Raw genomic sequence first — 72,089 nt, 5'->3', positions numbered from 1 at the left:
AAACATGGCTTGATACTGTAAGGAAATGCATAAAATTTAAAAGGAAAACGAAGAGACTTCCCACCATATAATATTTTGCCAAAAAGAAAATATGAGCTAGCATGAAAGTAACTTTCTTAATCTTAGAAGAATAAACGACATATTCTGACCCAAGGTTTGACAAAATCCCAGTTGGTCCCCCAAGTTCCATTTATTCCAGATTCCCACCTTTAAAATAACACTGTTAACAGTTTTTAGGGTAGTGAGGGTGCAATTACCATAATGCCCTTAACCCTAAATTAATAAATTATGTTTTAACCCCTAAACGACTAAAATTATAAATTAACCATCTTATTTTGAAATTACTTCAATTACACTTTCAGTGACTGCGCACTGTCTCGGTTTTCACCAGATTTGGGCTGTTTCCGATAGCGGCAAACCCCCTGGTCACCTCCATCACCTTCTCATTGTCTGTCATCCAAAACCCCTCTGGTTCCAGACTCATTGGGCCCTCCAATCACCGGCGCTGTCAAGCTTAGGTTTTCATCATTCTTCGCTGGATTCCGATGACGAAAATCCAATTGGACATCACCACTGCAACCAGCGTCTCCAAATCTACAAAACCCCTATGTCCCTGGCAACCATTTAGTGGCCATTCACCGGTGGAGATCGATGAAATCCAGTCGCATGTGGCGGCTGTTGTGGCTGGCGATCGGCGAGTGATGAGGGGTTGTGAAGGTTAAGGTTTTGTAAAAGGGAGGATGAGGGTTTGAATGGTGGTGACAAGGGTGATTTTGGGTGGAAGAATCGCTAGAAAAGGGCAAAAAACATCGGTGGTGATGTTTGCTAACGTGCGCCGTAGCTTTGTTGGGGTGGCGATCTGCTAATGTGCACCTCCTCTGTGAAATGACCAATTTACCCCTGAGCCATTATATCTAACCATTTTTCGTTTCTTTAAGGGTGGGAATTCGGAATAAATGGAACTTGAGTTGCCAACTTAGGATTTCGTCAAACCTTGGGTGGGAATATGTCGTTTACTCATCTTGGAATATTGAAGGCTCCGTTTGTTTTATTATTTCTATTCATATTCCAAATCCTATTCCCAAAATACTTGTTTGTTTTTTATTTGGGAAATATTAGTATATTTTTTTAATTACTTTTAGTCCCCTTAAGTTTATTAATTTCATAAATACCCCCAAAAAAAGTTTAAAAATTAACAAAAAACACCCCCATCCACCCATACTTACCAGATTCCGGAAACCACTATCGGTGGTAGCCAGAATCTATCACAACGACCTACAAACAACCAAAATTGGCCGGTAATTCACCGATCTGGTATTTGGCAGTTAGCGACGGCCAAAGAAATGTCAACGACGGCCATATCTTTGGTCGTTGCTAACGGCTAGATCTGAACTTTTGCAACTGTCAATGGCCAAATCTGGCTGTAGATCTGGCCTTTTTCGGCCAGATCCGTGGTGGATCTGGCCGTAAAATGCCATAACGACGCCCTACCCACCAGACCCGACCGGTCTAGGTTGTAACGCTATTTTTCGACTAGATTTCGGCGATAGTGGCCGGAATCTGGCATTGTGGGTGGGTGGGGGTGTTTTAGTCATTTTACAAAATTTTTATATATTGGGTGTTTAGTTAAATTAGCAAACCTAGGGGGTTTTTTGTTAATTTTTAAATTTTATTTCGTAATACTCCCCTATTCAACTACCAATATTATTCCCAAAATCCTATCCAATATAATAAAACAAACAGACCCGAAAATATGCAAATATTTTTTTGTACATGTATGCAAGGACCACAAAATGGTCCATGCTTTTATATATGTATATTATATAGAGAAGATGTGAATCAAAACATATGAAACCAAATTATGCAAAATATCATAATTCATTTTTCATTGGATTGGGAAGTTATGCTTCTTGGATTCATTCCAAATTCTTGTTTTCCTTTGCATTTGGAAGTATAAATCAATTGTTTTTATATATCAATGGTTTAGATCTTCAAAATTATATGATAAAGTTTTTCATAATTATAGTGGGGAATTTTTGTGTAGACCCTCTAGGGTTTGTTTTAAAAATCTAAAAGATTAGCAGGTTTTAAGAATCACTAAACATCGGATTTACCTTCAACATTAGGAATTCACTACAATACAATGATGTTATTGTTAGGATTAGATGGTTATCAGCGCTCGAAAACTATGGCTACTAGTAAACATGCAACCCTTATGACTCAACCTTTTGAACACTGCCACTACCCAGGTTTTAATATTATTTCTTAAGATGGAATGCTTAGCATCAAACCAAAAGTTATAATTGCTTACAAAATATTACTTTATTTCCTTAAATTATTAGCTCTATATTTACGATTAAACTATTAGTTTTATGCTTACTATTTAGTTTCATTTAACCCTCTGACTTATGACATGACAAAATGCTAACCCACATGGTTATAGTGTTATTGGTACCAAATTTTGAGTAAAGTAACAGTGTTACAACTATGTTAGACAATGCTTTACTACCATGATTAAATTAAAATACGAATGTTATTATTTAGTAGATATGTACATGTTTTGTGTGTATTATGTTTCAATCCATGATTCTAATTATAAAATATGATCCTATAAGTGTTAGGGCCAAAAAATGTCCTCAGCCCAAATAGGCCCAAAGATGAAGACGCCTTCAACAAAGCTCGAAGCCAGGGCCCAATTTCGATTGGGCCCGTAACAGAGTTTGCATGTCAGGTCCATTCGGTACACCTACCCAATTGCTCACCATTTGGACCCAATCAGCAGAGATCCGATTCGTTTGGGCCTCACCGCCAGTTTATCTAGGCCCAAGCCCTTTGATCCTAGACCATCTTCTGGACTTAGGATCTACTTGGAGCCCAGGGTCGCCTATTTACCCCGGTACTATCCGAACTCTATCGAAGAGGTCCATCACTACCCTAATTCGTCTAAGATATGTGTCTTAGACCCGCTAGGACTCCCTTTCCCCACTAAGGTAAGGGAACCAAATGTTTTCCTTTTTCACGAAACTTCAACTCCAAGGACTCACAGTCCTACAAGGATTCAAAGATCCTATAGTCACTATTTAAAACAAAGGTCAACCCTCTCACAAGAGATAGACATTACACCTTCAGACCCTGCAATTCTCATTCTCGAGAATTTCGCATCACAACCATAGTTATAGTCTCCAACTAGACTTCTGGTAACCTTCTCTCTTCCTAACTCTCACTAAATTAGCCTCACTCGGCCTTACTGACTTAAGCGTCGGAGTGCCTATGGCAAACATCACCCTGTGTTTCCTGTTTGTGTCACCTTTTTTTCTTACGTGTGCAGGTACAGTGGATTGCTAGTGGCCTCAACCTCATAGGATCAGTCCCTATTTTCATAAAGGTGGATTTTTTGCACCTACAGTTTGGCACCCACTGTGGGGTCTCTGGAAATCATTCATCTTTCAAAACCTACTTTGTAAGGAAACTCTCTATGACTGAAAATTCTGATAACACCAATCCTGGCCTCAAGGCCAGACTGGAAGCTTTGATTGCCTTGATGCAATAGCACTCAGACAAGGTGGCAGCACTAAAAGCTAAGAACATTGCCATCTGGACCGAAAACGCCTCCATCAAGGCCGAAAACCAATCTCTAAAAGAGAAGGTAAGTCAATTTTATGACCTTGAGCTTCAGCCTTATCAGGTACAACCCAATCGTTTCTGCGCATTAGTTTCGTCCATACAGCCTCTCCAAACTTCAAAGCACAGACCAACGATCTCGGATACAAGGTTGCGACAACTCTATTCATCACTTTAGCTTTGAATCCAATTGAACAGGGACTGCTAGTAGAGCCACTCTCGGTCAACCTGCTTTAGGCACAAGATCAAGACATCCAAGTAACAGAAAGCCCACCACAATAAGAGCCACTCATCCTTGCCATCCTGTCTCATCTTCAATCAACCATTCCTACCTAAACCCTACTCAGCTCGACTCACCCTCACGGGTCAAGTGGGCTTTCTCACCTTTAAACCTCCCCGCTTGAGTCCATCTGCCCCTACGGACCGAGCGACTCTCAAATAACTCCTCTCACCATCCATACGGGATGAAACACCTGATCAATCATAATGGGAACCACCCAACTGAAGGGAGTGAATAGAGATCTGAGTTACCAAGTGGCACATGATGGAATGGTTTGCCAAGCTACCCCACGTGACTTGACCCAACGAAATGTGCCAAGTGCGAATCACATGACAACCAAGCCAACCAGGCCGACCTAATGGCCTCTACCTTACCCATGGAGCAAATATTGGCAAAAAGATTGGCTGACATAGAGGCAATGATGAGACGTATACCCGGAGTACCAATCCCAATAAAAAAGAGCCAACCTCACTGCTATGCCGATTCAGCCTTTGTGGATACAATCACACTAGCCGAGATGCCTCATAAATTCACCATCCCTAGCATGAAGCCTTACAATGGCACAATTCACTCGGACGACCACATAGCCTCATACAAGCAGTAGATGTTTGCCGCCTTGATACCCTGAACGCTGAGGGAAGCATGCATGTGTAAGAGGTTCGACTCAAGCCTCTTTGGACTAGCTCTTCAATGGTACACTAACCTTCCAAACAACTCAATCAGCTCATTCGCCCAACTCACCAACACCTTCGTTGAACAATTTGCCAACAACAAGAAACTCGAGAAGTTGCCAGTCGACCTATACAGAGTCTACCAGAAGAGGGGGGAGCCGTTGAGAGAGTACAGCAGCAGATTCAACAAAGAGAAAATCTCCATCCCATCCTGCAACCCAGAGATGGTGGTAGATGCTTTCAGAAAGAGTCTCGTCCCAAATAGAGAATTATGCAAAGACCTGATGAAGCTCGGCTGCACCACAATGGAAGACTTCTTAGCCAAAGCTGTGATCCAAATCAGGTAGGAAAAGATTAGGCGAACTAGATGAGGCATGCAAGATATGATGACCGTCACCAAAGACGGAATGAAAGAAGGTCAGAGTCTAGATTGTTTGAGCCCTATTATCAATCCCCTCCTCGCATCGAAGTAGAATAAAAAAACTATACAACCACCGGCTGACCAGAGCCAAAAATAGACCATCTGGATCAAACCAATTCAAGGTTCTAGAGTACAACCTCAACATTGAACCAGCCCAGGTCGTGGCAATCATGAAAGGAATGGGACCTACCGTGAAGTGGCCAGCCAAGCTCAATCTCGATACGAAGAGGGACATGACCAAGTGGTGTGAATTCCACGACGACCATGGTCATAACACCGCCGATTGCATTGCCCTAAGATTGGAAGTCACAACACTACTGAAAAGGGGTCATCTCTGAGACCTATTGATGGATAAAGGGAAGAATACAATCGGCCAGAGAAGCTCAAAGGAAACATCTCCCCCTCCAGGAGAACCTACACCAAAGGCTCCATTATCTCTAGAGGGTAGAAAATCAGTGAGGTGAGATATCCCTCAGCCAAGCGCTACACCCAAGCCAACCAGCATCTAGAGGTCCGGTCTATTCATCCATCCCCCTGGGCATATACCAACTAGGTCATTCAGTTTGAAGATGACGAGCCAGTCACCCTCGCCGCCCCGTATCACGATACTTTGGTCATCTCCCTCTAGATCACCAACATCTTGGTCAAGAGAGTATTCGTAGACGGGGGATCCTTGACAAACATTCTCTTCCTTGAAGCAGTGAAGGCCATGAGACAGGATGAAACAAACATCAATAGATGACCAACCATACTAGTTGGGTTTAGTTATGAGTAGAAGTACACTATTGGCGAAATCGCCTTACTTGTCTGCACTAGTGGAGTCAACAAGCAAACCATCTTCCTAATGCTCGATTGCCTTTCATCGTACAATGTCATCTTGGGTTGACCTTGGATCCATGACATGCAAGCTGTCTCATCCACCTTCCATTAAACTATAAGGTTTCTAACAAAATGGGGAGTAAGAGAAATCAAAGGTGATCCTAAGGCCTCTAGAGACTGCTACAAAAATGCTTCAAAGGCTAATGCCATGCTTTATAGCAACTACAGTCCCATCCAACCCCTCCGACCAAGCCAGATCAACCATCCATGGAAGAGTTGCATGAAGTGCAGATATACCTGAACCACCTCGACCGAAAGACCCAGATAGGTTCTTGCCTCAAGCCTGAGGTAAGTGAGCGACTTATAGATTTTTTCAAACAAAATTAGGACTGCTTTGCTTGGTCCAAAATGGACATGATAGGAGTTAGCCCCAAGGCAATCGTCCACCACCTCCACGTAGATCTGGATCACCCTCCAGTGAAGTAAACGCAAAGGAAGTTTGCACTAGAACGTAACTAGGTCGTCAATAGAGAGATTAACAAACTACTGAGTAACAGACTGATTAGAGAAGTCCACTAACCCGACTGGCTAGCAAATATTGTTGTCACGAAGAAAAAGAATGGAAAGTGAAGGGTCTACATAGACTTCACGAATTTGAGCAAAGCATGCCCTAAGGACTTCTTCCTGCTCCCACATATCGACATGATTGTCGATGCGACAGCAGGTCACAAACTCCTAAGCTTTATGGATGCCTTCTCATGGTACAACCAGATTTTGATACACCCGGACGACCAGGAGAAAGCAACCTTTATCACAGAGAGGGGAACCTACTACTATAAAGTAATGCCCTTTGGTCTCAAGAGCGCCGAGGCCACCTATCAGCTGATGGTCAACAGAATATTTGCAGAACACCTTGGAGACACCATGGAAGTATACATTGACAACATGCTCGTCAAGTCCCTTATGGTTGAGCAGTACCTTAAACACCTCAACCAAGTGTTCGCCATCTTAAAGAAATATAATATGAAGCTGAACCCAGCCAAATGTTCATTCGGGGTCTCATCAGAAAAATTCTTGGAATGCACCAACTCAACATGGGATAGAAGCCAACCTTGACTAAATCCAAGCAATCCTCAACATACCATCACCAACTTGCATCAAAGATATTAAAAGCCTCGCGGAGCGAGTAGCTGCCTTGAACCGATTCATCTCCGGATTCACTGGCACGTGCCACTTCTTCTTCTCCACACTCAGGAAATCCAAGAAATTTGAGTGGACCCTTACCTGTGAGGAGGCCCTATAGCAGCTAAAGAGGTAACTAACCTCTCCTCTATTCCTTTCCAAGCTCGTGGTTGGGGAAAAACTTTATACCTTCCTGACAGTCTCGGAGACAACCATCCTAATAGTGTTAGTCTAGGAAGACAATACGAAGTAACTACCGGTTTACTATGTAGTAAATCACTCCTTGATGCTGAGACACAATATAGTTAGCAGGGAGAAATCGACACTTGCCCTCTTCCATGCATCTAGGAAGCTCAGACCATACTTTTAATGCCACTCTATAGTCATCCTCACCTTTTTCCCACTAAAAAAGATACTCCATAAGTCAAAGTTATCAGGCCTACTCACACAATGGATAGTAGAGCGATATATCTTTCCAATCACGCACCATCGGCAAATCCCAAGCACTGGCAAAATTCATTGTTGATTTCACTCTGAACACTACCATCCAGGCATAAAAAGAGTTATTGTGCATGAATAGTGGATCGTCTTCAAAGTGGATCCTCTCAGTAGATAGCTCAAGCAACATGAATAGAAGTGGGCTCGACGTTGTACTTATTACACTAAAAGGGGATATCATCCAACAGGCCATATGATGTGGGTACAAGTGCACAAACAATGAAACCGAATATGAAGCTCTCATTGCTAGGCTCTCTCTAGCCAAGGAGGTCGGAGTAAGGAAGCTAGAGGTAAAGTCCGACTCTCAATCGTAGTCAACCAGCTACAAAGCATTTACCAAGCCCGAGACTCAAAGATGACAACCTACTTGAACTTGGTCAAAGAAATGCAGTCCACCTTCAAAGAATTTTTCATCACCCAAGTCCCAAGAGCTGAGAACACCTATGCTGATGTCCTTGCCAACCTCAGCTAAGCCCTTCAAGGCTCCTCCCAATCATCCATCCCACTACTGTTCCTCTAATGGCTAACTGACTAGAAGGAACACCCAACGAATAAGTTGCCTAACCCGAAAAAGCCCAAAGAAGTAATGGACGTCGAATTGATTGACTCTTAGATGACTCCAATAATCCAATACTTGGAACATGATGAGCTCCCAGCCGACAAGAATGAAGCATGCTGTTTCAGAGCAAAAACTGCAAGTTTCACCATACATGAGGGCTAACTTCTTAAGAAGTTATTCTCTGGCCCATACCTTAAAGGCATAAGCCCAAAAGAAGCTAAGCGTGTACTCGCCAAACTTCATGAAGGCGAATGCGAAAACCATGCAGGAAAACGCAACCTTACCCATTGGGTGATCATTGCTGGCTACTATTGGCCAACCATATGCACTGACTCAGTAGCCTATGTGAAGAAATGTGACAATTGTCAAAGGTTTGCCCATGTCTCACACCTCCCACTTGAGCGACTTAACTCCACTCTCACACCTTGATCATTCATGAAGTGAGGGATGGACATAGTTGAAAACTCCGGACCACACTTAGGCAACGGGTCTTCATGTTGGCAGTCACCGACTACTTTACTAAGTGGATCGAAGCCGAAGCACTCCCCAAGTCAGAGATCGGGAGGTAAAAGCCTTCATCTGGAAACATGTCATCTGTAGATTTGGAATATCAAAGGAAATAATCACCGACAATGGATCCCAATTCATCAGCTTAGGCTTCAGAGACTTCTGCAACATGTAAGAGATCAAACTCAGCTTTTTTACCCCCCCTAACCCCCAATCAAACGGCCAGACTAAATCATCAAATAAAACAATTATGTAGACTTTAAAGAAGCGCCTCCAGAAAGCTAAGGGCGCATGGGCAGACAAACTACCCGCGCTCCTTTGGTCCTACTGAACAGTAGCCCGCTCGTCCACTGACGAAACCCCTTTCTCCCTCACATATGGATTTGAAGCAATCATTCTAGCCGAAGTATCAGTCCCCTCAACTAGACTCCAATGGTCAGAGGAAGAAGCCAACAGTCAGAACCTTTATCATAACTTGGACACAGTTGATGAACTATGTGAGCAGGCAAACATCCATAACGTGATCTACCAATAGCAGGCCACCCGACACTACAACCTTAATGTCCAAGTAAGAACTTTCAAACTAAATGACTCGGTCTTCCACAAAGTCTTTCAAAACACTAGGGAGATCAACTTTAGCAAGTTTGACCCTACCTAGGAGGGTCTCTACAAGATTGCTAAGGAATTAGGGAAGAGCGCCTACAGACTTTAAATCCCCAAGGGCCAGGATATCAACAATACTTGGAATGCAGTCTATCTTAAACGTTACTATTTTTAGTCAGACTTATTTCATCAACAATTCTGTTTTCTTGTTTTTGATTTAAAAATGATGAATGGGCCTGTCCACCTCTTTCACCTTCAGTCAACCTCGTGGCCTAAATTCAATAAAAGAACGATTCAACGATATAGTGGTATACACCTTCAATCGGCTCAGACTGATTCATGAACAATACCTTCAATCAGCTTAAACTAATTCATGAACTTACACCATCAATCGGCTCAAACTGATTAAGAAACTTACATCTTTAATTAGCTCAGACCGATTTATGAGCATACACCTCCAATCGACTCAGACCAATTCATCAACCTACACCTTCAATCAACCTAGACCGATTCTTAAACTCACACCTTCAGTTGGCTCAAACCGATTCATTGACTCATACCTTCAATCGGCTCAGACCAATTCATCGACTTGCACTGCCAATCGACCTAAACTGACCTAACAACTCACGCAAATGTACACCTTCGGTCAGTCTAGCCTGACCAGAAATGTAACAACTACTGTAAGCTAATACAATGCATGCATAATAACAATAGAAAATGGGGCCCACAAAAACTTTCTTTTCATTATAAGTCATATGTCTTTTATACATAAAGAGTATTGTTTACAAAAAGTCATTTTTGAAAGACAAAACAGGGAAAACAGTGTAGCTATTGCTCCTCGCTTGCCGATGCCCTCCGACTGCCTCACTTAGAACCTGCATCCACAAAGGAAAAATAACGGGGTGAGCACAAAATAATGCTCAGTAAGTAAAACCCTCTATCTGTCTATCCCCGTATGTATTACTCTTAATTCTTTCCTTACACTGTTTTTGTTTCTATTTTTGTTTCTACTAAACGTCATGGCCTCATCTTACCGGAGGTACGGCTGGATGGCGTTCACACAGCACCATCTCACTCCCCATGACTATCGGGTGGAATTCACACAGTACCACCCCGTTCTTAGTAACTACCGAGTGGGGATCATGAAGCACTTACTCGGTTTTCGTAACTATCGGGTGGAGACCACCTAGCACCTACCCATTCCTCATGACTTTCGGGTAACGATCACCAAGCATTAACCCGTCTCTAATCACTATCGGGTGATGATCACAAAGCATCAACCCACTTCTAATAAACGTCGGATGATGATCACAAAGCATCAACCCCTTCTCTAATAACTAACTAGGTGGTGGTCACAAAGCATCCACCAATTTCTAATACTTATCGGGTGATGATCACAAAGCATCAACCCATTTCTAATGGCTATTCGGGTGGTGATCACAAAGCATCAACCTGATTCTCATAACTATCGGGTGATGATCACAAAGCATCAACCCATCTCTACTACTCTTCTCATTCACTCTATTCTAGCATTTTTTCATTCTCTCTACCTTTAGAGTAGTTGCATCCACCAAGTTCTCTACTCATAGAGTAATTGTATACACAAAGTTTCCTACTCTTTCTTAGGTCACTTTTCAATGCACAATTAGTGCCTATGGATGGTTCATCTCCACTAATGCACTTATGAAATGCCAACATGCAATGTTGCAAGAATTAAGGTTCACTACTCATACTCAAACCTCTATTAGGCATTTCATCAAACAACTCATGTGCACTATAAAACTCTAATATAGCAATGATTCTAAATCTCTCTCAAACCATCCAAAATGGGGAAAAACCTCCTTACATAGCCACATAACCTGCCAAAAAAACACACTTCCAAAAGGTTCCATAATACCCCTTCAATTCCATCTCAAACTACCTTTCCAACCCACAACTCCCTTCTATATTGAAAGGTATAAACAATCACAAGGCACTAGAAATCTCTATTTAAGCCTCAATAACATGGCATATAACATGTATATAACACACATACATAAGTGCTATCCAAACCCTAATCAAAAATTCCCAAATCTCAACTTGGGTTGGGGTTTACTTACCTTGTTATGGAGAGATTTCACTAACTCTTCCTTTCACTTGGTTTGCTTGACTTTTTCTCTACTCTTAAACAAAGAACAAAAACCCTCAAAACTCCAATATATACCAAAAACTCACAAACTTCACAACCAAAGTAAGAATCCTTACCTTAGGATACCTTAGGTTGATTTTCTACCCCAAATCACTTCAAGCCCTTTAAAACTCCTTGATCAAGAAAGAAAATTGAGAGGAAGCAAGAGAGGAAAGTGGCGTTGGAGAAGAAAGATGAGGGGTTTGCAATGCTTAATTCCTTTTAATGAAATTTATACACAGCATTCCCATTTTGCCCTTACTCTTCTTTGGAATTCTATCTATATTCTTTGATTCATTACAAACACACCCCCATAGCAACATATTCTCCATGAAAATTCCTTCATTTACTCCCCACTTTTCCTGCTAATTAGGGGTAGAATGGTCAATTGCCCTTAGGGAAGAGAATATCTAAAACTTAACAAACATTTTGGTCGGACTGTCCCCGCGCGAGGAAGCTTCTGTCGCCGCGCGAAACTGTCCAGAATGTTTCCCCGCGGCTTCAACACCTCTTCGCCACGGTGAAGATTCTTCTTCGCCCCGGCGAAGCTTGACACACTGAACTTCTTCTATTTTCAAACCATTTTCAAGGCAAGTATTCAACACAACACTCAATCAAAGGTCAACCAAACAATATTACCAAGAAACCAACTCAAATAAGAGCAAAAGAAGAAACAATAACTACGTACCTCAAGTGGGGCGTTACAAGAAACAACTCAATGACTTACATATCCAATCGACCACACTGACATGCCCCCACGACATTGACAACTCAGCCACTTGGCCTCACCCACATCTCAACACAAGTAGTCGATTTAACCCCCACACATTTACAAGCAACCCATCTGGTTCAGACGGCTCTCATCAGTCGAGAACAAGAACGAATTGGCCAGCTTGCTTATGGAAGTTGCGTTTGAATAGGTCGACACAGAAGTCGGGATACTGAAAGGAAGTAAGGATGACCCAGCCCTAGGCATAGGTGCCTGACTTGGTGGAGTCACAACCACATCCTCCACTTTCTTCTCCTCTCTGGCAAAAGAATCCCTTTTTCGCTTCTCGCGACGACTCACGATAGACTCACTCACGTTCGGAATGGTCAACTTCTTCATAAGCTTTTCTGCAATCATAAATTCCTCAACAGTTAGTGGGTTTAGCCTTGATTTACTGGAAAAAATATGATTGCGGTAGCAGATGAGCAGCACACTCCAAGTCTACTTCAGTGAAGGGAAGGGGATACCTTGCTGAATCGCACCAACTTCGGCCTAAAGATGACTCGTCCTCAAGTTCGCCTCCTCCCACACGACCTGCCAATCCCTTTGCGCCTTTGGAATAATAAGAATCTTTTTGGTTTGCACGTCCAAGTCGTCCCCATTCTGCCTAGCATGGTTGAATTCAAGATCTGCAAAGAAGAAACACAACAAGACTTTAGTAATCGAAGCATGAATAAAGACAAATTTTCTCACCAGTCACTTGCCAGGTGTAAGGAATCTTGCCCTGGCCTCTCTCCCTAAAGACTGCTTCAGCCTCAAAAAGAAAAAAACGTTCATTCCAATTTTTATCACTCGACCTAAGGTCAGTCACGAGGTGAGCCCTATCGTGCCTGTGATTGATCAGATATTGGCCTTTATCCTTGTCATTTTTCTTTAGAAAATATGAGTATAACAGCTCGTGCAGCTCGAACATCACTTGAGTCCACACATAGAGGTCTTCTAAAGCCATCAACAACCTCCACCCATTTGGCATAAGCCGGGTCGGCATAATCATGAAATGGTTCAAGACCTCCTAGACAAGAGGAGGGATATAAAGCCTTAGCCCGTTACAGAACCATTTCTCATAGGTGCTCACCCAACCTTTTGCCTCCCAGTTGACACTTTCGTATGACTTTGGCACCCTAATTTTGATAGACTATGGGATATGGTACATTGTCCTGATCCGCCATGCACTCTTCTATAATAAGGGCGGATAGTCTCTACTTAATATCCTGCTACCAGGTTGACTCGGGTCGTTCTCGGAAACACTGCTGGTGAAGGGCAAACTCTCAGAATCATAAACTTCATTGGAGTCTTCCCCACTCATCCCTTGCCTATGCGACTCACCATCACTCGGGATGGCACTACTTAGCCTAGGGCCGACCACTTTCACCCCCTTGGGTATACCTACTGGAATGCTTCCACTCTCTGGCATCATCACCATCGTTGGGGCATTCTCATACTTATTCCCAACTTCCGTCTCCACCCCACTCAAGTTGCTCGACTCTGACCGCAACATTGAACTCTTTGTCCACTCGACCTTGGCAACTGACCGACTTTCAATTCCAAGTCAAACTCTGTTCCAGAAGACCCACTTGCCTAGAGCTACCGATCGATTGGTTCTCAAATTAGTTTAACTCTCCAACCTCCAAGTAACTTTCAGCTCGGTCTGGGCGATTGAATACCTGCTTCCTTAGGACCACCAGTGTAGATCCCTCACCACTCGGTCTGGAAGACTGGGCGACCCAAGTAACCAGCCCTTACCAAAAACCACGCTTCTTCACTCGAAGTACTGCACTCGACCCGGTCAAGCAGACTGAGACGAGCCAAATAGGAAACCAGCGTAAACTGATTTCATCTTCTACCTTCCCCAAACCTAGAATCTTTGAACCTAAACGAAAATTTTCATGTTTTCTTCATTCACCCCAAACTTCAAACTAAACAACCTAAGTCGCCACTGAATTTACCCCACCCCAAAATGAAGAAACACAACACTTCCCTGTTTTTTCAAACCCTTTCAAAAAGTTAAAGGAAACTTACCAAATCCCACTTAAATGTCTCCAAAAATACTACACAAACAAAGAGAAGAAGAATAGAAACACAAAGCAGTGCAAAAAACTAGTGTTTACCATGAAAATGGCTGGAATCCACGAAAGAATGTCCATCGCTATTGAAAAAACTTGAAAAGAGGAAGAAAATGCAAAGAAAGAGAAATGAGAGATGAAATGAAGATGCACAGTCTCCTCCTCGATTTTATGGACAAAGGCTTGCAAAAGAGACATGTGGTGGCCTTGTATTGGTTATGGAACAAAGCGGCTCTTCGTTTTCTCGCCCAAATTGAGGAGCAATCTCCACTACACACGTGTAGCGAATCCGCAAGCACTCAAAAGACGTGACTACATGCACACCCCCAGCTTAATCGCTCAGCCAACCCGACCGAGTAGGCGTGTCTAGCATACAAGTTATTCATTTCCTACAGACAAGCAAACACATTCTATCACTTCACACCCATTTAGTCGGCCCTCCTGACCAAACAGAATGATCAGAAGTATTACCCCGACCCTTAGGCCTCGTCACAAACCTCGCCAATAAGTTACAAAGCACCCAGTTACTCGGTTAGCTTGACCAAACGAGCCAATCGCAAGTGGGAAAGTGTGCATACACCTTTTTGTTTTGATTTGACTACTCAGCCTAAGGCACCACCACTAGAATGACCCTAACGCATTCCACTCAGCTCAATATACCGAGTAAGCACACCTTCATGGAATAACTCGCATCTCTCGCTCGACTCGATACATTGGGTGAGAACAACTTTGTAGGACGTTTCACAAATCTTCTCCCCTCGACTCGATCTACTGAGTAATCACACCTTCATGGGATAGCTCGCATGCCCTTTCACTTGGCTCGTTACACCGAGTTAGGATACCCTCATAGGACAGCTCGCACACGCACTCACTCACTTGGCTTGTTACATTGAGTGAGGACACCTTTATGGGACAGCTCGCACACCCATTCACTCGGCTCGATATGCCAAGTGAAGACACCTTCATGGGACGTTTTGCATATCTTCCCACTCGGTGCGACATACCGAGTGAGGATACCTCTAGCATATTTTTCCATGCTTCCCTCGATCCGATGCATCGGGCGAGTCTATCAAGGTCAACTCCACTCCCTCACTTGGTCAGATACGCCGAGTGAAAGCACGACGATGTTTCACTTCCACCCGCTCAGCCTGGTGTACCGAACGCATCACCTATAACAAACGCTATGCTATTCATTACCGCGAATAGTGGAGCAGCACGTTCATATGTTAAGCCAGTCGGTCGCGAAGGTTTACTAGGTACACCTCCACGCAACGTCCACTCTCTAAGCTAAGCACTCCTTAACTTAAAGAGTTTTTTTTTTTTTTTTTTTTTTTTCGGGGGGGAACTATTAGGGCCAAAAAATGTCCCAAAGACGAAGACACCTTCAACAAAGCTCGAAGCTAGGGCCCAATTCCGATTGGGCTCACAACAGGGTTTGCATGTCAGGTCTGTTCGGTAAACCTACCCAATTGCTCACCATTTGGACCCAATCAGTAATTTAGGCCTCATTGCCAGTTTATCTGGCCCAAGCCCTCTGATCCTAGACCACCTTCTAGACTTAGGATCTACTCGAAGCCTAGGGTCACCTATTTACCCCGGTATTATCCCAACTCTATTGAAGAGGTCCATCACTACCCTAATTCGTTTAAGATTCGTGTCTTAGACCCGTTGAGACTCTCTTTCCCCACTAAGGTAAGGGAACCAAAGGTTCTTTCTTTTCACGAAACCTCAACTCCAAGGATTCACAGTCCTACTAGGATTTGAAGATCCTACAATCACTATTTAAATAAAGGCCAACCCTTTCACAAGGGACAAACATTACACCTTCAGACCCCGCAATTCTCGCTCTCGAGAATTTCGCATCACAGTCGTAGTTATAGTCTCCAACTAGACTTTTGGTAACCTTCTCTCTCCCTAACCCTCACTAAATTAGCCTCATTTGGCCTTGTTGACTTGAATGTCAGAGTGCCTATGGCAAACACCACCTAGTGTTTCCCGTTCCCATCACGCTTGTTTTCTTGCGTGTACAGATACAACAGATTAATAGTGGCCTTAACCTCACAGGATCAGTCCCTATTTTCGTAAAGGTAGATTTTTTTTTGCGTCTACAATAAGTATAATAAGCCACTGTAGTTAAATAATTGATTTGTATTTAAATAAAATAAAATAAAAAACAACTAAAAGGATATTACTATCCATTTTAATAATATGTTTAATATTCTTATAAGATTATCTAAAAGAATTTTGTTAGATTAAAACATGAATTTAATAGCATCAGTCTTACATCACGAACAAATTCTTGTTGGTGAAGATTTAGAAAGAATGGCTTCTAGATGATTATTGTATAAACTTGTTATTTAATCTAATCCCCATACTACGTATTGATTCGTATATTCGATGGAGATAGGGATTTCTTTAAAGGCCGAAAGACATCTTTTCTTAAAGACACTTTTTACCCAAAAATTTGAAAACGATAATTACCCATTTTTCGTCTAAATCTGATAGGGGCTGTTTGGTTGGGGGTTATCTCCCATGATTGAGTAATGTCATCTTATATTACTTATACTATTATATTTGGTTGTCAAGTAATATACGATTCCGATAATCTTTCAAAACCAATAGTAATCATTGTTAGTTATATGAGTGGTAATCAGAATACCACCATTTTTTTAGATATTCTGAGATTACTTGGTAATCTTATTCTTGTTACAATTTTACCCCTTATTAATAAATTTTAGGACAATAATGCCCCTGTGATCTAAACAATTTACAAGAATTTTATGGACAATTTTAGCCTTATACTAAATATTTGTAAGACAGAATTACCTTTGTACTTCAACCAAATTACTAAGATCATAGCCATCCCCAGCCACCCAAGAGGATTGCTTGCCGTTGGCCACCATCGTTGGTGGCCACCGTAAGTCACCAGAACGGCACACGACCAACTGGATATGGTTGGCCATGCGCTGGTGAGGCCGTTTCTTGCCAAATTTGTGGTCGTTTAACAACTAAAGATGTGGCCGTGAAAATGCTAGATTTAATCATTTCTAAATGACCTTATTGGCGCACGACCAACTAGATTCGGCCATTTGTACGCCGTCTATGCGACGGCCGACAGTGGGTGGCTGGGGTGTTTTTGTTAAGTTTTAAATATTTTTTATTATTGGGGTGCTGTAGCTAAATTTGAAATGTTAGGGTTAAATAAAAATATAAATTAATTGTAATATTAAAACATAAGGACAATTTAATAATCTAACCCTAAAATGTAATATACCCACCAATTTATTCCTCCAAACCGAACATATCAATATAACATACTCTCCAATTTAATCTTATCTAACCAAACATATATTTAATGAGATTCCGAGTAATCTTCAAAGTTATCTTTCTTTATATTAATATAACATTCTTAGTAATATAACGCTCCCTGAATCAAATGCCTTTAGCAAAATCTGTTACCTGTTATGACATTATTAATGTTCTTTCACTTTGAAGGGTAATTTTGACTTTTTACATTTTAGGATTTCTCTAAAAATGTTCGATCTCATCTCATCTCTTCCTCTTATATCTTCTTCTTCTTCTTCTTCCCTACCTTCTTATAAGGTGCGGACGAGGTTGGCCTGAAATCCCTATTCAGACGTTGACTGGCTGAAGAGGAATTCTCCTGACATAGCCATAATGCGTCGAAATTCCCCTCAAATTTCTCTGTTGGCCGACGCCGGTGAAGTTGTCTATGAATCCTGTTAGACTCCTGCGCCGTTGGCATCGGGGTGGTATTCCTCTTTTGGCGCACGATAATGGTGCTGGAATACAGTAAAACAGAAGGAAGAATCCCATACGTCAGTGGCATGCGTCGACCAATCCAATTCCCTGGAAAACATTTCTAGACGCCGCATGGAAGCATTGGTGCTGGAGGGGTGGACGGTATTATCAAGATGATAGAATTGCTGGATTGGTAATCAAAAAGAAAAAGAAAAGAAAATTCGTAAGGCCAATTTAATGGTGGGCTTTGGCAGTAACAAAATCTTAAAACTCTATGGTCACCCTCTGCTCTCCTATGCTATATTTCATAAGAGTAATGCTATAGTCATCGGAAGTAGTGCACTGAATGACGTAACGAAATCCTGACTATCGATTAATATTAAGTTATAATTAATCGACGGTTAGAATTATGCCACGTTATTTGGTGTATAAATTTGGTGCTCTACTCCCAACGTCTCTATTATTTTCCTTTTCACAAAGGAGGTAGGATTAGTAGGACAAAAGTCAGTGTCTGCCCCAAACCTGAAGACTGTCAATGGAATGTTCTTTGTATCGGGGAGTTGGAAAGTTTGACACTAAAAGGTGTTTTTGTGGCTGTTGGAGGGTAAAAGCATGCAGAATAAGATCCTGACACGTGTCTTCAAAGTAAGCCATCATTGCGACACCTGGCTACCTTTTAAAAGAAGAAGCTTCGAAGAGAAGGAAATGAGCTGCCCACCCAAAGACAGGTGCCCACGTGCATAGAGAAAACTAAACCAATAAGGATGTAAGTTGATGCCCTTTCCACGTGTCTAATCTATAAAGCTAACAGTGCGGCTTCACATGTCCAATTGTACGTAAATTACTGGCGCCAAAGATTACCTCCAAAATATTATAAATAGGGGATTCTCACCCCCGAACCAAAGATATATACAAAATCTCTTTTATTACAAAAGCATTATAACACTAGTTTCTAAAAGCAAATTCTTCTTGTAAACACATAAATAAGATAACCGTGAACACATGAATTGCTTACTGCTTCTCCACTTTAAAAACACTCTTGTCCATCTCTTTATTTAGCTATTATATTTCTTGTTTATTTTCATGCAATATCCTGCTATTTCTCGATCATACTTGCTATTTCTCGATCTTGCATAATCTTCTCTGCAAACATTCCAAAGGGTTACGTGTATCTCGTTAATTGGTGCAAAAACCGTATCAACATTCCCTGAGTGGTACTCCTACACAACAGAGAAGAAGAAGTGATAGAGGAGTGGAAGCTGGTGCTTCCAAGGTCAATGTGAGCGGCCCAAGGACTATCACCACTTTTGCCGAGTCTACTGATGTCGAAGGCGAAAGTAGCCAAAGGCAGGGCGATGTTGGCCCTTCTACTAGTGGGGAAGACAAGCAACAACCTCACCACCCCCCTGCTCCAGGTTCTTTTACGCCGACAACACTTTTGGGGGTGAAGTTTGAACAAATAAGGGCTCAATATAACCGGTGGCTATGTTTTAATTGGTTTGGCAAAGATTAATCCAGAAAGAGTTAAAGTTGTTTGTTGTGGATTATAGAAATTTTATTTTCTATTATGGTGATTGTGGAGCTAGGGATAGAGGGTGAAGTTGTATACAATAAATGGGGAGATGATAATTTGTTGGCTTCTGGTGGAGAAACCAAATCAATCCTGTATCTGAGTAGTGAAAGTGGGAGGTTGGAGTGGGTTTGATTTGAGGTGGAGTGAGATTGATTGTGGCTGTGATGGAAGTGAAGTTTGAGGGGTGGTTATGGAGGATGGAGAGAGGGGCTGTTAGGGCTGTAAAGGTGGAGATGGTGGAGTGACGTTGGCAAAGTAGATGAGGTGTGGGCGGTGGTGTTGGTGGTGGTAAGGGTGCAGGTGAAAAGAAAAGAAAAGATAAAATTAATTATAAAAATAAAATAATTAAAATTGAAAAGAGAGATTTTGTAAAATTAATTATAAAAATAAAATTACTATATTGTTCTTTTTCAAACAGATTTTATTAACAGATTTGGACAGATTCAAACTTTTCGGTACAAAATTGTCTTCAACACTTAGTTTGGGTGGGAACAATGTTCTGAAGACCAGACCAAACCGATCGATCCGATCGGTGATCGGTGCCCTCTCTAGTTCGAGTTATCAATTTTAGCTTTTCACAAAATCCATAACCTGACCATCTGCGAACGAGGGGCTACCAGTTTTCTTTATTTCATTTTAAAATTTGGGAGACCCTGAAAAATAATTTTCTGGTTTCACCCTGGATCGGGTTCTTTTATTAGAGGAATATAAAAATACTAGACAACCTCTTTAAATTAAAAAATTACTAAAATACTTGAATTCTATCAAGGGACCTAAATGTGGTATTTTTGATTTTATGGGGTCATAGGAATTATTAGTTACTGAAGTGTTTTCTTATTCTAGTGGACGACTTGGGTCTTCATCTTCTTCTCTCATAAGAGCTTTGGATTTTCTTCCTATTCAATCAAACGCATGGATTCATTTTTCAAGGCAGCAGTGAAGGCAACGTCGAACCCTTCAGCGGCAACCATCAAAATCTTGAACAAGTAGTAACACACTTAAGACACCATTGATGTCAAAATCAAGTGCCAAAGAGCAATGGCGTCCACCATATTCGTTGATCAAATACTCACCAGATGCCCATCACTCTCATTGCAAGTCAAGCCAATGGCGATACTCCCTTCACGTTGCAGCTAAATGCGGGAATCGACTATGGTGGAAGTTCTTTTTAGGCATTCAAAGGCTCAACCTGGAACCTCACAGAGTGGCGGGTTGAATCCTGTGTGGGAGATGTTGAAGATGACTAATAAGGAAGAAAACGCAGCGTTGCATGAGGCAGTGCAGTATGGAAGCTTGGAAGTGGTGAAGGTTTTAACGAGAGAAGGTGATCCTGATTTTTCTTACTCTGCTATAGTTATGGGAAACCCCACTTTACCTTGCTGCAGCTAGAGGATCTCCGGAGATGGTGGTTGCAATATTAGGAAGCTGCAGAGCGGTGGCCCACGAAGGACCCGGTGGAAAGACAGCTTTGCACGCGGCAGCCATGAGCAGAAATTCTGGTGAGTTTATCTGGTTCAAATTGTTATCATCAAATATTATAGCAAAAGAGAGGAAGATGAATTTCAGAGAAAATTGTTGTGTTGTGCCTTGAAACAATCTGTTGAGTAGGTAATGCTCTGATCATGGATCAATTTGCAAGTTTTTTTTGAGAAGGAATCGATTGAAACCTAGTAATCGTTCATCGACAATCTAGCAGGCAAAATAAGTTGGACTAGATTACACAAGGAATCAAAATGGTAATGAGAGTGGAAGATGAGATTCCTTAAAAAAATATTTAGTCCAAGAAATTTCAGCAGCCTAGATTAGCCAGCCGTTATACTTTTATTGGTCGCCTGACAAGATACATAGGCGTAGGAAGTGGTTGAATTCATTCAGTGGAAACATAATGAGTCAGAAAGTTTATTATGTTTTGTCTAAATGAGATGCAAGGTTGTAGATAGTCGAGGTTAAATAGTTTGATTTTGTGTGAAATGTAATTAATCCGGGTTTGAGGGATTTAAGTAAGCATAGATTTAATCCTCGGATCTCTTACTCTAATACAAGAGATCAACCCAATTACACGGTTCTCGTCCCTTGTGGATGGATGTGTATATGCAATCGCCTGCAGAAAATTTGTTCACCATCCTATTTAACGTTATTGTACATGTTTATATGTTTTTAAGAAGCCCAAGGCTGTATTCCAATTTTTATATCCAAGTAATATGACATTATTGATTAGTTAGTTTATGTAAATATGAAATGAGATCTCGTAGGATATCATCACTTGGGAGATGATAACTGATATACAAATTGGGATGTATAATATTATTTATTATTATGTTGCCTTTTTGTCTCAGGAACCGCGAGAGAAATACTAGAGAAAAAAAAGTGTTTGACAAAAGAAAGGACCAATATGGGTGGACTCCACTTCATTATGCTGCATATTACAATCTTACTTTAAATACAGAAGTCTTATTAGAATTTGATGAATCTGCTGCATCATACCTGACAAGGATCGTAAAATGACACCTCTTCATGTGGCTAGCAGTCAAGGGTGTCTAAAGGTAATAGAAAAAATTCTTCTTCTCCACAATGTTATGAACTGGTGGATAATAGAGGTTGGAATTTCCTTCACTTGCTATGTGAGTTTGCATGAAAAAGATGTGGATGTTCTCCAACAAAATCCACTAGTTAGGAGTCTTACATCATAAGGATGCCAAGGGGAACACTCTCCATGTTCTTGCAGCTTCAAAACGAAATTATTCATTCGAGCTCAACAGTTCAACTTGAAGCATAAAAGCAGCCTTGGGTTATCAATAGGCAAAATATAGTGTCGAACAATATTGAGCTATGGCTTTAGAGCTTGAGTAATAGTCAGTGTCTTCACTAAGTATTAGCACATAGAATCATTCTCTAATGCAAACATCCACATTTTTTCAAAATCCAGATCACATACTGATATGGTAAAAGAAAACGGATTATGAGAAAATCGATGGTATGCATTTGAGGATTTTTGTTAATATATATGTATGCAATGCAATGTTATGACTTGAAATTGTAATTTTTCCTTGATTTAATTAATTTAATTACTTACTGTTTTTTTTAATTGATTACTGATCCAAAACAGCAAGAAATTCAAGCATTGACCCAAGAGGTTTGCAATGGACAACGTCCAAGAGGTGTTATCTGTAGTAGCAGAGAACCCCTCAGTGAAGATTTACTTGGAGTGGAGAAAGCAAGAGAACCGATTTGGTAGTGGCTGCGTCATAGCAACAGTAACCTTCGCGGCAGGTTTCACCAGCCTGGTGGTTACCAAAGCGAAAAAGGTCAGGATCAAGGTACTGCAATCCTAAGTAGAAAGTCAGCTTTTCAATTTTTTATGAGCGGATTCCATCGCCATGAGCCTCTCGTTTCTTCTGTCTTTATTCACTTTGTCATGTCGTTAAAGTTTCTCCAAAACTTAGTGTCTCTTCTTTATGCACATTACCTTACGTGTTTGCCATGGTAGAATGGTGTTTGCTTTCATTAGTGGACTTGGGCTGTTTGCCACCTCTGTGGGGCTTGGTATGCCATATGTTTTTTGCTTAAACCCCATCCCCTTGTTCAGCCTTAGCCATGAGGGAGAAAGAAGCCAACGACGAGGCGAGGAAACAAAAGTTACTTAACATGTAGAAGATAGTGCCAGCAAATTTTTGTCTTTGTGTTACAGTAAATTGTGTTTTTTTTTCTTTTTATCTTCAGTGTCAGATAGTGCCAGTAATCCTTTACTAAACGAGGTTTGTATTTTTAAATATAAAATGGTGGTAAGATTACTACTTATTGCGCCTCTATCTACGATTATATATGTTACCAATTATTACAGTATAACATATAAATCCTTCAAATTTGTGCAACCCCACATGTTTACTATGTCAATATCATTTAATTAGATATAACCAGTATCAATATTAAAATTTAATATATTATCGTCAAATATATGTACTAAAAATCGCTATGGTATCGTTACAATTAGTAACATAAATATGATCAAATTTGAAAGTAGATTATAATTGTTTCGTTACTAGCAATTTTGGACAATTTTATAATTTCTTGATATATAATTGATTGGTGTCATTATTTGAAAATAGAACGAGAGCCAGCAGTTAACTTAATGCAGAAACACCCATAAGTAATTCTATATTACTCTTTGTTCTTTGATTTTTGAGTCAACCTCGTGGCCTAAATCAATAAAAGAACGATTCAACGATTAGTGGTATACACCTTCAATCGGCTCAGACTGATTCATGAACAAACCTTCAATCAGCTTAAACTAATTCATGAACTTACACCATCAATCGGCTCAAACTGATTAAGAAACTTACATCTTTAATTAGCTCAGACCGATTTATGAGCATACACCTCCAATCGACTCAGACCAATTCATCAACCTACACCTTCAATCAACCTAGACCGATTCTTAAACTCACACCTTCAGTTGGCTCAAACCGATTCATTGATCATACCTTCAATCGGCTCAGACCAATTCATCGACTTGCACTGCCAATCGACCTAAACTGACCTAACAACTCACGCAAATGTACACTTCGGTCAGTCTAGCTGACCAGAAATGTAACAACTACTGTAAGCTAATACAATGCATGCATAATAACAATAGAAAATGGGGCCCACAAAACTTCTTTTCATATAAGTCATATGTCTTTTATACATAAAGAGTATTGTTTACAAAAAGTCATTTTTGAAAGACAAAACAGGGAAAACAGTGTAGCTATTGCTCCTCGCTTGCCGATGCCCTCCGACTGCCTCACTTAGAACCTGCATCCACAAAGGAAAAATAACGGGGTGAGCACAAAATAAGCTCAGTAAGTAAAACCTCTATCGTCTATCCCCGTATGTATTACTCTTAATTCTTTCCTTACACTGTTTTTGTTTCTATTTCTAAACGTCATGGCCTCATCTTACCGGAGGTACGGCTGGTGGCGTTCAACAGCACCATCTCACTCCCCATGACTATCGGGTGGAATTCACACAGTACCACCCCGTTCTTAGAACTACCGAGTGGGGATCATGAAGCACTTACTCGGTTTCGTAACTATGGGTGGAGACCACAGCACCTACCCATTCCTCTGACTTGGTAACGATCACAAGCATTAACCGTCTCTAATCACTATCGGGTGATGATCACAAAGCATCAACCCACTTCTAATAAACGTCGGATGATGATCACAAAGCTCAACCCCTTCCTAATAACTACTGGTGTGTGGTCACAAAGCATCCACCAATTTCTAATACTTATCGGGTGATGATACAAAGCATCAACCCATTTCTAATGGCTATTCGGGTGGTGATCACAAAGCATCAACCTGATTCTCATAACTATCGGGTGATGATCAAAAGCATCAACCATCTTACTACTCTTCTCATTCACTCTATTCTAGCATTTTTTCATTCTCTCTACCTTTAGAGTAGTTGCATCCACCAAGTTCTCTACTCATAGAGTAATGTATACACAAAGTTTCCTACTCTTTCTTAGGTCACTTTTCAATGCACAATTAGTGCCTATGGATGTGTTCTCCACTAATGCACTTATGAAATGCCACATGCAATGTGCAAGAATTAAGGTTCACTACTCATACTCAAACCTCTATTAGGTATTTCATCAAACAACTCAAGTGCATAATAAAACTCTACTATACCAATGATTCTAAATCTCTCTCTAACCATCCAAAATGGGGAGAAACCTCCTTACATAGCCACATAACCTGCCAAAGAAACACACTTCCAAAGGGTTCCATAATACCCTCTCATTCCATCTCAAACTACCTTTCCACCCAAACTCACTTCTTATATTTGAAAGGTAAAACAATCACAAGGCACTAGAAATCTCTATTTAAGCCTCAATAACATGGCTATAACATGTATATAACACACATACATAAGTGCTATCCAAAACCTAATCAAGAAAATTCCCAAATCTCAACTTGGGGTGGGGTTACTTACCTTGTTATGGAGAGATTTCACTAACTCTTCCTTTCACTTGGTTTGCTTGACTTTTCTCTACTCTTAAACAAAAGAACAAAAACCCTCAAAACTCCAATATATACCAAAAACTCACAAAGCTTCACAACCAAAGTAAGAATCCTTACCTTAGGATACCTTAGGTTGATTTTCTACCCCAAATCACTTCAAAAGCCCTTTAAAACTCCTTGATCAAAAGAAAGAGAAATGAGAGGAAGCAAGAGAGGAAAGTGGCGTTGGAGAAGAAGAATGAGGGGTTTGCAATGTCTTAACCTTTTAATGAAATTTATACACAAGCATTCCCATTTTGCCCTTATCTTCTTTGGGAATTCTATCTATATCTTTGATTCATTACAAAACACACCCCATATGCAACATATCTCCATGAAAATTCCTTACATTACTCCCCACTTTTCCTGCTAATTAGGGGTAGAATGGTCAAATTGCCCTTAGGGAAGAGAATATCTAAAACTTAACAAACATTTGGTCGGACTGTCCCCGCGGCGAGGAAGCTTCTGTCGCCGCGGCGAAACTGTCCAGAATGTTTCCCCGCGGCTTCAACACCTCTTCGCCACGGTGAAGATTCTTCTTGCCCGGCGAAGCTTGACACACTGAACTTCTTCTATTTTCAACCAATTTCAAGGCAAGATTAACACAACACCAATCAAAGGCAACCAAACAATATTACCAAGAAACCAACTCAAATAAGCAAAAGAAGAAACAATAACTACGTACCTCAAGTGGGGCGTTACAAGAAACAACTCAAGACTTACATATCCACGACCCACTGACATGCCCCCACGACATTGACAACTCAGCCACTTGGCCTCACCCACATCAAAACAAGTAGTCGATTTAACCCACACATTTACAAGCAACCCATGGTTCAGACGGCTCTCATCAGTCGAGAACAAGAACGAATTGGCCAGCTTGCTTATGGAAGTTGCGTTTGAATAGGTCGACACAGAAGTCGGGATACTGAAAGGAAGTAAGGATGACCCAGCCCTAGGATAGGTGCCGACTTGGTGGAGTCACAACCACATCCTCCACTTTTTCTCCTTCTGGCAAAGAATCCCTTTTCGCTTCTCGCGACGACTCACGATAGACTCACTCACGTTCGGAATGGTCAAATTCTTCATAAGCTTTTCTGCAATCATAAATTCCTCCACAGTTAGGGGGTTAGCCTTGATTTACTGGAAAAAATATGATTGCGGTAGCAGATGAGCAGCACACTCCAAGTTACTTCAGTGAAGGGAAGGGGTACCTTGCTGAATCGCACCAACTTCGGCCTAAAGATGACTCGTCCTCAAGTTCGCCTCCTCCCACACGACCTGCCAATCCTTTGCGCCTTTGGAATAATAAGAATCTTTTGGTTTGCACGTCAAGTCGTCCCCTTCTGCCTAGCATGGTTGAATTCAAGATCTGCAAAGAAGAAACACAACAAAGCTTTAGTAATCGAAGCATGAATAAAGACAAATTTTTCACCAGTCACTTGCCCGGTGTAAGGAATCTTGCCCTGGCCTCTCTCCCTAAAGACTGTTCAGCCTCAAAAAGAAAAAAACGTCATTCCAATTTTTATCACTCGACCGAAGGTCAGTCACGAGGTGAGCCCTATCGTGCCGTGATTGATCAGATATTGGCCTTATCCTTGTCTTTTTCTTTGAAAAATATGGGATAACAGCCGTGCAGCTCGAACACACTTGAGTCCACACATAGAGGTCTTCTAAAGCATCAACAAACTCCACCCATTTGGCATAAGCCGGTCGGCATAACATGAAATGGTTCAAGACCCCTAGACAAGAGGAGGGATATAAAGCCTACGCCGTACAGAAACATTCTCATAGGTGCTCACCCAACCTTTTGCCTCCAGTTGACACTTTCGTATGACTTTGGCACCCTAATTTTGATAGACTATGGGATATGGTACATTGTCCTGACGCCATGCACTCTTCTATAATAAGGGCGGATAGTCTCTACTTAATATCCTGCTACCAGGTTGACTCGGGTCGTTCTCGGAAAACTGCTGGTGAAGGGCAAACTCTCAGAATCATAAACTTCATTGGAGTCTTCCCAACATCCCTTGCCTATGCGACTCACCATCACTCGGGATGGCCATACTTAGCCTAGGGCCGACCACTTTCACCCCTGGGTATACCTACTGGAATGCTTCACTCTCTGGCATCATCACCATCGTTGGGGCATTCTCATACTTATTCCCAACTTCCGTCTCCACCCCACTCAAGTTGCTCGACTCTGACCGCAACATTGAACTCTTTGTCCACTCGACCTTGGCAACTGACCGACTTTCAATTCCAAGTCAAACTCTGTTCCAGAAGACCCACTTGCCAGAGCTACCGATCGATTGGTTCTCAAATTAGTTTAACTCTCCAACCTCCAAGTAACTTTCAGCTCGGTCTGGGCGATGAATACCTGCTTCCTTAGGACACCAGTGTAGATCCCTACCACTCGGTTGGAGACTGGGCGACCAAGTAACCAGCCTTACCAAAAACCACGCTTTTCAATCGAAGTACTGCACTCGACCCGGTCAAGCAGACTGAGACGAGCCAAATAGGAAACCAGCGTAAACTGATTTCATCTTCTACCTTCCCCAAACCTAGAATCTTTGAACCTAAACGAAAATTTTCATGTTTTCTTATTCACCCCAAACTTCAAACTAAACAAACAGTCGCCACGAATTTACCCCACCCCAAAATGAAGAAACACACACTTCCCGTTTTTTCAAAACCTTTCAAAAAGTAAAGGAAACTTACCAAATCCCACTTAATGTCTCCAAAAATACTACACAAACAAAGAGAAGAAGAAAGAAACACAAAGCAGTGCAAAAAACTAGTGTTACCATGAAAATGGCTGGAATCCACGAAAGAATGTCCATCGCTTTGAAAAAACTTGAAAGAGGAAGAAAATGCAAAGAAAGAGAAATGAGAGATGAAATGAAGATGCACAGTTCCTCCTCGATTTTATGGACAAAGGCTTGCAAAAGAGACATGTGGTGGCTGTATTGGTTATGGAACAAAGGCTTTCGTTTTTCGCCCAAATTGAGGAGCAATCTCCACTACACACGTGTAGCGAATCCGCAAGCACTCAAAAGACGTGACTACATGCACACCCCCACTTAATCGCTCAGCCAACCCGACCGAGTAGGCGTGTTAGCATAAAAGTTATTCATTTCCTACAGACAAGCAAACACATTCTATCACTTCACACCCATTTAGTCGGCCCTCCTGACCAAACAGAATGATCAGAAGTATTACCCCGACCCTTAGGTCGTCACAAACCTCGCAATAAGTTACAAAGCACCCAGTTACTCGGTTTGCTTGACCAAACGAGCCAATCGCAAGTGGGAAAGTGTGCATACACCTTTTTGTTTGATTTGACTACTCAGCTAAGGCACCACCACTAGAATGACCTAACGCATTCCACTCAGCTCAATATACCGAGTAAGCAAACCTTCATGGAATAACTCGCATCTCTCGCTCGACTCGATACATTGGGTGAGAACAATTTGTAGGACGTTTCACAAATCTTCTCCCCTCGACTCGATCTAAGATAATCACACTTCATGGGATAGCTCGCATGCCCTTCACTTGGCTCGTTACACCGAGTTAGGATACCTCATAGGACAGCTCGCACACGCACTCACTCACTTGGCTTGTTACATTGAGTGAGGACACCTTTATGGGACAGCTCGCACCCATTCACTCGGCTCGAATGCCAAGTGAAGACACCTCATGGGACGTTTGCATTCTTCCCACTCGGTGCGACTACCGAGTGAGGATACCTCTAGCATATTTTTCCATGCTTCCCTCGATCCGATGATCGGGCGCGTATCTCAAGGTCAACTCCACTCCCTCACTGGGTCAGATACGCCGAGTGAAAGCACGACGTGTTTCACTTCCACCGCTCAGCCTGGTGTACCGAACGCACACCTATAACAAACGCTATGCTATTCATTACCGCGAATAGTGGAGAGCACGTTCATATGTTAAGCCAGTGGTCGCGAAGGTTCTAGGTACACCTCCACGCAACGTCCACTCTCTAAGCTAAGCACTCCTTAACTAAAGAGTTTTTTTTTTTTTTTTTTTTTTTTTTCGGGGGGAACTATTAGGGCCAAAAAAGTCCCAAAGACGAAGACACCTTCAACAAAGCTCGAAGATGGGCCCAATTCCGATTGGGCTCAACAGGGTTTGCATGTCAGGTCTGTTCGGTAAACCTACCCAATTGCTCACCATTTGGACCCAATCAGTAATTTAGGCTCATTGCCATTATCTGGCCCAAGCCCTTGTCCTAGACCACTCTCTAGTTAGGATCTACTCGAAGCCTAGGGTCACATTTACCCCGGTATTACCCAACTCTATTGAAGAGTCCATCATACCCTAATTGTTTAAGATTGTGGTCTTAGACCCGTTGAGACTCTCTTTCCCCACTAAGGTAAGGGAACCAAAGGTTCTTTCTTTTCACGAAACCTCAACTCCAAGGATCACAGTCCTACTAGGATTTGAGATCTACAATCACTATTTAAATAAAGGCCAACCCTTTCACAAGGGACAAACATTACACCTTCAGACCCCGCAATTCTCGCTCCGAGAATTTCGCATCACAGTCGTAGTTATAGTCTCAACTAGACTTTTGGTAACCTTCTCTCTCCCTAACCCTCACTAAATTAGCCTCATTTGGCCTTGTGACTTGAATGTCAGAGTGCCTATGGCAAACACACCTAGTGTTTCCCGTTCCCATCACGCTTGTTTTCTTGCGTGTACAGATACAACAGATTAATAGTGGCCTTAACCACAGGATCAGTCCCATTTTCGTAAAGGTAGATTTTTTTTTGCGTCTACAATAAGATAATAAGCCACTGTAGTTAAATAATTGATTTGTATTTAAATAAATAAAATAAAAACAACTAAAAGGATTTACTATCCATTTTAATAATATGTTTAATATTCTTATAAGATTATCTAAAAGAATTTTGTTAGATAAAACATGAATTTAATAGCATCAGTCTTACATCACGAACAAATTCTTGTTGGTGAAGATTTAGAAAGAATGGCTTCTAGATGATTATGTATAAACTTGTTATTTAATCTAATCCCCATACTACGTATTGATTCGTATATTCGATGGAGATAGGGATTCTTTAAAGGCCGAAAGAAATCTTTCTTAAAGACACTTTTTACCCAAAAATTTGAAAACGATAATTACCCATTTTTCGTCTAAATCTGAAGGGGCTGTTTGGTTGGGGGTTATCTCCTGATGAGTAATGCATCTATTACTTTACTATTATATTGGTTGTCAAGTAATATACGATTCCGATAATCTTTCAAAACCAAGTAATCATTGTTAGTTATTGAGTGGTAATCAGAATACCACCATTTTTTTTGATATTCTGAGATTATTGGTAATCTTATTCTTGTTACAATTTTACCCCTTATTAATAAATTTTAGGACAATATGCCCCTGTGATCTAAACAATTTACAAGAATTTTATGGACAATTTTAGCCTTATACTAAATATTTGTAAGACAGAATTACCTTTGTACTTCAACCAAATTACTAGATCTAGCCATCCCAGCACCCAGAGGATTGCTTGCGTTGGCCACCATCGTTGGTGGCCACCGTAAGCACAACGGCACACGACCAACTGGATAGGTTGGCCATGCGTGGTGAGGCCGTTTCTTCAAATTTGTGGCTGTTTAACAACTAAAGATGTGGCCGTGAAAATGCTAGATTTATCATTTCTAAATGACCTTGGCGCACGACCAACTAGATTCGGCCATTGTACGCCGTCTATGCGACGGCCGACAGTGGGTGGCTGGGGTGTTTTTGTTAAGTTTTAAATATTTTTATTATTGGGGTGCTGTAGCTAAATTTGAAATGTTAGGGTTAAATAAAAATATAAATTAATTGTAATATTAAAACATAAGGACATTTAATAATCTAACCCTAAAATGTAATATACCCACCAATTTATTCCTCCAAACCGAACATATCATATAACAATACTCTCCAATTTATATTTATCTAACCAAACATAATTTAATGAGATTCCGAGTAATCTTCAAAGTTATCTTTTTTATATTAATATAACATTCTTAGTAAATAACGCTCCCTGAATCAAATGCCTTTAGCAAACTGGATCCAAATCTGTTTATTTTCCACAGTCAAGATCAAGTAATGTATGTCTTAGTATATGTGGATGATATACTCTTGACAGGAAATACTCCACAGCTGATTCAAGACACTGTCCAGAAGCTTAACACTCAATTTGCTTTGAAAATTCTTGGCTCTTTAAAATACTTTTTGGGTTTTGAGGTTACCCGAGATGCATCTGGTCTTTACATGAATCAAGAAAAGTATGCAAAGGACATTCTCATGAAAACCAAAATGGTTGATTGCAAACCATGTTCTACTCCAATGGCAGTTGGCTCTAAACTCACCCCTGATGACAGTGATCCATTTGACAATCCTGCTCTTTACCGCAGTACCATTGGAGCCTTGCAATATCTTATCCTATCCAGACCAGACATTGCTTATTCAATTAACAAACTGAGCCAGTTTTTAAAGGCACCAACACAGCTCCACTGGCAGGCTTGTAAGAGGCTTCTGAGATATATTAAAGGAACTTCTAATTATGGAGTTCACTTCACTAAAAGTCACATGTTTCAGCTGGAGTGTTTCACTAATGCTGATTGGGCCAGCAGCTTGCATGACAGAAGATCAACCAGTGGCTGCTGTGTGTTCCTTGGATCCAACTTAATTCAGTGGTTTTCTAGAAAACAAAGAGTTATTGCTATGTCATCTACTGAAGCAGAGTATCGAGCTCTTGCACAAGGATCAACTGAGATTGTCTGGTTTTGCAGTCTGTTCACTAAGCTTGGACTACATTATGGTATTCCTATCATTTGGTGTGACAACCAGAGTGCTGGTTCCTTAGCCTCAAATCATGTGTTTCATGGCAGGACAAAACACATTGAGCTTGATGCTCATTATCTGGGAAATCAAGTTATTGACAACAAACTGAAAGTTCAGTATGTTCCTACTGAATTTCAGAAGGCAGATGTTCTTGCTAAAGCATTGCCAGCTTCCAAGTTTGTAACATTTCGAGATGTCAAAGCTACTCCATCAGTCTCATCAATCTACTGCAGATGTTCTGTGTTACTTTTGCAGGGTTAAAAATCATGTTGTTCTGGAGTTTAGTCTTGAAGGTTGACCATTTGTTTAATGGTTGTTGAAGCTGTCAGCTTGTGCTTTCAGAAGTGTTGAGTGTTAATTTCAGAAGTTCAGATTAAGTACTGGAGTTTGCAAGGTTAAAAATCATGTTGTTCTTGAGTTTAGTTTTGAAGGTTGACCATTTGTTTAATGGTTGTTGAAGTTGTCACTGTTTAATGTTTGTTGAAGCTGTCAGCTTGTGCTTTCAGAAGTGTTGAGTGTTATTTTTTTTGCTGGTTGGTGAAGTTTGCTTTGAAGTTTGAATCTACTGAATTTGCTGAGTTGAAGCTGGTTTTGGAGGTTTCAGAAGTGTTGAGTATTGCTTTTAATAGTTGGTGATATTCTGTTTTTGGGTTTCAGTTGAAGTTGTTTGATGTTTCAGAAGAGTTGAATGTTGAATTTTGCTGAAGCATTGAATGTTGAGTTGAAGATGACTTGAAGTTTTAGTAGTGCAGAATTGGAAGATTGTTGCAGTGTCTGTGTGCTAGTTTAGTACTACGTATGCTGTTGCATTGTCAGTTTGGCTGCTGATTGTTCTATTGAAAATATTGTTGCTGTTGAAAGCTGTCAGCTTGTGCTGCTAGTTCTGATGATTCAGTGCTAATCTTGATGGTTGATTCCATGTTGCAGTAATGGAGATTAGTACTGTGATTGTTGGTTTTTTTTGCTGGGTTTAATGATCCTGTGCTCCTTGAGTACTAAAATCTCAGTTGTCAAAACAACTAGATTATGGAAGTTTGGTTTAAGGGAAGATGTTAGGATTAGTGTATCAAATGGTTCATACCTATGGGAGTTTGGTTTAACGGAAGATGTTAGGATTAGTGTATATAGTGATTCATGATGTTTAGGTTACTAATAAGTGACTTTAGCCTAAGCTGTAGATTGTAATTTGTTACTTACACGTGTATTGTTGCAAGTTGCAATTGTTACTCACGTGTATTAGGCTTGTATATATAAATGAGCTTGTAACCTTTTTCAGTTAGTTAGTAAGAAAGCAACAGTAAACAACTTTACTCTCTTAGTTTTTCCCTCTCAATTTTCATTCGCAACTCCTATTATTAATGGGATTGTAAGTGAACTGTTAAAATTTAAATTGTTAATAAATATTACCAAATTAACTTTTTACTGTTTATTTTAATAGTAAAACTACACTTACAACTTTTTTATACTACATTTTTTTATAACCCTGAGATAACAACTCGTGATTGATTAGTTTGCATTTAGATAGATGAGACTCATTATGAGTTGACCAATCGTGAGCTGCTACATTAGAGTTGTATGAAAAATTTGTAAGTGTAATGTTGCTCTTATTTTAATACTAAAAATTTAACCTTAGAAGGATTGTTGTTATTTCTTAAACCTTAAAGAGATTTTGTTATTTTATCATATCTCAAGGGTTAGTGTCATTAACTTTTTTTCTTTATTTCATTTTAAAATTTTGGTAGACCCTGAAAAATAATTTTCTGGTTTCACCCTGGATCGAGGTTCTTTTATTAGAGGAATATAAAAATACTAGACAACCCTCTTTAAATTAAAAAATTACTAAAATACTTGAATTCCTATCAAGGGACCTAAATGTGGTATTTTCTGATTTATAGGGGTCATAGGAATTATTAGTTACTGAAGTGTTTTCTTATTCTAGTGGACGACTTGGGTCTTCATCTTCTTCTCTTCATAAGAGCTTTGGATTTTCTTCCTATTCAATCAAACGCATGGATCTCCATTTGTTCAAGGCAGCAGTTGAAGGCAACGTCGAACCCTTCAGCGGCAACCATCAAAATCTTGAACAAGTAGTAACACACTTAAGAGACACCATTTTGCATGTCAACATCAAGTGCCAAAATGAAGCAATGGCGTCCACCATATTCGTTGATCAAATACTCACCAGATGCCCATCACTTTCATTGCAAGTCAATGCCAATGGCGATACTCCCCTTCACGTTGCAGCTAAATGCGGGAACTCGACTATGGTGGAAGTTCTTTTTAGGCATTCAAAGGCTCAACCTGGAACCTCACAGAGTGGCGGGTTGAATCCTGTGTGGGAGATGTTGAAGATGACTAATAAGGAAGAAAACGCAGCGTTGCATGAGGCAGTGCAGTATGGAAGCTTGGAAGTGGTGAAGGTTTTAACGAGAGAAGGTGATCCTGATTTTTCTTACTCTGCTAATAGTTATGGGGAAACCCCACTTTACCTTGCTGCAGCTAGAGGATCTCCGGAGATGGTGGTTGCAATATTAGGAAGCTGCAGAGCGGTGGCCCACGAAGGACCCGGTGGAAAGACAGCTTTGCACGCGGCAGCCATGAGCAGAAATTCTGGTGAGTTTATTCTGGTTCAAATTGTTGTTATCATCAAATTATTATAGCAAAAGAGAGGAAGATGAATTTCAGAGAAATTGTTGTGTTGTGCCTTGAAACAATCTGTTGAGTAGGTAATGCTCTGATCATGGATCAATTTGCAAGTTTTTCTTGAGAAGGAATCGATTGAAACCTAGTAATCCGTTCATCGACAATCTAGCAGGCAAAATAAGTTGGACTAGTATTATCACAAGGAATCAAAATGGTAACTGAGAGTGGAAGATGAGATTCCTTAAAAAAATATTTAGTCCAAGAAATTTCAGCAGCCTAGATTAGCCAGCCGGTTATACTTTTATTGGTCGCATGAACAAGATACATAGGCGTAGGAAGTGGTTTGAATTCATTCATGTGGAAACATATATGAGTCAGAAAGTTTTATTATGTTTTGTCTAAATGAGATGCAAGGTTGTAGATAGTCGAGGTTAAATAGTTTGATTTTGTGTGAAATGTTAATTAATCCGGGTTTGAGGGATTTAAGTAAGCATAGATTTAATCCTCGGATCTCTTACTTCTAATACAAGAGATCAACCCAATTAACAGGTTCTCGTCCCTTGTGGATGTATGTAATATGCAATCGCCTGCAGAAAATTTGTTCACCATCCTATTTAACGTTTATTGTACATGTTTTATATAGTTTTTAAGAAGCCCAAGGCTGTATTCCAATTTTTATATCCAAGTAATATGACATTATTTGATTAGTTATGTTATGTAAATGATGAAATGAGATCTCGTAGGATATCATCACTTGGGAGATGATAACTGATATACAAATTGGGATGTATAATATTATTTATTATTTATTGTTGCCTTTTTTGTCTCAGGAACCGCGAGAGAAATACTAGAGAAAAAAAAGTGTTTGACAAAAGAAACGGACCAATATGGGTGGACTCCACTTCATTATGCTGCATATTACAATCTTACTTTAAATACAGAAGTCTTATTAGAATTTGATGAATCTGCTGCATTCATACCTGACAAGGATCGTAAAATGACACCTCTTCATGTGGCTAGCAGTCAAGGGTGTCTAAAGGTAATAGAAAAAATTCTTCTTCATTCTCCACAATGTTATGAACTGGTGGATAATAGAGGTTGGAATTTCCTTCACTTTGCTATGGTGAGTTTGCATGAAAAAGATGTGGATGTTCTCCAACAAAATCCACTAGTTAGGAGTCTTATACATCATAAGGATGCCAAGGGGAACACTCCTCTCCATGTTCTTGCAGCTTCAAAACGAAATTATTCATTCGAGCTCAACAGTATCAACTTGAAGCATAAAAGCAGCCTTCGGGTTATCAATAGGCAAAATATTAGTGTCGAACATATATTGAGCTATGGCTTTCCAGAGCTTGAGGTAATAGTCAGTGTCTTCACTAAGTATTAGCACATAGAATCATTCTCTAATGCAAACATCCACATTTTTTCAAAATCCAGATCACATCTACTGATACTGGTAAAAAGAAAACTGGATTATGAGAAAATACGATGGTATGCATTTGAGGATTTTTGTTAATATATATGTATGCAATGCAATGTTATGACTTGAAATTGTAATTTTTCCTTGATTTAATTAATTTAATTACTTACTGTTTTTTTTTTAATTGATTTACTGATCCAAAACAGCAAGAAATTCAAGCATTGACCCAAGAGGTTTGCAATGGACAACGTCCAAGAGGTGTTATCTGTAGTAGCAGAGAACCCCTCAGTGAAGATTTACTTGGAGTGGAGAAAGCAAGAGAACCGCATTTGGTAGTGGCTGCGCTCATAGCAACAGTAACCTTCGCGGCAGGTTTCACCATGCCTGGTGGTTACCAAAGCGAAAAAGGTCAGGATCAAGGTACTGCAATCCTAAGTAGAAAGTCAGCTTTTCAATTTTTTATTGTAGCGGATTCCATCGCCATGAGCCTCTCTGTTTCTTCTGTCTTTATTCACTTTGTCATGTCGTTAAAGTTTCTCCAAAACTTAGTGTCTCTCTTCTTTATTGCACATTACCTTACCGTGTTTGCCATGGTAGCAATGGTGTTTGCTTTCATTAGTGGCACTTGGGCTGTTTTGCCACCCTCTGTGGGGCTTGGTACTGCCATTATGTTTATTTGCTTAAACCCCATCGCCCTTGTGTCAGCCTTAGCCATGAGGGAGAAAGAAGCCAACGACGAGGCGAGGAAACAAAAGTTACTTAACATGTAGAAGATAGTGCCAGCAAATTTTTGTCTTTAGTGTTACAGTAAATTGTGTTTTTTTTTTTTCTTTTTATCTTCAGTGTCAGATAGTGCCAGTAAATCCTTTACTAAACGAGGTTTGTATTTTTAAATATAAAATGGTGGTAAGATTACTACTTATTGTGCCTCTATCTACTAGATTATATATGTTACCAATTATTACAGTATAACATATAAATCCTTCAAATTTGTGCAAACCCACACTGTTTACTATGTCAATATCATTTAATTAGATATAACCAGTATCAATATTAAAATTTAATATATTATCGTCAAATATTATGTACTAAAATATCGCTATGGTATCGTTACAATTAGTAACATATAATATGATCAAATTTGAAAGTAGATTATAATTAGTTTCGTTACTAGCAATTTTTGGACAATTTTATAATTTCTTGTATATATAATTGATTGGTGTCATTATTTGAAAATAGAACGAGAGCCAGCAGTTAACTTTAATGCAGAAACACCCATAAGTAATTCTATATTACTCTTTGTTCTTTGATTTTTGAGAGTCTTTATGTCATGATTACTGTAAAATCTAGCCAATCTGGCATTGTGAAATGCTCCATTGATAATTTTTTAAGGGAGCATTTGGTTTAGGAATGTTAGATTACTGGGAATGTTGGATTACTGGAAAGATAGATTACCTTGGAAGATTACTGGGAATCTTTAGGAAAACATGTTTGCTTAGTTGGTGGGTATGTTATATTAATATGTTTGGTTATGGGAAATAAATTGGTGGATATGTTATTTAAATTACTAAATTGTCTCCCTTTTAAATATTAATATAATATTATTTTTATTATTAATTTTTGAATAATTTTTTTAACCCCCAATATTTCAGATTTAGCTAAAATACTCCCGCTTATATAAAACTTTAATTTATGATGAAATCACCCCCACCTCCTGCCACCACCGCAAACCACCGTCGGATATCTCCGAAAGTCCCTGTAAGTACCTCACCGTGACCAAGAGGCTCTGATATGGCCGTTTCTGGCCATATTGATGGCCAAAAATGGCCATATCAGGCCAAATCTATTCTGGCCATTTTCAGCTAGATCTGGGCGAGATCTGACCATTAACAACCATGGACCTGGATATTAACAGCCAGATCTCGCCCAGACCTGGCCATTAATGACCAGGGATCTGGCCGTTAACGGCCAGTTCCATCGATCTGGCAAAAAATGGCTAGAATAGATTTGAGTATTTCCGGCCAGATTTGGCCTGATATGGCCGTTTTCGGCCATCAATATGGTCAGAAACGGCCATAGCGAAGACTCCCAGAGCCTCCCACCGAATTTCGTTCTTTTTTAGGGACTCTGGTGATTTTCTGGCAGCGGTCCATGGTGGTTGGCCCGTTGTCGGCGGTGGTGGCTAGGTAGCAGTGGTGGTGCCGTTGTCGGCGGTGGTGGCTAGGTAGCAGTGGTGGTGGTGGTTCGGTGGCAGTGGTGGTCTGTAAATTATTTTAAATATAAGGGCATTATTGTCCAAAATTTTAATTAAACAAGGGTAAAATTGAAATAGGATATTAATGTAAATTTGTTTTAAAGTAGGGGTATTATTGTCCAAAACTTTTATTAATAAGGGATAAAATTGTAACAAAAAAAAAATAACCCTAGTAATCTCAGAATACCTAAGAAAATAGAGATAATCAGATTACCTCCAATATTACCAATAGTAACTACTATTGGTATTTGAAGATTACCAGAATCTTATATTACTTGACAACCAAACATGGTAATTAAGTAATATAAGATGACATTACCCCAATAATCTGACATTACTGCCAACCAAACGCCCTCTAAGAGTATTTATGACTCTTTAGCCTCTATCTACTTGGGCTTTCTGTAGTGATATCTATTTTACCAATGGGCTAGTAGATTACAGGAATGCTCTGTACATCTCCTCTCTTTGGAAGTACAGCACTAAGGTTCTTTTTCAGATAAGAGTTTACAAATGGTGAAATGGGTACATTTAAGAATAAAGTTGGGATATACATAGAGATTCACTATATATGTATAATTTTTTTTTTTTTTTAATAATTGAATTGTCAAGACCAACTTACGTATACCTCAACTAATCCTCAGTGGGGGCTATCCCACAGCAATTCACTATCATAGCTCCCCAGGTAAATCGTGAGGAGTTATATATGTATAAATTATCTCTCATGTAATTGTAAAACCTGAACAAAAAATATGCAAACAATTCATACTTAAAAAGAGTACTTTAAAGTTTAAACCCTTCGTTTATGAATTTGTTTTGAGTTCTACATGAAAATTGGAAAGAATTAACTAAAAAAAAAAAAAAAAAAAAAGATTATGTATTTTCGAAGTTTGAAAAGGCTTTCGATATATATATAATATATATATATATATATAATATATATATATAATATCATATATATGTGTGGGTGTGTGTGTGTGTGTGTGTGTGTGTGTGTGTGTGTGTGTGTGTTTAAAATCATTATTAAAAATTTTATAATTATATAGTGAATTATATATATATATATATATATATGTGTGTGTGTGTGTGTGTGTGTGTGTGTGTGTGTGTGTGTGTTTAAAATCATTATTAAAAATTTTATAATTATATAGTGAATTGTTTATTCAAATTCCATAAATATAAATGTGGCAACAAGAGAGACTTGTATGAATGTTAAATTAATTAAATAAAGCCTCCAAACTAGACTTCTCTCACTTTTTTATCTCTTGAAAATTAAACCTCCTACCCTCTTTAGTCTACTTAAAATATACAACATTGATTCTTTTGAGAATCAAAATTAAAAAAAAAAATCAATGGTTTTATATTAAAAAAAAGATTCAAATTCATGGGAAAAACAATGTTCACAGCACCCACAAAATGTCAAAAAAAGTGATTCCAATTGATTCATGGGTCAAAGTCTTATTCTATCAAAAAAAAAAAAAAAAAAAAGGATAAAAAAAATGAACTAAGAAAAGTAGTTAGGCTAACTTCTTTCTTAATTCTTAGTCCCCTTTATTGGGTTGAAAGTTTGAGGACCAAATTAAAAGTGGGTTGTAATAAATGTGTTTGAAAGTGTTTTTTGTTTCGCAGAAAGTGTTTTTTGTTTTGTAGAAAGTGTTTTCAAATAGTTAAAAACACTTAAATATTTCCTATGCTCTTTTTGTAATGTTTTGATTGAAATTGGGAAAGTTGCTTTCTATGTTCATGAAAGCACTTGTAGTGATCTTTTCTTTTTGTTTTGAAATTCATGTGATATCTATCTTTTCAAAAAGTGATTTAACCTAACCTTTTTTTGAATTGCAATCAAATAATAATACAATTTTTTTTCAATCCCAAGGCGTTAACTTGCCGGTTGCTCTCTTACTTGAGTTTCTGGGTTCAAACCTTAGGATCACCTACCACAATAACATTGTGACTTACATGATCCTTTAGGTTTATAAAGTGTTCAATGAACCTTAGAGATTATTTTAGGTATGCGTAAGCTGGTTCGGATATCCCGGTTACCAAAAAAATAATAATACAATTTTTTTTAGAAGAGTTCTTGATATTAGAATAGTTCTTTTAACTAGTAAATAAGTCTAACCAAACCGACGCCAATTCTACTAAATAGCAGCTTGATACTGTAAGGAAACACATAAAATTCAAAAGGAAAACAAAGAGACTTCCCACCATATAATATTTGTGAAAAAAAGAAAATATGAACAAGTATGAAAGCAACTTTCTTAATCTTAGAATATTGCAAATTTGCAAATATTTTTTTGTACATGTATGCAAGGACCACAAAATGGTCCATGTGTATATTCTATAGAGACGACGTGAATAAAAAAATATGAAACTAAACTATAGAAAATATCATAATTTATTTTTCATGGGATGCTTTCCAAATTCTTGTTTTCCTTTGCATTTGGAAGTATACATCAATTGTTTTTATATATCAATGGTTTAGATCTTCAAAATTATATGATGAAGTTTTTCATAGTTATAGTGGAGAAATTTTTATAGACCCCCTAGGTTTTGTTTCAAAAATCTAAAAGATTAGCAGGTTTTAATAATCACTAAATACCCCGTTTACCTTCAACTCTAAGAATTTACTATACTACAATGATGTTATCGTTAGGATAAGGTGTGTTAGCAGTAGGTCGAAAACTATAACTATTCGTAAACATGCAATCATTATGATTTGACCTATTGAACTCTGCCACTACTCGGTTTTAATATTATTTCTTAAGATGAAACGTTTAACTTCAGACCAAAGATTATAATATTGCTAACAAAAAAACAATCTTATTTCCTTAAACTATTAGCTCTATGCCTACGATTAAACTATAAGTTTTATGTATATTATTTAGTTTAACCATTCAACTTCTAACACAACAAAATGCTAACCTACATTAATAGTTATTGGTACCAAATTTAGGCTAAAATAACAATGTTACAATCATATAAGACAATGTTTTGCTATCTATAATATATTAAATTAAATAGTAGCATACAAAAATATATGAATGTGCATGTTTTGGGTGTATTATGTTTCAATCCATGATTCTAATTATAAAATATGATCTCAAGTAGAATAAGCCAATGTAAAGTTACATCATTGATTTGTCATTAGATCTAAACATGTTTGATTCTAGACAACCAATTGCTTCTTTGCATGTTGTCTTAATATATTATCTTAAACCATGTATTAAGATCATTGACCAACAAAAATTAGTTATATGAAAGCATTGAAATATGTGTATGTGTGTGTGTGTGTGTTTTTTTTTTAATCTTTTTATAAACATTTTATTTTTAAGTAATTAAATTAAACAAAATTATTAGTAATTCTTGTTTTAATATCATTTATTAGATGTAATTAATAGGGTGCCAATAATTATGTTGTAAAACAACAAAATGTTAAAAGAAAGTTATATTTATTTTGGAGAAAATTACAGGTCTATCCTCTTCTGTTGCTGAAAATGACCCTTGCAAATAATAGGTGTACTTTTTCAGAACATTACCGATGAAACATAGAAATTAGAAGGGGTTTTGCATGATAATCTCTTTCTTTCTGTATAAAATATGTGTCGCAACAGTTTAATTCGATGAAATTTACTGGATTATCAAGTGAAGCATTTGTTATATCTATGAACATTTGGTATTCCTATGACAATTGTTTCGAACTTATTAATGTCTAATTATTGCCTTTTTCAGCAAGGAAGGATTGACATCCTTGGTTGAGTACAATGAGAAGAAGATATTTGAAGTGAGACCGAAGGATATGAAATCTGCAATAACAACCCAAATAGCAGAGGAGACTGAATTGTCTGAAGTTATAGAACTATGAAGCAACGCGTCAAAGACGCTAAATTACCTGAGACTGAGGTCGTGCGCATACTGTGGGATGTTTTGATGGACGCAGTTCAGTGGTCTGCGCCAGGTGAGCTTTATATCTATACAACTTGATTGTATAAATGGCTTGAGCATTTTTTCTTTTCAGGCGGATATTTTTCCCTCCCAAGCATATTTTTGCTCACGATATGGCTAGGCACATGCATCAATGGCGTTTTAAATTTTTATCATCTTGTTATGTTTTGTAAACCTCCCATACAAGTTATTGTTTATTGCTAAAAAAATTAAAAAATTAAAAAAATTAAACATTCTGTTAGACCCACATTAAATTGTATTGTGTTATTGGTTTTCGAAGCAGTAGTTTTTGGTGACTTTGACATAACTACGAATAAATAGTTGGCTATCTCTTTGTAAACGATGACTTAAATTATATCTATCAATAACACTGTTTAATGGTTCAGGTCAAAACATGGGCAGAACTGTTAAACATCTTCTGCACCAACGGAAAACTTGAGCTGGAACTGATGTACAAAGTTCAGATGCAATGCTATGAGGATGCTAAGCTGATGAAGCTCTTTCCAGAGATCATTAGGTCTCTCTATGACCAGGATGTGCTTGCCGAGGACACAGTTCTTTACTGGTTCCGCAAAGGAACAAACCCTAAGGGCAGGTATGGAACTTTATTTTTAAGTCTGCTGTCGCTACATTAAAAGCTCCCTTAAATGTTGGGGTAATCTCTTTGGTTCATGAGTTATACAGTATTCTTATTGCCGGGACTTCTAGTTATCTTTTGTCCAAAAGAGTTTTACATCTACTGAGAAAAAGCCCAGAAATTAGCACTTTAACAAGATGCTCTTTTTGAGCATGATAAATTTTTGAAATATCAATGATGCCCTTACGTTCTTTTAAAAAACTCAACATTTCTCCTGAATTCATGAGAAAATCCCTTTACTACTAGAAGCGCGTTTACATTTACTCAACAAAGCGACCAAAATATCGAAGATACCCATATGTTCTTTTAAAAAACTCTACTTTTTATTCTGAATTTATAAGAAAATCCCTTAACTAGAAGTGTTTTTACATTTACACAACGAAAAACCAAAAATTTATTGAAGATACCCTTAACTTGATAAGAGCTTTACTTCTATTAGCTCTATTATTCTTATAATTTTATCATATTTTTGTAGTTCTGAATAAAGAAAAGCTTTGTGAAGGCTCTAGAGCCGTATCAAAGAGAACAATATATGTTCTCTTAATCAATCATTCTTTGCCTATACTATTATCTTGTTCTACAACTTAAAATAACGACTTGTTTTGTGAAAAATGTTGCAGGCAAACTTTTGTGAAGGCTCTGGAGCCATTTGTGAAGTGGCTGGAAGAAGCAGAAGAAGAGGAATGAAGTTGCAGCCTACGGTGATGACAACGATGACACTCAAATGAAATCTCCTTGTTCTTCTGTTTTCTATTATAATTAGTAAGGAGGCCTATTTGACAATATCAACTCTCATAAAAAAACTCTTCCATTTGGTGTGTGTGGTTGGTTCCTGTTAAACCCAATATGATCAAACCATTCTGGATCATTTTACTATTACTACTACTACCAATAATCGATGTCACTTTGTACTTGTCTTTATCTTCTCTCTCTCATTTTGTGTTTGATTGCTGGAGCCTGAAAGTTTAGTCTCTGTTAGATTTTGCTTGGAATAGAGTTTTCTTGCAAAATTTTATATTTTTTGACATGATCTTTTATTTTTAATGATTAGGCATTAATATTTTTGTGTGCGTTCGTCGTCAAATAATAAGGTAATAATATATTTTATAGTAGGAAAATTTTTATATAAAATGACGTGTCAAGGATGATTTTTCATTAATATGTATGTATTAAGTTGATGATTTGTTGGATATTTTCATTAATGTGTCTTTCGTCGTCCTCACCAACCAGTCATTCTCAGCAGCTTCCAGTTCCAAATCTAGATGACGTGTCGTTTAATTTTGCAATCTCCGTTCTCAGATATTTTATGCGTACGACGCACTGAAAATTAATTCAATATATAACCGACATAGCAAAATCAACGTGAAAGACAAGGCGAGTGAAAATATTTTACTCAAAAGTCAAAAATCGATTCATTTGCGGGTTAATTTTTCCAGCTCCACGAAAGATTATGAAGCATTAAACGGCACTGACATAATTGAAAACTATTAAAAACACCCTGCTGTCATAACACCATTTGCTTTTAACTAAACCAAAGCCAACCCAAAGAAGGGCATTTTAGTCTTTAAAGAACACAAAAACAAAGAAATATCTCTTTTATTTTGTTTTTTTTCTCTTTTTCTTCCTCCCCTCCTAAATGAAAACCCACCTCCACAAATCTTAATCCATGTGAAGCATCTTCAAATGTTTTACAGTAGAAAAGGTTGGTTGTTGTAGGATTGGCCGGATTATGGTTCTAAGACAGATTGAGATTGTTTAGTGGCGATTGTGGTTGTTTTGTTGTTTGGTTGGCTGGATTGTGGTTGTTGTGCGAGGATGCGCAACTAGCTTGGAGCAAGTAGCAACTCGGATCAAATAGCGTAGTGGTGATCAAGTGGGAGCGAGCTGTTGGACACTTATCTTTTAGATCATAGATAAACATTATTCCCTAAAATCAATGAGAAGATCACGGTAACAGTCCCTACAGTTTTGGCCGAATAATCATGCCAAAGATCTTGGGATTATCTCTCGAAAATCATGTAATTATACCTAAAATCTCACTCGTAACGAGTACAATGTTATAGTATATGAACTCCCAAAAATCATTATAAAGGGGTTGAACATTTTTGTAGAGCAGAGATATATCATTGTAAGGCAAAAAAGAAACACATTTAAAATAAGACAACAGTGGACGTATGTTTGTTTCAAACTTGTTGACCCACTTCTTTCTTTATTTTTCCTTACTGATTATACTAATCATACTCACATCTTACTTAATTCTATCAAGATCAATTGAGTATCTTGGTTGTTGCAAATTTATGTAACAATAGTGGCTGAGTTTGTGGGTTTACAGTGTGGTTGAGTTTGTGGGCTGTCCAAACTAAAGAAACCCAGATTATAAGGGACTATTTGCATGTTTTCAAACTTGTAGGAATTCGTATTTCGTACATAGGGATCTTTTTGAAGGTTTCAAAACTTATAGGGCCTCTGTGTGATAAAAAAATTAGCCCCTCTTGTGTAATTTTCCTTTATATAATAGTAAAAGGATAATATAGTCATTCAGTACATTTCATGTGAATTAAGTGAACGGCGTTTAAACGGCGGGGGGTATTCGATAGTTTTTTATTATCGCTGTGTGCCATTCGTACTTTTTAATCTCTCAACGGTTAAATTAACTCTTCATTTAATTCAAAAACAAGAAATCAATTTTTTATTTCTAGAAAAAACAAATGGCGTTCTCTTTAGGAGCTTACGCCACTCCGTTAATGTGCAAACTCGGCGCCGATCTCGACGGGCACGCGCAGGACGCGGCGTTCGTGAGACGCGCCGCCGACTTAGCAGACAAATCGGCAGGGTTCACCTCGCCGCACCCGAACTTCGGCTGCGTGATCGCTACTTCCACCGGCAAGGTCGCGGGAGAGGGATATCTGTACGCGCAGGGGACGAAACCGGCCGAGGTGCTGGCCGTGGAAGCCGGAGGTGAGTGGTGTAGAAGCGCTACCGCGTATCTCAACCTGGAGCCCGGAGATTGCCACGGCGACCACACTGCGGTTTCAGCTCTCGTTCAAGTTTTCACTCATTTATTTCTCATTTTCTTTCATAATTTCATGCTTTTTTTTTTTTTTCCTCTCTATATACTCTGGAAGATTGAGTGGATAGGAGTTCTTCAAATTTTGTCAGGAAAACTTTTAGATTTAATTTTTAAGTCCGTATTATATATTCTGATGTACAAACATATGCATTTTTCTTTTTTGTAAAATTTTGACTTAAAACTTTCCCAAGTTGTTATATGCAAAAGTTGATAAGAGTTCGGCGAGAGACGTCTGTGTTTGTAGTAAAATTTTAGACTTGAATTCTCGCAAATTCTTAAATGCAAGAGTTGATAAGATTTTTCATCAAACATTTGCATTATATATAATCCTGCCTACATTAGAGTAGGCGGCCAAGGTTTTTGGTTTTAATTTGTAAAATTGAAGATTAAAAAAAAACTGTATGAGATGGCTGAACAAACCAACTTTAAGTCATAACATAAAAATGCATTGTGGAAAAATCCGTAGTTCTATTTCTCTGTCTTATTTTTTTTTAAAGTAAAAGTTAAATGTAAAGTACAGACAGGTAAATAAGGGAATATGTGTCTGTGTATATATATATATATAGGAATCGAAAAGTTTGAAGTGGGATGTGGAATGTGATTGGTGATGGATGGTGGTTATGGTTATGAAATCAGTTCTGCATATATATATATATATAGTTTAGGGCTTGTTGGTTTACGACTCTGTATTTGGACATTTTGGAGTCACGTATTCATTGTTGTGTTGGTTGTGGTGAAGGGGAAAATCAGTTGTAGTTTTTTTTTTTAGTTGAGGTTTATTGAAAGTTTGATGATAATCATTATTCTCAAATGATCTGCAAAATTGAGGTCTGTGGAACTATCTGATTTTCTAAAAGGTTTCCATGGTTTTGTTGTAATGTTCATGTTTAATTATTGACATTCTGTACATAGATTAGGCAGGAATTACAAGAGTTGTTGTTGGGATCAGGAATCCTTTACAGCATCTTAGAGGCAATGCTGTACGTGCATTAAGAAGTCAAGGGCTGCAGGTTCATGTTCTTGGAGAGGATTTACAAAGTAAAATTATAGAGGTAGGATTTAATACTAATATTGAAAAATAATATTGTTAATGTGCTGTTTCTTTACCCTTTAACATTTCAAAATATTGTAGGAAGCTCGAAAATCATGCCTACTTGTCAATGCTCCTTTGATCCATAGAGCTACTTCACTAGTTCCCTTTTCTGTTCTCAAGTATGCTATGACCCTTGATGGTGAGTTGTAGGAATTGATGAATTCTTTAGTTGTTTTTCAGGTTCTTGTCTATGTAAATAGGTCTTTAAAGTTAACTTGCTGATGTTCACTTGGATGCTATCAGGGAAAATTGCTGCTAGTAGTGGGCATGCAGCATGGATAAGCAGCAAAAAGTCTAGGGACCGAGTTTTTGAATTGCGGGGTCGAAGTGATGCCATTGTAGTTGGTGGAAATACTGTTCGTAGGGACAGTAAGTATAATCTTAGATACTACATAACTATCATCGTCATCATCGTCAACAAATATGATAGGATTGTTAATGTGTTTGCTTTAATGTTGGTAGATCCTCGGCTAACTGCAAGACATGGAGGTGGGCATATGCCGATGCGAATTGTATTGACGCAATCTCTAAATCTTCCTGAGAAAGCAAACCTTTGGGATGTTTCCGATGTATCTACCATAGTTGTAACACAAAGGGGAGCGAGGAGGGACTTTCAGAAATTTCTTGCATCTGAAGGAGTTGAAGTAGTGGAGTTTGACATCTTGAATCCTAGAGATGTTATGGAATATTTTCATGACCGTGGGTATCTTTCTATTTTGTGGGAGTGTGGAGGAAAACTGGCTGCATCTGCTATCTCATCTGGAGTAATACACAAGGTTTTTTGTTATTCTCTTGAATTTGTATCTTAATTCTATATATGCCACCTTTGAATGACAATTACTGAATAAATATTACTTAAATACATGTTATTATGGAATTTTGTCTTCAACCACTTCTCAGACAGACACCATAGAAAGTAAAGTCAGTATTGCCTTTTAACATCTTGTTTAGTTCTGCTACCATGACTGTCATCTTGATTTGTTTTAACTGGAACTGGATTTCTGGGGGTGACTGCATAGCTGTGCTTCTGCAATATTGGACATATTGCAGTTATCTTTCAATTTTCACATTATCTTTTGATGATGTGAACAGTTTTTGAAATACGTAAGCCTGATGCTTAGAGCTAATTATAGGCTCTGCCACTCTTTATCATGTATTACTTATATCTTTAATTTTAGATCTTCTGACCATTTGTTAGCTATTGCCATTGGCCACTAACAGCCGAATTCAACTGTTGCATCTTTTTTCATCTCTTTTTTTTTTTTCAAAAAAAAAAAAAAAAAAAATTATAATTATGAAACTGTGTAGCTCTGTTCATTTGTGCTTTGATTTTCTACCAATAAAAGGGAGCAAAAGAAAATGACAAAAAGCTGGTTTACTTGTCCTTCTCATGATTCCAATTTCCATATGTGTCAAAATTATATTTCTTGTATATCTCTGTGTGTGCTTTTATGGTTAGGAAGTTATACTCTGATTGTCTGAATCAACCTCTTCTTTCTCTTCTATTTATTTACTTTGCTGGGGAAACTTGGATTAGTTTTAGCCAAAACTGGGACAACTAAGTTATTATTGGCTTTCGTTTATGGTTTCTCATTTTTTTAAATGTACTTACTGCAGGTTTTTGCTTTTGTTGCCCCCAAAATTATTGGAGGAAAAAATGCACCAACTCCGGTGGGTGAGCTTGGGATGGTTGAGATGTCACAGGCATTAGATTTAACTGACGTTTGCTATGAGCAGGTTTGGTGGTAATTTTGCATTTTAAGCTTACTGATAAATTGTTTTTCATTTACTGAAATGAGGAGGGTATTATTATGATTATATTATTTTTAAGGTAATTACATATATATCATCGTAATGGCATAAATCTCCAGCAAGATTTACATAGATACATACTAAGTTACCAAATTTTTTCTCAAGAACGTTCACTACTCTATGGAAGACTGGCACAGTTTCATTGCTTAAGTCCAATTCCCAATGGCACTTTCAGGTTGGACCTGACATGCTCGTTAGTGGATTTCTTCAGCCCGTACCAGACCTAACTCCTGTCATCCCATCTGTGGATGAAACTTTTGCAATTGATCCTTCCGTCACTCCTTACGAATCAAGCATCATATCCTTCTACAAGACATGGGATCCTTATGGTTCTTTTTCGAATTTTTCTCCACATCCAATTCAAATGCCAGATAATGGTGTTGATTACGTCACTTGGTCAGGTGTAGAACATTACTATCAGGTAGCTGCCTTTTCCTAGTTTAATTCATTTCCATTGCCAAATCTGTCAATATTGTGCCGAATATCTTTTGAACTTTTAGGCGCAGAAGTTTGTTGGTGTGAATGACCCTGCAGCACTAGATTGTATTGAAAAAATAAAAGCTGTGAGAAGTCCAGAGGAAGCAGCAAGAATAGGAAGGTGGATGCAGAGGCACCGTCCTGATCTGGTATGTTCATCTGTACGATAACTTTTACATATGCGTGTCTAGTTTTTCTTCTGTTTTGAACAGACTCCTGGGTAGGGTTGGCAATTTCCAGGGACAGGGCTAGGGACCTTCATCTCCAATCCCGGAACTTTTGGAGCAGGGATGGGGCAAGTATCCCCAGATTTTTTATTTATTTAATTTTTTTAATGAATATTAATTATAATTAACTTTATATATTTAATATATTATACATTTTTACCGGGGACATGGCTGAGTTTTGCGGCTTTCCACCCCGCAACCCCAGACTTTTCTGGGGATTCCCTGCCCTGCAAGACCAGGATTTTTCTGCCATCCCTACTTCTGAGGATGAAATCTTAGAAAAACAAAATGGAGCATTAGAGATAATATTTTTACCGAGTTTCTGGGAGCTAACACCGTTGTGCCATGCACAGGTGAGAAGTGATTGGGAAAGTGTGAAGATAGATGTTATGTACAAGGCACTGAAATGCAAATTCTCAATTTATCCTCATTTGAACTCCATGCTTCTCTCAACTGCTGGCTCCATTCTTGTTGAAGCTTCACCACATGATCTTTTCTGGGGTGGCGGCCGTGAGGGCGAAGGCCTAAACTATCTGGGCAGGCTGCTGATGCAGTTGAGATCAGAGTTTCTCGGTGAGTTTTCTTCATCGACCGAAGAAATCAATTGATTAATGACCGATATAAACATCTTTCATTGTTTTTTTGTTATCGAATAATACTATGTATCTCAAGTTTGTATCCCGATTTTTAGATCTCAGATGATTCTAGATACGTATGTCGGATATGTAAAACATCATTTCATAATCAAAATTTTGTCGTAATTTGTTCAAGAATGGATATAATGCAACAATGGATCATTTTGATAGTGTAAATGGTGATAATCCTTTTTACGTAATACTAGTGGTATGCTCAAATTAAACAAATCCCGTAGGAGGTATATGAAATAAACTAAAAAGTAATTAGTGCGAAATATTTTTATATTTGTTTATTTTTTCAAAAATCTAAATTGTCTTTAATAAAAGATTTTAAAGGGAAGACAGCAGACACTTCCTAAAACAAAATAAAACAGACCGACGCTCAGGTAAGGTTTTGTGAAAAAAAAAAAAAAAAAAATTATGATAATAACTTAATTTTACAAGTAAAAAAAATCTCATAATCCTATTAAATGATACAAAACCTATATAAATAAATAAATGTTTAAATTACAATTTATATAAAACAAACATTATTGTTAAAATTCACCATTTCTTTTTTCCATTCTGACCTGTTTTTTCATTTATTAAAATTCCTTGAATCCAAAACAGCTTTATTTCGCTTTTGGACAATCTTGAAATAAGTTTAATTCATAATATTGGCACTAGACCCGGTAAAGCATGTACTGTACCCATGGGTCTATCCAAACCCGTATCTATGCATTTTAAGCGGGTATAGGTTAATATATTTAAGACCGTGGCAATAATATCCGTACCTCGTCCACCCATTTTTTTGCAGGTGAATTGGGTATATTTGCAGTAACAAAAAGATATTACTATTCATTTTAATAATATGTTTAATATTCTTATCAGGTTTATTTAAAAATAGATTTTTGTTATATTAAAATATGAATTTAGTAATTAATTAGTTCATTTTAATAAATATTATTAAATCATGTAATAGCGCTAATTAATGCGAGTAATTAATTAGTTGACTTGAGTCAATTTCGGTTTGCCTTTATCAAGTCTTCCCCTCTTTTATCAACTTCCCAATATAAAGAGATGAGACTTTGAACCAATTAATATTTGATAGGAGAAAAGCAAAATGAGATTTCTTTTTTCAAATATATCGTCAATATATTAAAATCAAACAATAAAGCAAGAACTAGATGGAAATTCGATGGGACTGTCTTAGAAAATGAAGGTTACGTATAAAAAGAAAATAGTTATGGAAATTTCGTAACATTAGTCCATGCAGAAAGTATGCATAAACATAAAACAGGTAACTTCACATAAGTTACACCAAATCTACCCAAGGGTGACCCATGAGTCCACCCGTACCTACAAGGGTCGAGTACGAGTTTTATATTTCATTACCAATTTAGAACTCCAACCCGTTGTACCCGTACTCATTTTGACCCAACCCGTACCCACCGAACCCAGTCATGCCGTCTTACTTCTACTACAAGAGATCAAACCAATTAACAGGTTATCGTACATTGTGGATGTATGTAATATGCAATCGCCTGCAGAAAATTGGCTCACTATCCTATTTAATGTTTATAGTACATCTTCTATATAGTTTTTAAGAATCCCAAGGTTGTATTCAATCAGTAGATGATGAAATGAGATGTCGAAGGATATCATCCCTTGGGACATGATAACTGATATACAAATTGGGATGTATAACATTATTTGTTATTTATTTAGTTTGTTGTCTTTTTTGTCTCAGGAACCGTGAGAGAAATACTTGAGGAAAAGACGTGTTTGACAAAAGAAACGGACCAATATGGGTGGACTCCACTTCATTATGCTGCATATTACAATCTTCCTTTAAATACACAAGTCTTATTAGAATTTGATGAATCTGCCGCATTCATAGCTGACAGGGATCTTAATATGACACCTCTTCATGGGGCAAGCAGCCAAGGGTATCTAAAGGTAATAGAAAAAAAATTCTTTTTCATTCTCCACTAAGTTATGAACTGGTGGATGCTAGAGGTTGGAATTTCCTTCACTTTGCTATGGTGAGTTTACAAGAATACTATGTGGATGTTCTCCTAAAAAATCCACTAGTTAAGAATCTTATACATCAGAAGGATGCCAAGGGGAACACTCCTCTCCATGTTCTTGCAGCTTCAAAACGATATAATTCATTCGACCTCAGTATCAACTTGAAGCATAAAAGCAACCTTCAGGTTATCAACGGGCAAAATATTAGTGTTGAACATATATTACGCTATGGCTTTCCAGAGCTTGAGGTAATAGTCGGCGTCTTCACTTAGTATTAGTACATAGAATCGTTCTCTAATGCAAACGTCTAGATTTTTTCAAAATCCAGATCACGTCTACTGGTACCGGTAAAAAGAAAACTGGATTATGAGAAAATGCGATGGTATGCATTTGAGGATTTTTGTTAATGTATATGTATGCAATGCAATTTTGTGACTTGAAATTGTAATTTTCCTTGATTTAATTAATTTAATTATTTATTTTTTTTTCATTGATTTATTTATCAAAAACAGCAAGAAATTCAAGCATTGACCCAAGAGGTTTGCAATGGACAACGTCCACGAGGTGTTATCTGCAGAAGAAGATATTGTTAGACTTTTTACAATATGGCCCTACACTTCTCATATAATTACATTTTGGTCCCTATTGATGTGGTCATACGGTTGTGTCTCTTGAGCAGTTGTCTTTGATGGAAAGACAACTGCATAAGAAAGAGACTTTACAGGTCCCCATTAGACGCAATTTTATTTTGATTCCCAAAACCATCACCCAAAATTGCAGTCAGTGGAAGATCCTGTAATTTATAAAGGAGCAAGAAGATCAAAGAACAATTGCTATGGCTGGAGGTTTGTCATTTACTTCCGCATATATTCCATGGAGATTTTATATTGAAATTGATTGTATTATCAATGAATATTGGAATATAAATGTGTTTTACAGATATCCCCTTAGGGATTTTATATTTGAACCGGAAAAAGCAAGACATCCGCATTTGGTAGTGGCTGCACTCATAGCAACAGTAACCTTTGCGGCAGCTTTCACCATGCCTGGTGGTTACCAAAGCGAAAAAGGTCAGAATGAAGGTACTGCAATCCTAAGTAGAAAGTCAGCTTTTCAAGCATTTATTATAACGGATGCCATCGCCATGATCCTCTCTCTTTCTGCTGTCCTTGTCCACTTTATCATGTCGGTTAAGCTTTTCCAAAACTTAGTCTCTCTTCTTGATTGCATATTACCTTACCATTTTTGCCATGGGAGCAATGGTGCTTGCTTTCGTTACAGGCACTTTTGCTGTTTTGGCAGCCTCTTTAAGGCTTGGTATTGCCATTTGTTGTATTTGCTTAAGCTTCTCCTTCCTTGTGTGCTGCAAAGTATTCAAATTAACCAACGACGAGGTGTTGAAAATATGGGGCCAGGTCACTCCTTAGTGGATTAAGGCCCAAAAAGTGAAAAGACGCTTGAAATCTTTCACTTGCAGCATTTGACCGACGCTTAATATAACTTCTCTACAATGGTAATTTCAATTTAGACCAATTATAAATAAGAATAAATTTTATATTATAATAAATTATAATTTTTTTAGATCCCGTCTTAAGGAACTTATATCTACATAATAATAATTATATATATATATATTACAAAAATATATGTTATATTACATTAAAAGTTTAAGATGAAATAAAATATTTATCTAAAGTTATTGACAATGATTTATACTATAGAGTTATTGTCATATCTTTTATCTTGTGGGTTCATAATAAGTCGCTAACATGGACACCTTCTTATTAAAGCCAAAATATTTTTAGCTTCTCAATTATGTTTAGAGCTTTTTGACATAAAACTTTTGGTATTTCCTTACTATCATCCTCAAGATTATCTCCTTCCTCTCATTGTCTAATTATAGTAATGTTTTTTCTTCAATTAAAACATACATGACGTGTTACTCATTTGGATGATTGAGGAACACATTAATATCTATTTGATCAGTGTAGTAAAGTTGTCAAATCTAATCACTCAATTTTACAATAACTATTTTATATCTATTTTCGTACTATCCTAATAATATTAAAACAATAAATTGAAATCCTAATACTACTAAAACATAAATGGAAATCCTAATACTACTAAAACATGAATTATAAAATAAGAAATTTTTTTAAATAAAAAAATAATTATTATAACTACACCTCTATTAAGTTATAATATCTTTATAATAATAAATTTAGTTAATTCTGACATTATGACTATAGAAAGGTTTTATTGTATAAGGAAAAATTAGAAGCAGCAGTAGCAGCAGCGCGAGAGAGCAAGAGAGGAAGAAGAAAAATTGGGTTTTTGGAAAACTGTGATAGGTTCATCAAACTACTGATTGGCTATTGAATTGTGGTCCGATTGAGATTAATTTTTTCCAGCATGTTTATGACTTGTGGTTATTCAATCTGAATAGTTGGATTGTCAATAGGAGCTCCCTAAACCAGATTTTTCATCCGTGAACAGTAACCTCATTTGTGTGAGATTTTTCCTTGATCTCTTTCAAAGTTTCTTTGTAGTACCAAGCTTTTATTCTTGATGATTGCGTTGATGTATGCCTCTAGTTCTAGCTAGAGAAGAACTTTGTATACCCGTTATTTGATTAATAGTGGAGTTGTTGAGTGGATTTTAGTCCCATGGTTTTTTACTCCTTACATGGGAGAGGTTTTTCCACGTTAAAATTGGCTTGTGTTTGTGTGTGATTGGGTTGTGATATTTGAGTTCCTATATTGCTTTACATTATTGTTTCTTATTAGATTTACACAAGAGAAGGGAGAAAATTATTCCGTTGTACTGTCCATTATTATTAAAGTTGTTGTTATTTCCCCCATCAGAAAAATCGGACACTCCCGACAATAAACCCCGAGAAATGGTTCAGCAAATTAACATGCATAAGATAGCTTCCAAGTTGAACATTCTCATGTCTTTTAGGTGTAGACGTTCGAAGTTCTGTAAAAATTCTAGCTTCGTGTCAATAAATACTAAAAGACAATGTTACAATTTTTAAGACAAAAAGAACTGGACTGAATTTTTGTCTTTAGTGTCAGTTGATGTCAATAATTTTTATTTTATTTTAGCGGTAGATAGTATCAGCAAATCCTTTACTAAACGAGTTTGCATTTTTAAATTATAATGAAGTTTGCTAATATAAAATGGCGGTAAGATTACTAATTATTGGGCCTCTATCTATTAGATTATACGAATTATATAACATATAAATCCCGAATTTGTGCAAATCCACACTGTTTACCACGTCAATATCATTTAATTAGATGTAAATAATATCAATATTAAAATTTAATATATTATCCATCGAAATCAAATTTTATGTACTAAAATATCGTTATGGTATTGTTACTAATTAGTAACATATAATATGATCAAATTTAAAAGTAAATTATAATTAGTTTTGTTACTAATAATTTTTGAACAATTTTATAATCTCCTTGTATATATAATTTGGGAGTGAGCAATTAACTTTAATATAGAAACACCCATATGTAATTCTATGTTACTCTTTGTTCTTTGATTTTTGAGAGAATTCTTTATGTCTTGATTAGTGTAAAATCTAGTCAATCTCGTATTATAAATTGCGTTGTGAAACGCTCCATTGATCATTTTTTAAGAGGTATTTATGATTTTTACGTTTTTGCTTTAGTTTTAAGAATTAAGAACGGGATGTTAGATCTATTTTACCAATGGGCTAGTGGATTACAAGAATGCTATATACACCCCCATCTCTTTGGACACCACTAAAGGTTAATTTTGAGAGAAGAGTTTACAAATTGGATGCATTTAACAAGAAGTTGGGGTATACTTAGTGATTTACTACATATGTAAATGTCTTTTTTAATAACTGAAATGTCCGGACCAGCTTACGAACACCTTGACTAATCCCCAGGAGGAGCTATTCCACTACTATGGTCCCCCGGGTAAATCATGGGGAGCTACATATGTATAAATGATCTCTCATGTAATTGCAAAACCTGAATAAAAAGTATGCAAACACTTTATACTTAAAAATAGTATTTTAAAGTTTAAACCCTTCGCGTATGAATTTGTTTTGCATTCTACATGAAAATTGGAAAGCATTAACTAAAAAATAAAAAAATAGATTATATATTTTCAAAGTATAAAAACCCTTTCGATATCATTGTTTAAATCATTATACATATTAAAAAATTTATAATTCTATACTGAATTATTTATGTATATATGTAAGATTTGTATTCAAATTTCATAAATATAAATATGGCACCAAGGGAGACTTTAATGAATGTTAAATTTATTAGATAAAGCATCCAAATTAGACTTCTGTCACTTTTTTATCTCTTGAAAATTAAAACTCCTACCCTCTTTAGTCTACTTTAAATATACAACATTGATTCTTTTGAGAATCAAAATAGAAAATTCAATGGTTTTATTAAAAAACAATTCAAATTCATGGGAAAAACAATGTTCACAGCACACACTAAATGTCAAAAAAAAAAAAAAAAAAAAATTAACCAAGAAAAGTAGGTAAGCTAACTTCTTCGTTAGCCCCTTTTATTTGGTTGAAAGTTGAGGACCAAATGAAAAGTGGGTTGTAATAAATGTGTCTGAAAGTTTTTTTTTTATTTGGCAGAAAGTGTTTTTTGTTTTGTAGAAAGTGTTTTCAAATAGTTGAAAACACTTTTATTTCTTATGCTCTTTTTGTAATGTTTTGATTGAAATTGGGAAAGTTGCTTTCAATGTTCATGAAAGCACTTGTAATGGTCTTCTCTTTTTGTTTTGAAATTCATGTGATATCTATCTTCTCAAAAAGTGATTTAACCTATTCTTTTTTTGAATTGCAATCAAATAATGATACAATTTTTTTTTTTCAACCGGTCAAGGAGATTTGCCCTCTTCTTTAAATTCCTGTCTAATTCTTTGGGCTTATAGGGTGGTCAATGAGCTTTGGAGAATATTTTACGGTAGGATGATTGTTGTTATTTCCAAAACCTTAAAGAAATTTTGTTATTTTATCATACCTCAGGTCATTAACTCTTTTTTTTTTTTTTTTTTAATTTTAAAAATTTGGTAACCCCTGAAAAAAAGAATTTTTGGGTTCACCCTAGATCGATTTTTTTTTTTTTTTATCAGAGCAAAATTTAAAAAAAAAATATTAAAATACTTGAATTTCTATTAAGGGACTTAAATATGGTGTTTTCTGATTTATAGGGGTCATATGTAAATATTAGTTTCTGAAGTGCTACTTTTTATTTTGGTGTACGACTTGGGTCTTCATTTTCTGCTCTTCATAATTCTCTTCCTATTCAATCAAACGCATGGATCCCCATTTGTTCAAGGCCGCAGTTGAAGGCAATGTCGAACCCTTCAAGGGAAAACCTCGAAATCTTTAACAAGTAGTAACACGGTTACAAGACACCATTTTGCATGTCAATATCAAGTCCCAAAATGAAGCAATAGCGTCCACCAAATTCGTTGACCAAATACTCACCATATGCCCATCACTCTTGTTGCAAGTCAACGGCAATGGCGATACTCCCCTTCATGTTGCAGCAAAATGCGGGAACTCGGCTATGGTGGAAGTTGGACTAGTATTGTCGCAAAGAATCAAAATGGGAGCTGAGAGGGGAAGATGTGATTCCTTAAAAAAAGATCCGGTCCAAGAAATTTCAGCAGCCTAGATTAGCCAACCGGTTATACTTTGATTCAGCGCATGAAGAAGATACTACTTTCTGTTGAATGATGCCTAAGAGACAAGACTTGAGCCTAAAAATGTGTAATTTTGACTTGTGCTTGTCCTGTCACCTGGATAGTAAGCCTATTCAGCACAGTGACACTCCCTTTCAACACTCTTATATAATGTGGAAATTGGGATCATCAAGAGGAGTGTCGTCATCTTGTTTAGATATATAATATCAGACTTGTCAACGTAGGTGTAGGAAGTGGTTTGAATTCGTTCATGTAGAAGCATGAGTCAATAAGTTTGATTATGATTTGTCTAAATGAGATGCAAGGTTGAAGGTAGCCGAGGTTAAATAGTTTGATTTTGTGTGAAATGTCAAGTATTAATCTGGGTTTGAGGGATTTCAGTAAGCTTAGATTTAATCCTCCGATCTCTTACTTCTACTACAAGAGATCAAACCAATTAAAAGGTTGTCGTCCCTTGTGGATGTATGTAAAATACAATCGCCTGCAGAAAGTTTGTTCACTATCCTATTTAATTTTATAAAGTTGAATATGGTGTATACTTCTTTTTATGGTTGTCAAATCGTGTATCTTATCGTATATTAAAAACCTAATTTTTAGAATCGTGTATCGTATCGTAATGTAGGATACGCTTTTTTTTAAAAAAAAAAAAATTAATAAAAATTTTCTAAAAATTAATATCATCTCCAAGATTAATTAACGAATTTTGTAATATTGTTAACTTTAAATTATGGTATTACATAATAAAAAATAATCACAAAATTAAAAATCTATATCATTTTCTCTCAACTATTCATATCATTTCCAAGGTATCAATGTTAATATCTATATCTCTACTTCTGTTATTATTATCATGCTAAATGGGCAACACATCTTCATCTTCACTTTCCCAAAGCAAAATGGGTAAATTTGAGTGGGTTTTAGTGAACCCGGTTGGGTGATCTAGATCTAACCCGAAATTTTTTTTGGGTCTTGGGCCAAAATCAATAAAGTTGTATCAATTTTTATCGATATTTTTAAGGATACAAATCGATACATATCGTATCGTAGGATATATATTAATGTATTAAAAGGTTTAAGTTACACTCTCTGATACATATCGTTGGTAACTTGTATTGTAGGATACTAATAATCATACTTTTCTTAGCCTTGACAGATTGTTTGCTTACGTCGACTTATTTGGGGGTTCCCTTTACAGTAAGCCCAATGTCTAATTGGGTTTAGAATTTGTTTACTAATATTTGGCTCTGGGTCAGGTTAGATTCGGGTAAGCCCAAATGGGGTTAGGTTTCTATTATGCATTTTTTGTAATAGTGAAAAATGTAAGATGTGAGAATAGTGAGCCTCCGATATTATTCATCTTTGTATTCAACAGTTTTCTAATACTCAATAAAATTACTTTATTTGAATATTGGATGTAGTTCCTTGAAAAGGGAACAAACAACGGTAAATTATTGTGTTATGTTATTATTTTATACTTTTTTTGTAACGTGTTTGATTTCAGTTTCAACATATAATACATGTTTTATATAGTTTTTAAGACTCTCAAGGTCGTATTCTAAGTTTTATATCCAAGTGGTATGACGTTAATTGATTAGTTATGTCACGTAGATGATGAAATGATATACAAATTGGGATGTATAACATTATTTGTTATTTATTTAGTTTGTTGTTGTCTTTTTTCTCTTAGAAACCACGAGGGAAATACTCGAGGAAAAGATGTGTTTGACAAAAGAAATGGACCAATATGGGTGGACTCCACTTCAATATGCTGCATATTACCATCTTCCTCTCAACGCACAAGTCTTAATAGAATTTGATGAATCTACTGCATTCATAGCTGACAAGGATCTTAATATGACACCTCTTCATGAGGCAAGCATCCGAGGGTGTTGTTGTGCCTAAAATGTCACACTGATATCAGCTCTACCTAAAAGACAAAGTGTACTAGTTGTTAAGCCCAAATCACCTCAAAGATATTTTATATCAATCTTATCCCATTTTAAGATAAGGATTAAGGAGAGTGATCCTCACGTGTCATGACAACTTGCAAAAACACTTATTATATTGATCTCAAAAGTATAAATGGGCACATATCTTCATGAAAAAGGAGGTTGGACAGATGAGAGCGGGCCATAGATTTAAACTTCATTATTTTTCTCTGTAAACAAAGCATTTCTCCATGTTTGTATGCCTTACAGACAATATCAGAAATTATCAGTGGGCGTATGATTCGCTTTAAACATCCGAACCACTTTAAAAATCATCTTCCATTTACTTCATTGCATTTTGTATTCACGTGTAATTTCTAAGCCAGCTTAGCATTTTGCACGTGAGAATTATTGGTGTCAAAATCAAACATCAAAACGTGTCTAAAGGTAATAGAAAAAATTCTTTTTCATTCTCCACAATGTTATGAACTGGTGGATGCTAGAGGTTGGAATTTCCTTCACTTTGCTATGGTGACTTTGCATGAAAAAGATATGGATGTTCTCCTAGAAAATCCACTAGTTAGGAGTCTTATACATCAGAATCAGGGGCAGACCCATGAATGAAACTCAGGGGGGTCCAACATTAAAATAACAATTAACATAAATATAAATAAAAATAAACACAAATATTTTTACTAATAAAATTCTCATTAATTAATACATTTATAATTATCTTTAACGAGATTTCATCTTTTGAAAATATTGTATAATGATTTCATTATCAATACTATCAAATACATCATTCTTTATATATAAAACTAAACTATCATTCAACTATTAATCACTCATTCTATTTTGCAAACGATTCTTCACAATATTTATTGCTGAAAATGCTCTATTTACACTAGGTGTGGCAACAGGTAAAATCAATGCTAATTTTATCAACATATAACTAATGAAAACACTCTATCCTACTTAGTTTCAACTATCACTCTTGCAAGATCTTCAATCCCATTCAATTCCATAAATTTAACATTAGAGCATTGGGGGTGAGCACGGGTAGCGGGTAGAACCGGAACTGGGGGTAAGAACTGGAACCGGAACTAGAGCCTACCCAGAACCTGCACTGTGTGGGTAGGTTCCGGTTCCAATTTTTTGGAACCGCTACTGTGCGGTTCCGATTCCGGTTCTTGTATGTGGAGGAACCGGAACCGGAACCGAAACCGGAACCTATAAAAAGGGTACCCTGTTTGGAACCTGTAGGGGGTACCCGGTTTGGAACATGTTTTAGAACCTGTTTGGAACCTGTTTTGGAACCTGTTTGGAACCTGTTTTGGAACCTAGTTGGAACCTGCTTTGGAACCTGTTTGGAACCTGTTTTGGAACCTGTTTGGAACCTGTTTTGGAACCTGTTTTTGGAACCTGTTTTTGGAACTTGCTTAGAACCTATTTTGGAACTTGGACTATAATGAAATATTTGTAAAATGTAAATAATAGGGGAGTCTCTATTATTTTACATATAAAAAAATTTAAAATAGAAAAAGTTAAATTTTTATAATAACCTAATTAAATAAATGTACGAATACAATTATACTTATTACATATAAATTACACCATATTAAAAGCTTTAATATATTATAATACATTAATATTAAAGTTTTGATCAATTAAGTAAATAATTGGAATTATGATCCAATTAAAAGTGTTTTACATTTTTAATGTTATTAAAAGAATTATTTTTGAATAAAATAGTATATTTGATTTAGTAATAATATATTTAGTTATTTACTTCAATTATCAAGTTCTAAGTATATCTATAATAAATTAGTAATTAATTAATTATATATGATAAATTGATAAATATTAATAAATTTAATTACTAGTTAAATATCATAGTTAATCAATTATAACATTATATTATAGTTAATTGATTACTTAATTAATTATAATTTAAATGATTCTGAGATACAACAAATAATACAAGAACCAGACAGTACAATAAAATTAAAATTTAGAGAAACATCCTTAGAACAAAATCAACCCATAGTTACTAACAAAAATCACCACAACCCTAGGATTGAAGAAATTACAACACCTAGCCTTTCGTCAACAACTTCAACAAGTAAATTAGTAGGAGTAAATTATTCTCCTTTTGTACCAAAACTTGCATATGAAAGCACATCAAGTCCACCTAGTTCACCAACACAATCAGAAGTATTAGGAAACTATAATCAAATNTTTGAGATGAACATAACTTCGAAAAAAATAATCTTAATAATAAAGGTGAAAGATGGTTTCAAATCCAAAACCACTCATTCAAACCACACTTTGTGAGGGAAAGGAAATCTATAGGGAGAGAGAGAGAGAAAGGGTATCATTATAAGAAAAGGCCAAGCAAATCCATTCAAACTGACATTTCTACAAGCCCCGAAAAATTTTTACAGAGAGAGAAAGAGAGAGAGAGAGAGAGAGAAAGAGAGGAGGGAGATTGGGCAGGGGAGGTGGGAGAGAAAAAGATACGGTGTTTGGAGGAATAGAAAAGAGAATTGTGAAGATGAGTTCTTCCACTGCCTACACACGTGGTTTCTTCTCTAATCATCATACTCTTTTCCTTTTGTATTGTTGTTTTTCATGCATTTAATTTCACTGACTTTGGTCACAAATTTTTTGTTCCATTCATGGAGATTGTATTCTATGTACACTTGGTTATTTCATAACAACTTACATCCCTTTTAAAATTATATGATTGTATTTTGATATATCAAAGTAAAATTCGTAAAGTACTAAAATGAAAAACTCTTAAATTTATTTGTATAATACTGTATTGTAATTAGGGGCGGATCCAGCCAAGTTTTGGATGGGCTCTCAATTCAAAAAGAAAAAAAAAATACAAACATATATAGTTTCTGGATTTTGGTCCACCATAATAAAAATATTAATGTATAATTAGTTTTTATTTTGGTCAACTTTAACAAAAATCTTTGGATCCGCTACTAATTGTAATCAAAACTTTGTTAACTACTTTTCTGGTGATATAGTGAATGTTTAACTTAAGAATGGCTTAACAATACAAAAAGAACTCAGAAATGAGTTATAAATCAAGTATTCTTGTACTCATATATATTTGGTTATATATAAATCTACAACAGTTCAATAAACCTGAAGCAGAAGTTAAATTAAGTTGATATAACCTAACCTATAACTAATTTATGTGTTTGAAGAATTTATTCAAAGACGTCGGAGTGAAATTTTTTTATTTTTTTTTTAATTTTTATAATTTGATATGAATAATTGAAAGTGCTAAAATTTACTTTTATCATGTTAATTATATAATATTGGGGAAAGAAAGGTAAAAAAATATAATAAATAATGAGAAGATGAAGATAAGAAAATCTGTATTAAAAGACTAAATAACATGACTAAGATTCTAAGAACACACTAATCATTTGGGTTAGTCTCACAATCTCATGCTACTACTTATATAATTTACAAATGTCAGAAAATAATTTATTATTAAAAAACATGATAGCCCCAAAACTTTATACAATAGCAAAAGTAACCCCATTTTTTGGATTCATGTATTTATTTATGAAGAGGACAGTTTTGTCCTTTTAGAGATAGACAGATGTCAATTTCGTCTTTTGAGGAAGGACATTTAAAAGCCTANTAATTTACTATATTATTACATTACTTAATTAAACGATTAAAAATTTAATTAATTATAACATTACCTTATATATTTATAATATGATTACTTAATCAATTATAACATTCCATTATAAACATTAGTATATTAATCAAATGATTTGAAATTTAATTAATTATAATATTAAATTATAGATTTATAGTATGATTACTTAATTCATTATAACATTACATTATACTATTATAGTATGATCATATAATTAATATAACATTACATAATTAAATGATTACTTAATTGATTATGAGTTATGATATTATATTTTAAACATTAGTAATTAGTAATTTACTATATAAATATTAGCACAATACTTAATTAAATGATTAGAAATTTAATTAATTATAACATTAACTTATAAACATTTCATTATAAACATTAATTAAGCATTACATTATAGTTAAATAATTACTAAATTAAATTATAATATTATTATATTACATTAAATTATGATCACTTACTTAATTATAACATTACATAGTTAAATAATCAATAATATTAACCTCACTAATCCCTCTCACTAATCCCTCCTACTAACCCCATGTGGGAGTTTGTGATTGGCTTGGTTAGGTGGGACATATTATTGGACAAGTGGAACCCATGTGAATTGACGAATTATGAACTGACATGTGGCATTAGTGAAAGAAAGTTAGAAAGAAATGTTAGTGAGTGTAGTGTTACTCTTAAATGATTACATAATTAGCTATGAATTTATAACATTACATTATAAACATTAGTAATTTACTGTATTATTACATTATTTAATTAAACGATTAAAAATTTAATTAATTATAACATTACCTTATATATTTATAATATGATTACTTAATTAATTATAATATTCCATTATAAATATTAGTATATTAATTAAATGATTTGAAATTTAATTAATTATAATATTAAATTATAGATTTATAATATGATTACTTAATTCATTATAACATTACATTATACTATTATAGTATGATCATATAATTAATATAACATTACATAATTAAATGATTACTTAATTGATTATGACATTATATTATAAACATTAGTAATTAATTTACTAATTTACACAATACTTAATTAAATAATTAGAATTTTATTAATTATAACATTACATTATAAATTTATGGTATGATTACTTAATTAATTAAGTATAACATTATATTATAAACAATATTACAATACTCAATTAAATGATTAACAATTTAATTAATTATAATATTGCATTATAATTAAACCCTAAACCCAAATACTATATTTGTTAGGGGTGTATTTGTAAACTTTTAAGGTATTTTTGTCATTTTTTAAACTAATAGGGGGTAATAATTTTTTACAGGGTACCCCGGAAAGGAACCGGAACCTGCATTTTAGGTTTCGGTTCCTTGAATTGAAGAACCTGTACTGTGCGGTTTTGATTTCGGTTCCTTTTTTTGGGAACCTGCACTGTGTGGTTCCGGTTCCGGTTCCCCCAGAAAATGCCGGGTACCCTCCATTTTCTGGGGGAACCGGAACAGCTCACCCCTAGGGAGGATGTTAGGATTAGTTTCTCAATTGACTAAAGTCATAGTGACTTAGTGACTAGCGAGTGACCTTAGCTTTACTAATGAGCTACTTAGGCTCACGTGTATTGTATTCTTGCTATATAAACATGACTTGTAACTAACTTCATTCATTCAGTAAAAAATACGGTTAGATCTCAAGAGTTTTTTTTTTTTTTTCCTAGTTTTCTCTCATTTCTTTTGAAACCCTCACCTTCACTTGGTATCACATCGACTAACGTCAACTATGGCTGAATTTTCATCAAATTCTGCTTCATCTCACAAATTGGATAATGACTCAACTCACTCAAGACAGAACCATAATTCTGACTCCAGTAGTCTCACTTACTCATCTACAATGTCTTAAAGCATGCTTCCTGTGATATCTCCCAAGCTCACTAGAGATAATCATCAATTTTGGAAATCACAAATACTGTTTGCTGTTGGAGCTCACGAGGTTGAGGATCATCTCACTAGATTAATTTCTTGCCCAGTGCCATTTGTTTGAATCCAACCAGATAGCTCAAGCTCGGAATTTATCAAGAAACCTAATCCTGAGTACAACCTCTGGAAGAAGACAAACAAACTTCTAGTAAGTTGGCTACTGTCATCCATTTCAGAATCAATGTTCTCGGTAATCTCTAAATGTCAATTTTCAACTGAGATTTGGCTCACTCTAGAGAAAGAATTTCTCACCGAATCACGAGCTAAGACATTACATATTAAAAGTCTATTGCAAAATACAAAGAAAAACGATCTAAGCATGCATGATTATTTCCTTATGCTGAAAGGATTTGTTGAAAATATGTCTTCAAGTGGAATCATTATTTCTAATGAAGAACTATTGAATTACATCTTAGACGGACTTGACTTTGATTATGATGCAGCTGTGGTGAACATTACTACTAGATTAGAGTCTAGACTAGACCCTATTTCAGTTTAGAAAGCTTAGATAATTCTGCAAAAACTGGAACTCAAGTTAGAAAAGGCTAATGCTATACTGAATTTAGCTATACGGTCTGAATTTCATGGAGTCTCTGCCAATGTTGCTAATATGAGTATTGACAGTAGTAGAAATAAGTCACAATCTGATGCAATTGGATCGTTTCTTACTAGTGCACCTCAATCTCCATCACATACAACACCAACACCTTTACAACAGCCATGTAATCTTGGGTCATCCAACTATCCTACAAGTCAAAATTACCCTGTGTACTTAACTCCTCCTAACCAGTTTTATCCTTATCAAACTGGAAATTTTATTGGAGGAAGAGGTCGAGGCAGGGTAGGTGGTAGGAACAAATTTGTTTGCCAAGTATGTGGGAAGACAGGACACTTAGCTCTAAATTGCTATCACAAATTTGATGTCCATTTCATTGGGAACAATGCATTGATTAGGAGTAATGTTCCTGCTTCCAGCTTTACAAGACCTCCTGAGCTTACGAGAGCTGGAGGGTTTACAAGACCTTCTGATTTCACTCACGAAGGATCAACTTACTACTCACATTCAGGATTGTCACAAGGCCCTAACTCTGGACCATCTGTGCATTATTCTAGAGCTGGTATGAGTTCAAGACCATCAGTACAATTTTCAAAGGATTATTCCTCACATACTGCTTTTCGTTCTGGATCACCAACTACACAACTTGGAAATCAAGCTTCTTCCGCATCTGCAAACATACACAGTCAAACATTCATGGCTCAATCTCATTCACAAAACTATAACCACACCCCTGTAGCAATCAACTATGTTGCCACACCTTCGATTGTTCAAGATGTTGCATGGTACACGGACTATGGAGCAACAAACCATGTAACCTCCGATTTCTCACAATCAATAGCAAACACTAGCTACACAGCAAGTGAATAGCTCCAAGTGGGTAATGGTGAGTTACTATCAATCTCTCATGTTGGTCCCTCTATTTTATCTTGCCCTGGTAGAACTTTGCATCTTAGGAATGTTCTCTATGTGCCTAAAATTACAAGGAACCTACTTAGCATATTTAAATTTACTAGAGATAATGAAGTGTTTGTTGAATTTTACTCTGGTTATTGTGTGGTTAAGGACAAGTCTTCCAAAGCAATTCTTCTTCAAGGAATGCTTAAGGATGGCCTATATTGTCTTCATATTCTAATTTGTGCTTCTTTCCTTCCTATCGGAGCCTTGGCAACTTCAGTTAACTTTCAGCCTTATGACAATAATCCAGTTTCGTCCCTTAGCACTAACCCTAAATATCCCAATGTTAGCACTTGTATTTTACCTTTATCATCTTCTAGTGTTTCTAAGTGTGTATTAGGTTGTGCTTTGTCTGATGGCCAACCATGTTGACATTGTAATAAGTCTTCTGTTTTTGACAATAACTCTAAAAATGTATCTTCTTTTTGTGATGCATTTGATATTAATAAAAGGCATGGTATTCAATCATTTCTTGCTCAAAAAACTGATGTTATGTTGTGGCACAAAAGGTTAGGACATCCAAATAGTTCTATTTTAACCAAGATCCTGACTGAACTCAAAATACCTCACTCATCCAAAGCTGATTTCACATTCTACCAAGTGTGTTAGTTTGGCAAACTACACAAGTTAGTATATCCTAGGTCCTCTTCTCATACAGCTAAACCCTTTGACTTGATTTACTCTGATCTCTGGGGGCCTTCACCTGTCTTTTCACCCGAGGGCTTTAGATATTACATCCAGTTCTTGGATGATTACAGTAGGTTTACCTGGATTTTTCCCTTGAAAAATAAGTCTGAAACCTACTTTATTTTCACTCAATTTCATTAACTTGTAGAAAGACAGTTTAGCTCAACTTTGAAGTGTGCTCAAACCAATTGGGGAGGTGAATTTAGAAGCCTAGTTCCCTACTTTACACAACATGACATTTCCTTTAGGCACCCATGTCTACACACTCATCAACAAAATGGTAGAGTAGAGAGGAAACATAGACAAATTTTTTAACAAGGTCTAACCTTGTTAGGTCAAGCTCACATGCCTCTTAAATTTTGGTGGTCTGCTTTCCAAACTGCAATGTATTTAGCGAACATACTTCCGTCTCCTGTGCTCTCTAATCTCTCTCCTTTCTAAAAATTATTCAAATATCCACCAAACTGTTCTATCATAAGGGTTTTTGGCTGTGCTGTTTAGCCTTTTCTTAGACCTTATAACTCCCATAAATTTGACTTTTATACTACCAAATGCACCTTTATTGGTTACAATTTGCAACACAAAGGATACAAGTGTCTTGCACCTAATGGTCGAATTTATACTTGTCAAAGTGTCAAATTTGATGAGATGGACTTTCCTTTTCAATCTCACAAATTTTCTAGTTCTACATTCTCCTCTATAGAGCCTACATCTATTCCTATAGAGTCTACATCTATTCCCGCTTCTAATTCAACTTGGCATATTCAGCTCTGTTCCAACTTATTCCTCACATAACTTGTCCTCTCCTATATCTCCTACATCATCTGAAAATTTGATAAGTCATTCTTAGACAATTCATACTTCAGAACCAGTGTTTGAACAGTTTATCTCTACTCCCTTGGCCGAAAAATCATCAACATCCTCTACTTGTCCTACTACACCTAATTAGGTATTCAACATGCATGATTTAACTCTAGTACACAAGTCTCCTATGTCTATTGCTTCTCCCATAACCATTGCATCTGATGCATCTTTTGATACTATACCATTAATCATTGATTTGCCTTTTCCTAAATCCAACATTCCTGTCCAAAACACTCATCTAATGATAACTCGATCCAAAGCTAAAGCTCACAATACTGCACTTCTCTCTACATCCTATCTTGATACCAAAGAACCGAGCACTGTTTCAAAAGCTCTTTCTCACCCTTCTTGGAAAGCAGCCATGTAATCAGAATTTGATGCACTCTTAAGTAATCACACTTAGGAGCTGGTTCCATTCACTCCAGACATACATCTAGTAGGCTGTAAATGGGTGTTTCAAATAAAACATAATGCAAATGATTCTATCCAAAGGTTCAAAGCAAGGTTAGTTGCAAAGGGGTTTCAACAAACCCCTAGAATTGACTATCTAGAATCCTTCAGTCAAGTTGTGAAATCACCAACTGTTAGAGTTATTCTTAGCCTAGCCGTGAGCCATGAATGGGACATTCAGCAGGTTGATATTAACAATGCATTTTTGAATGGTGAATTGGCTGAAAATGTGTATATGGTACAGCCTGGAGGGTTTGTGGATTTCGCCAGTCCTCATCATGTGTGCAAGTTAAAAAAGGCACTCTATGGGCTAAAGTAGGCCCCAAGAGCTTGGTTTGACAAGTTTAAAACAACATTTCTGGATTGGGGATTTGTACATTCAGTGGCTGACCCAAGTTTGTTTATATATTAGCACCAAGAGCAGATCATGTATGTTTTAGTCTATGTAGACGACATACTCTTGACATGGAATAATCCTCAGCCGATTCAAGAAACTGTACAAAAACTTAACACTCAATTTGCCTTGAAAATTCTCGGGACCTTGAAGTATTTTCTAGGCTTTGAGGTCACAAGAAATGCACCTGGTTTATACATGAACCAAGAGAAATATGCAAAGGACATTCTAGTTAAAACCAAAATGATTGATTGCAAACCATGTCTTACACTGATGGCAGTTGGCATTAAATTGACACCAAATGATAGTGAATTGTTTGACAATCCTGCACTTTATAGGAGTACCATTGGAGCATTGCAATACCTTGAATTGTCTAAACCGGACATCGCCTATTCTGTCAATAAATTGAGTCAGTTTTTAAAGGCCACAATGCAATTACATTGGCAGGCTTGTAAGAGGCTCCTAGATATATTAAAGGGATCTCTGATTATGGAGTTCATTTCACTAAAAGCCATCAGTTCAATCTAGAATGTTTCACAGATGTTGACTAGGCCAACAACCTTCATGACAGACAATCTACAAGTGACTGTTGTGTGTTTCTTGACTCCAATTAATTCAGTGGCACTTTAGGAAATAGAAAGTTGTTGCTCTATCCTCTATTGAAGTAGAGTATAGAGCCCCTGCATAAGGTTCAACTGAGCTTGCTTGGTTTTGCAGCCTATTCTCTGAAATATGATTACACCTTACTGATATTCCAGTCATTTGGTGTGACAACCAAAGTGCTGGATCCTTGGCCTCTAATCCTATCTTCCATGGCAGGACAAAACATATTGAGCTAGATGCTCATTATGTGAGAAATCAGGTCACTGAAAACAAACTAAAAGTTCAGTATGTTCCTACTAAATTTCAGAAAGCAGATGTGCTTACTAAACCTTTGCCAGCTTCAAAGTTTGAACTTCTTCGAGACAAACTCAATGTGAGAGCTCCTAAATTAGAGTAACAAGCTACCGAGTTTTTGAATCTCTTAAGATGTTAAAGTAGTTTGAAATTCTTCGAGACAAACTCAATGTGAGAGCTCCTAAATCAGAGTAACAAGCTACTGAGTTTTTGAATCTCTTAAGATGTTAAAGTAGTTTTAGATGTAAGGAGTTTTAGATGTGCTTGTTGTGCCTGTACAAGCTACTGAATTTCTGAATCTCTTAAGATGTTGAAGTAGTTTCAGATGTAAGGAATTTTCGATGTGCTTGATGTGCTTGCTCAGATGCTATTTGTTGCTCAAATGCTGATATTTAGATGCTATTGGTTGATCAAAAGTTTCAGATGTAATGAATTTCAAATGTGCTTGATGTGCCTGCTCAGATGCTATTTATTGCTCAAATGCTGATATTCAAATGCTATTTGTTGATCAAAAGCTGTGTGTTGCTTAACTGCTAGTTCTACTCATTAATTAATGAGTGCACCTCAATCCTCTTATTCCTCAGAACTGTTCTTTCCAATGCTGGAACTGCTCTCTAAGCTATCTTTATTGATTCTGCTTAGACTTAGCTCTCTAAGTTGGAATTTTGATGTATGGTTCACCAAGGAAGCTGGGTTTAAGGGAGGATGTTAGGATTAGTTGTTAAGTCACAAGCTTATGGAAGCTTGGCTTAAAGGAGGATGTTAGGATTAGTTGTTAAGTCACAAGCTTATGGAAACTTGGTTTAAGGGAGGATGTTAGGATTAGTTTCTCAGTTGACTAATGTCATAGTGACTTAGTGACTGGCGAGTGACCTTAGCTTTACTAATGAGCTGCTTAGGCTCACGCATATTGTATTCCTGCTATATAAGAAGGACTTGTAACTAACTTCATTCATTCAATAAAAAATACAGTTAGATCTCAAGAGCTTTTTTTTTTCTGGTTTTCTCTCATCTCTTTCGAAACCCCCACCTTCACTACGTCCATCAAAGTCAAGATTATTTCAATATTGCCTCACCTCTTTTGTTTACAATGAATGAATTTTTCCTATTGTTTGCTATCATTCATTACAAGAGAAACATGTGTTTATATACTAGGTTTAAAAGACTAAAACCTAGTATTACAAAGATTCCCGACTGCGTCTACGTGGTCCATTAATGCCAAAGTGGTCAACAACTCCAACAAAGATAAAATACACAATACTAATTTAATTCATTGGATTGTGCCTTTATGGAAAAATTTAGTGTTAACAT

At 36.8% G+C, this 72,089-nt stretch overlaps 4 protein-coding genes across 5 annotated transcripts; all 4 read left to right on the top strand.

The window, feature by feature from the left end:
• The first annotated feature begins 20,647 nt into the window (after positions 1 to 20,647).
• LOC116119027 (uncharacterized mitochondrial protein AtMg00810-like) lies at positions 20,648 to 32,680 on the top strand. The gene is made up of 3 exons (XM_031404983.1): positions 20,648 to 20,803; positions 20,850 to 20,994; positions 31,722 to 32,680. The coding sequence occupies exons 1-3, from the start codon at positions 20,648 to 20,650 to the stop codon at positions 32,678 to 32,680; spliced, it is 1,260 nt and encodes a 419-aa protein (XP_031260843.1).
• A 1,748-nt stretch (positions 32,681 to 34,428) lies between these two features.
• LOC116119026 (protein ACCELERATED CELL DEATH 6-like) lies at positions 34,429 to 37,255 on the top strand. Its single transcript, XM_031404982.1, has 3 exons — positions 34,429 to 35,032; positions 35,893 to 36,422; positions 36,692 to 37,255. Exons 1-3 carry the CDS (start codon positions 34,429 to 34,431, stop codon positions 37,253 to 37,255), a joined length of 1,698 nt encoding a protein of 565 aa, XP_031260842.1.
• Positions 37,256 to 43,043: 5,788 nt separating this feature from the next.
• On the top strand, positions 43,044 to 44,025 carry LOC116119059 (basic leucine zipper and W2 domain-containing protein 2-like). Its single transcript, XM_031405018.1, has 2 exons — positions 43,044 to 43,276; positions 43,939 to 44,025. Exons 1-2 carry the CDS (start codon positions 43,059 to 43,061, stop codon positions 44,003 to 44,005), a joined length of 285 nt encoding a protein of 94 aa, XP_031260878.1. The 5' UTR covers positions 43,044 to 43,058; the 3' UTR covers positions 44,006 to 44,025.
• A 1,981-nt stretch (positions 44,026 to 46,006) lies between these two features.
• Positions 46,007 to 50,768, top strand: LOC116119051 (riboflavin biosynthesis protein PYRR, chloroplastic). 2 transcript variants are annotated; one of them, XM_031405010.1, is made up of 9 exons: positions 46,007 to 46,365; positions 47,306 to 47,440; positions 47,521 to 47,620; positions 47,725 to 47,850; positions 47,944 to 48,257; positions 49,099 to 49,218; positions 49,469 to 49,714; positions 49,800 to 49,919; positions 50,351 to 50,768. In XM_031405010.1, exons 1-9 carry the CDS (start codon positions 46,027 to 46,029, stop codon positions 50,603 to 50,605), a joined length of 1,755 nt encoding a protein of 584 aa, XP_031260870.1. In that variant the 5' UTR covers positions 46,007 to 46,026; the 3' UTR covers positions 50,606 to 50,768. The 2 variants fall into 2 exon arrangements, with proteins under 2 accessions (XP_031260870.1, XP_031260869.1); XM_031405009.1 differs by having other exon boundaries at positions 49,794 to 49,919; positions 50,351 to 50,765.
• The last annotated feature ends 21,321 nt before the right edge of the window (positions 50,769 to 72,089 follow it).

Source organism: Pistacia vera, unplaced genomic scaffold (genome assembly GCF_008641045.1).
Source record: "Pistacia vera cultivar Batoury unplaced genomic scaffold, PisVer_v2 Contig87, whole genome shotgun sequence".
Taxonomy (NCBI): Eukaryota; Viridiplantae; Streptophyta; class Magnoliopsida; order Sapindales; family Anacardiaceae; genus Pistacia; species Pistacia vera.
This window is presented reverse-complemented; position numbering and strand designations above follow the sequence as displayed.

Bases quoted from the DNA above. Each gene is read 5' to 3' on its own strand.
- LOC116119027 (XM_031404983.1), top strand. From the start codon at position 20,648: ATGGTGGAAGTTCTTTTTAGGCATTCAAAGGCTCAACCTGGAACCTCA. The intron at 20,804-20,849 runs GTTTTAACGAGA...ACTCTGCTATAG, and splicing joins GAAGCTTGGAAGTGGTGAAG to TTATGGGAAACCCCACTTTA. The intron at 20,995-31,721 runs GTGAGTTTATCT...TACTCTTGACAG, and splicing joins AGCCATGAGCAGAAATTCTG to GAAATACTCCACAGCTGATT.
- LOC116119026 (XM_031404982.1), top strand. From the start codon at position 34,429: ATGGATCTCCATTTGTTCAAGGCAGCAGTTGAAGGCAACGTCGAACCC. The intron at 35,033-35,892 runs GTGAGTTTATTC...TTTTTGTCTCAG, and splicing joins AGCCATGAGCAGAAATTCTG to GAACCGCGAGAGAAATACTA. The intron at 36,423-36,691 runs GTAATAGTCAGT...GATCCAAAACAG, and splicing joins ATGGCTTTCCAGAGCTTGAG to CAAGAAATTCAAGCATTGAC.
- LOC116119059 (XM_031405018.1), top strand. From the start codon at position 43,059: ATGGTTCAGGTCAAAACATGGGCAGAACTGTTAAACATCTTCTGCACC. The intron at 43,277-43,938 runs GTATGGAACTTT...AAAATGTTGCAG, and splicing joins GGAACAAACCCTAAGGGCAG to GCAAACTTTTGTGAAGGCTC.
- LOC116119051 (XM_031405009.1), top strand. From the start codon at position 46,027: ATGGCGTTCTCTTTAGGAGCTTACGCCACTCCGTTAATGTGCAAACTC. The intron at 47,441-47,520 runs GTAGGATTTAAT...AAAATATTGTAG, and splicing joins TACAAAGTAAAATTATAGAG to GAAGCTCGAAAATCATGCCT. The intron at 47,851-47,943 runs GTAAGTATAATC...TAATGTTGGTAG, and splicing joins AAATACTGTTCGTAGGGACA to ATCCTCGGCTAACTGCAAGA.